This window comes from Carya illinoinensis, chromosome 9, assembly GCF_018687715.1.
Source record: "Carya illinoinensis cultivar Pawnee chromosome 9, C.illinoinensisPawnee_v1, whole genome shotgun sequence".
NCBI lineage: Eukaryota > Viridiplantae > Streptophyta > Magnoliopsida > Fagales > Juglandaceae > Carya > Carya illinoinensis.
Genome location: NC_056760.1, coordinates 14538707 through 14610795, shown reverse-complemented (window position 1 = coordinate 14610795; position 72089 = coordinate 14538707). Strand labels below are relative to the sequence as shown.

Here is a 72089-nt window from a genome sequence, read left to right as displayed (position 1 = left end):
CTATTTGAGCACACAAGAAATTATCTTTACATCAATCTTCCAAGCACTGCAACCAATCCGTGATTGCTTTCTTTCCAAAGCCAATCATCTGCTCTCTTGCCAGTCATTCCCAGCTGTCTCAATTCAATGGTTCTCATTTTTACAGTAATATTGTACAGGCAAGTATCCGACACCATCAATCACGACTAGTACAACAAGATCTTCTCCTTAAACCAAGTATTTCAACAAAAAAACACAAAAAAACCAAAACAAAACAACCAATAGAGCCTTTTGTATGCAACGCTGAACCAGTTCTAATCTGTTCTCAATCTCCTCTTCAATATCTCTCTTCTTGATATCACTAGCTAAGGCAACACTAACTAAAATCTGTAATTGTTAGTGTTTTAGGAAAACTCCAACCTAATATACAAACATCATGTATCCAATTCATACCCGAAACAAATCTCCCCAAAGATATAGTTTACTTTGCTGTTGAGGGAAAATACATTACAGGCAGACAGCGGTGTGTATCAAAAGGAGCACCGGGCCAATTACATACTACGATTTAACTTACCAATTAACAGAAAAAGAAGCAAAATATTCCCAGATAATCAAATATTCACCCCAAGAAGAAAAGGAAAGAAAACACCAAAGAAAACTTTTGGGTTTAATCCAATTAATGGTAAACATAAATGTCAATATTCAGAAAGACGGAGCTTTATACCTGTAGAGTCTGCACCGAGAGAGAGAGAGAGGGGGGGTGGAGAAGTAGAAGAGCGGGCGAATTTGGTCGTTGCAGAACATTGTCGTACAGCCAAACCTTCTTTACCCGGTGGAGGGAACGAGACACGGAGAGGAAATTAATCCCCTGTAGTCTATGCAAAAGCTGTACGAATATTTACCGTCGATACCTATCAACTTATGTACGACCCTCATATTTCTACTCTATTTTGACGGTCTTGATCTTTTGTAGACCCGTAAGAAGTGAACAAATATATACGTACAAAACGACACAACCATCAAATAAAGCATTGTCGTTGAGGGAGAGAGCTACTTAAGTAGCGTATCCAAAGGGGTTCACAGAAGACGGCATAACAGTCCCTCCCCTGCCTCTCTCTCGCTCTCTCACAACCAGGGTACGTTTCTCTATCTCTATCCCTAATTTCTCTGCCTCTCTTTCTCCCTCTCTCTCTCTCTCTCCGTCTCTCTCTCTCTCTCTCGCTCTCTCTCTCTCTCTCTCTCTCTCTATTTTTTTGGGTTTTGGGAAAGCATTTGGAGTTATGGAAGTTGTTTATTTAGGGTTAATTTCTCTAGTCTTTTGTGGATAATCGAATTGCTTTGTCCGCCGCTTTTGAAGAATGAAAGTAAAAAGATCGTTTCTTTTTTAATTTCTCGGCAATATCTGTTGGGAAACTTGGTCTGTATAGTTCTTGATCGAGGCTAGTGTAGCCTCATTTCTCGAGGGTTTTTTTTTTTTTAAGTAACTCAGTCTCTCCTGTCAATTTGAGCAGCTTGAATTATTTAATTTGTTTTATTAGATTCAGTTAATACATGCAAATGGCTTGGGTGCATTTAGGTTGAGGAGCTAAAAAAAGTTTATAAAATGCATACGAGTTGTTTTGGATGTATTAAGCTTGAATTCGTATTTCACTTTCAGGAACCAACTCATTTATAAATATGGGTGAGACCGGGAAGCGATCTCGTTTCCATAAGGACCGTGATGGGGACAACAAGAATCAGAAGAGACGGGTGAACGACAAAGATGACAAAGGCAATGATGAACTGGTTGTTTATAGAATACTATGCCCTGATGGGGTTATTGGAAGTGTCATTGGTAAGAGTGGGAAAGTGATAAATTCTATAAGGCAAGAGACACGGGCAAAAGTAAAGGTTGTGGATCCGTATTCAGGTGCTAATGACCGTGTTATAATAATCTACAGCTATGTTAGGGAGAAGGAAGAGGTTGAGGTAGATGATGAGTTTAGTGATAGGAAACCTTTATGTGCTGCTCAGGATGCTCTTCTTAAAGTTCATGCTGCCATTGCAAATGCTGTGGCTAGTGTGGGAGATTCTGACAAGAAGCGAAAGGATAAGGAGGAATGTCAGATTCTTGTTCCATCTAGCCAGTCTGCAAATATCATTGGTAAGGCTGGAGCCACAATAAAGAAACTGAGAAGCAAGACGAGGACAAACATTAAGGTCACGGCCAAGGATGCCACGGATCCAACTCACTCATGTGCGATGGACTTTGATAATTTTGTCATGGTTGGTATTCACTATGGATCAGTCAATTTCTTTTATTATTTTCTTTGTATTTGAACACTATCCTTTATCATTTAGATGACTAGATGTTGTCCTGGCTATGGAATGGTCAATTACTTCTTTTGTTATGCACTGGCATCTAGTTCTACTAATTGGATCTTATGCCTAAAATGACATATATGTCTATGCCCCTGCTCATGATTTTTGTCTCTGCGTTCACTTTCATCTTTGCTAAAGCTCTCTTCGAGTAAGTCTTTATTTATTTAATTATCCTCTTATCATATGAATAGATTAGTGGTGAGCCAGAGGCCGTGAATAAAGCACTGTTTGCCATTTCTGCAATTATGTACAAGTTCACTCCTAGAGAAGAGATTCCTCTGGACACGAGTGTACCGGATGCTTCTCCAAGCATTATCATCCCATCAGATATCCCTATTTATCCACCAGGTGGACTATATCAAAGTGCAGATCCTGTTGCCCCTCATAGATCTGTTCCTCCAATCGTAGGTGCTACAAATGTACAGGATCTCCAGGGTTATGCCGATACAGGGAATACGTGGCCTCTTTATTCATCTGCCCTTCCTGTGGTGTCTGGGTTCAGTGATGCCTCACGAACTGAGGAGTTAGTTGTAAGAGTACTGTGTCCTTTTGACAAGATTGGGCGAGTCATTGGCAAAGGAGGGGGTACTATTAAAAGTATAAGACAGGCTAGTGGTGCTCATGTTGAAGTTGATGATACCAAGGATGATCGTGATGAGTGCATCATCACGATTACTGCAACAGAGGTACAGTTTGGCTTTATGGTCTTTCAACTTTGATTTTCTTTCTTCTTTGAAAGTCTCAACAAGATGAGGCATGGATCGGCCGGTTTGCATCTAATTTCTCTGGCTTGTATAGTGATACGTCCATTTTGTTCTATTTTATAGCTGATTGATCTGTTAAAGGTTGGCGATACGATGAAGTTTTATATTTGAGAACTATTGCTTTCACAGGAGAGGAATTTTTGAAAGTTTTTCTCTCTTATTCTTTTTCGTAATTCATATACCTTGCATGGGCAGGCACTGTTTTCTGTTCCTTTCCCCCTTCCTTTTTTGAACTTCTATTGTGATGATTAGAAATTAGCTATCTTCTATGTCCTATATGTTCCAGCTTTTAAAAGCTGATTCATCTTCTCTAATCGCTGGTAAATTTTGTTTGGTGTATTATTGAATTACATTCACTCTACTCTTACAATATATGGTGCGATGGTATTCATGTACTACTATTTCTTTAACATCTACTTTTAATCTTACAATATATGGTGCGATGGTATTCATGTTTTACTATTTGTTTAACATCTTGAATTTTCTTTTGCTTGGCAGTCACCCGATGATCTGAAATCCATGGCAGTTGAAGCTGTTCTATTGTTGCAAGGAAAGATCAATGATGAAGATGATGAAACTGTTACTATCAGACTCCTTGTTCCATCCAAGGTCATTGGGTGTATTATTGGAAAAAGTGGGTCAATTATAAATGAAATACGTAAGAGAACTAAAGCTGATGTCCGTATCTCAAAGGGTGATAAGCCTAGGTGTGCTGATGCAAATGATGAACTTGTTGAGGTTTGTTTTGTAGAGCTTTTGTAAGTTGTGTTTAACTATTTCTCATTGATATTGCCTTGTTTATATTAAAACTTTTCCTCAATTAGGTTCTTGGAGAAGTTGGCAGTGTTAGAGATGCACTTGTCCAGATTGTTTTAAGGCTCCGTGATGATGTCCTCAAAGATAGGGATGGTGGTCGTAACCATACTGTTGGTGCAGATTCTCTATTCTCTGCTGGTACTGGACTCTCAGTTCCATCTGTCTTGTCTTCTGTTCCCCCTGTTGCTCCTTTTGGATATGATCAGAGGGTTGAAAGTGGAAGTGGCTTGGGCATGCTTTCTTCAAGCAGCCTCTATGGATATGGATCTTTGTCGGTATGTTGATGCTGTTTGTTTTACTTTCTTATACCATGGTTGTCACCAAAGCTTCCATCATCATTCTAACTTGTCTTCATCATTGTTCTTTGTTAGTAATGATAAACTTTTCAAAATTATCTGCTTCTCACACACTGTATATAGCTGGGATTTCTTTGGTGCTCATATTGGAGTTTAAATATCGTTTAATTTTTTAAAGGACTGATTGGTATAAGATCTTTATAAAATGATTTGCATCTTTTTGATGGATGACTTACTTTTAATCACGTTTAGCATAGGGCTCCTGCAATATGGCACTTGTCTCTTTAAGGTAGCAGATTGTTTCTTTTGTTGCTTTGCCCAAATAATTTTAACACTTTTTATGCATATTTGTCTGTCATTCTGTCTGATTATAATGAGCCACCAGTTATTTATTAGTCTCTATGCAGTATAGCATGACCCTCCTTTCTCCCTTTGTTGCGAAGGCTGGAAAACTCTGTATTTTGTAGGAGCTTGATTGTGTTGAAGTCTTATGATACTCCTTGGTAGCCCCTTAGGATCTAAGTGTCTCCAGTGCTTGTTGAAGAGCATCCTATGTTTAAGTAGCCTGTAAAATGTTTACTGATAAAAATTAGTCTGTAAAATTGCAATGGTTGTACTATAACAATAGTGTGATTTTTTTTTTCTTTTATCGGTAAACAAGATTTTATTGAACATAAGATAAGCATAAGCCCAAGTATACAAGACACATGCAAGAGCAGCCTGTGCATGCTACTTTAGTGATACAAGAAATTCATGAAAAATCATCCTATTAAAATCAATTACAACCGACCAATAGAATAGCATGAGTTTAAAACCTTGCAGTGGGTCTGTTCAATTACGTGCCTTTGATTTGTGTGTTTTTATTTTAAACTGGTTTTCTTTAACTTGTTGACTGCCTTTTGATTCAGTTATTTTGAAGTTGATGTTTGATCTAAAGATAAAAGCTTCTCAGATTCTGTTAAATACTAGCTACTCTATCTCTATCTTCTTACTGCTTTTGTTATAATTCATTTTTTCTTTGCTCTTTCTTTTGATAGATGGGTGAAAATGGCTATGGATCCATGCCTTCATATTCGTCCAAGCTGTATGGAGGGTCAGTATATTATTTTTATGAGATCTGGTCATGAAGATTTTGTCCTTTGGCTTTAATACATTCAATCTGACTCTGCCTATAATTCCATAACCCCATGCAGGTTGCCTCCCCCTTCAACGCTTGAGATTATGGTCCCTGCTAATGCAGTGGGTAAAGTGATGGGCAAAGGAGGAGCGAATATAGCCAACATTCGGAAGGTTGGTTCAGATTCCTATATAAGATTCACATTTCTGATTGTTAATAAAGCATATTTAAGATGAGAAAAAATGAAGCAGAATTGTTGATGCTCACCTTTTATGAGTCGATATACTATGCTTAATGCTGTGCTTATCTCATACTTGGCCTTTCCCAATGTGTCCTGAGATTGAAATTGTGATTTTATACGTAAGCAAGTTGATTTTTTAAAATTTTTGGTGTGGAAATAGGAATTTTTTCTTTTTTTAAAGAATAAATTCTCAATATGTAGGGAAGAAGAGTAATAACATATTTATGACACCCAGAATAATATCTCAAATTAAGTATAGGGGAGTGGTGAATGGTATCTCACATTGCTTGGAAGGGGAAGGGAGGGGTTATTGCCGTTACTCCCAATGACTTCATTTGTAGCATTGAGTAGCCCTTCTAAACTATAAGCTCATATATGGCTTTAGCTTTTTCTTTGGTTTACAAATTGTACAAGAGCCAATTCTTTGCCATAGGTGTGGAACTTAAGCCATGCTACCTATAATGGAATGACCCGACGAGGATGTTAGGGATTGAAGTGGGGAGGTTGTAATACTTCCTCAGATTGAGTATACGAGGATTGTGAATGAGATCCCACATTGCTTGGGAAAGAGAATTTATTGCGGTTTATAATTTAAATGTGTTCCAATTGTAATACGAGTCCTTTGAAGTATAAGCCCAAATGTGGTTTAAGCTTTTTTTTTTTATAGTTGTTACACCAAGTTCTTGGACTTTAAGGACACACAGATTATTCTTTAAGGACCCTTTGGTGGAATTCGGTTTGGATGTTCTTTTTAAGATTCTTGATAATCCTATTAGGATTCCTGCATATAACCTTGTTTTATTTCAAATAGCTAATTGGAATCTAGATGCCCGAGGGCATCCCCATTCCCTTAGAATCTCATTTTGTAGAAATATGATATTTTGGTAGATACCTAATCACATTTCTGGAGCTTGGGAAAGTTCTAATTTTGGTAATATGATAGTATCAACAGTCATTTAATATACTCATCATCATTCTCTCATTGATTGCTTGATCACTCCTCTCCCTCCCTCACCCTTCTTGATGCCAAGCACCACCACTAGCTTCTTTTCTCGTTTTTAAATCTGTCAGTGGCATCAATCTTGAATAATCATTTAATATACTCCCCTTCCTCATTCTCTCATCAATTGTTTGATCACTCGTCTCCCTCCCTCACCCTTCATGATGCCAAGCACCACTACTAGCTTCTTTGCCAACTGGTTGCTTCATCCCTATTCTGATCTTGTGTTTTAATGAATGTATTTTTTCTGTTTTAAAATCTGTCAGTGGCATCAATCTTGAATAATTTTTTCCTTCTTTAAATCCCATCATGGTGACCAAGATGGCCTTTCTTTTGGGCTCGAAGTAGCTCATCATGCCCGACTTTCTTGCCATTCTCAAAAGAGCTTGATGGGAAAATAAGTATTCTTTCACCCAAATATCTTGGTTTTTCTGGAAGCATGAGGATATTCTTTTCGTCCAACTGTTTTTTCACTCAGAGTTGGAGTGTTTTTTTTTTTTTTTTAAATCTTTATTGGTTCATCTAAACTGTCATATATTGTAATATGGGGATGGAGTATAGGAAGGTGATGAATGGGGTCCCCCATTGCTTAAGAGAGAAGCTCTTGTCGTTTACAATGATTCGGAGGGGCTTCAATTGTAGCATTTTGTATGAACTCAGATTTGGCTTGGGATTTCCTTTGGTTATTACAAATGACATCAAAGCCAAACTCAACCAAAAGTGTAGGACTTGAGTCGTGTCATCTATGATGGAATGCCATGATGAGGACATTAGGAATTTAAAGGGTGGAGATTTTATACCCATATTGAGTATAGGAAGGTTCTTGGGATGAAGAAGTTCTTGCCTCCCTGGAAATTCTTGTGTTGCACCTCTCATTTGTATTTTATTTTACTTATTCAAAGAAAGAAGTTCTTGCCCTCCATAATGGTTTCCATGGGCTTCAATTATGAAGAATTTATTAAACCATATGAAGTATACAAGAGAAAAACCTAATTACAAGCTAAGAGCTGTGAAAACAGCAAAAAAGTTGTTAAAACTAATCCCATTCAATACAATAGCCAAAGCCAAAAGCAACAATGTATGAAAGAAAAAATCTCTAAACCCTACCATCGAACGTTCCCTATTATCAATAGAGTTTTGCTACATACAATCACTTTTGTGTACTCCTTGAGTACTCCACTTATGTAATTGGCCAAAACAGTTATTTTATATTAAAAAAAAGTGATGCAACCAATTAAATTAGTGGAGTGCACAAGGAATACGTAAAAGTGACTGCACATAGAGGTTTTGTTATCAAAATAACGACCATTCCTCTCATTCCAAGTACACCACATTAGACATAAAGACACCATCTTCCAAACAGCCGCGATTTGATGATTACCTTGAATTCCCCTCCAATATGACAATAACTTTACCACCCTCTTAGGCATTACCCATGAATACCACCTGGTAAAAATTTCATCCGATAAAGCCTTAACCACGTCACAATGAAGAAGGTGGTTCGCCGATTCTCCATTTCTTTTACACATAAAACACCAATCTAGTATAATAAAACCATGCTTTCTTAGCTTATCAATAGTCAATATTTTCCCATGGGAAGCCAGCTAACCAAAGAAGTAATCTTGAGAGGAACATTGCTTCTCCAAATTTTCTTCCAAGGGAAAACAATAGAAGAATGGGTTGACATAACCTTATAAAAGGATTTGACCAAGAAGTTCTTATTCCCCTAATGAATCCAGAGCAACCTATCCTCACCTCCACCTTTTAAATTCAGTGCATATAACATGGCTGTAAAATTCAGTAATTTCCCCCACCTCCCAATCCTGAACAGCTCTAATAAACCTCATAGACCATTGAAGACAACCAGTAGAAGTGTCCATATAATCAGCCACAGAAGCACCCTTATCCAGCACAATTCTATAAAGAGAAGGGAAAGCGTTCTTCAAAGCAACATCGCCGCACCATATATCGCACCAATATCTGATTCGGATTCCCCTTCCCACCTCAAATCTGAAATTATTGAAGAAATCTCCCCATCTATGCCGGATAAATGGTGGAGATGGAGGAAATAAGATGAAGAAAGGAGAGGAACCATCAAGAACTGATGAAGGCATACAATTAATAAGGTGACAAGTAGTAAGAACACCATCACTCCAAAATCGTCTAGGAACATGCATGTGTAGTAAAAGTGCTTGGGTTACATCTAACAAATGAAGTTTTTTGCATTCAGCCACCCCATTCTGTTGGGGTGTATAAGAACATGAAGTTTGATAAACAATTCATTCACTACTTAAGTAGCAAAGGCACTAGATAGATATTCTCTAGCATTATTAGAACGCAAAACTTGAGCCCTTTTGTTAAATTAAGTTTTAATTTATTTCCAAAACACTTTGAATAGGAGTTCAGATCTTGCCTTCAACAGATACACCCATGTCATACGAGAGTAGTCATAAATAAATGTGACAAAATATTGAAATTTGTTTGATTCAATGTTGATTGGTCCCCATATATCAGAGTGAACTAATTCAAAAGGACTCAAGGCTTGTTTATCAACTCGAGGTATAAACGACACAATGATGTTTACTAATTTGACATGCTTCATAAGGAAGGTAGACACATTTCCTAGATTCCTGACCTGACGCTTCAAAAGGGAAAGAGGGTGACCAAGACGACAATTCCGTTCATAAGTAGATGATGAGGATGTAAGGGCTCGAGTGGGTGACTTTAACATCAAGATAATACAAGCCACTAGCTTCATACCCCGTACCAATCTTGTTTTCTGTCTTGAGATCCTGAAAGATATATGAAGAGGGATAAAAGGTTACTGAACATTGAAGATTTTGAGTAATTTTACTGATGGACAACAAACTAAAAGGACAACTAGGAGCATTAAGAACAAATGACAAGGATATAGAGTTAGTGAGCTTAGTGGATCCAATGCCTGTAACTTTAGCAAGAGAACCATTAGCAAGAGTAACACTTTTTGGAGATGTCACAGTATCTAACTTAGATAAGACAGAGCATAGATCAGTTAGATGTTCATTAGCTCATGAGTCAATGATCCACAGATCTTCAGTGGATGAGGCAAGACATGTGGATGCTATACATGAGTGGGTAAGAGTAGCTGTGAAAGATGAAACCCGTGTGTGACCCAAAAACCGCTTATACTCATCCTTTGATATACTAATTATATTTGGAGCTAGGTTGGAGCTCGTTGTCTGTGATGTAGCATCTTGGCAAATGGCCTGATTAGCAGACTCAGATGGTCTACCATGTAGATCCCAACGTTAGCACATACGAGGATTACCTTTGGCATCACATACTTCACGTGCACCTCTACCACCTCGGTCTCCACGCCCACCAAGAGCAACATAAATATAACTGTGACTCAAATTTAGTTGTCATATCTGAGAAACTCCACACAATATCACAATTGAACGTGGAGATTGAAACTCCACACAATATCTGAGAAAAATCACAATTCAACTTGAAAAATCCGAGAAATGCAATATGGAAATGTAGATACTTAGCCCAATTACCGGAAAAACAACTCGAATATCAAATCAGTCCTGTATCCGTATATACCGGCTGGTATCGGGTCTGTGTTGACCTGAACCAGGCTGTTTCGGGTCTAAGAGATGTTTCAGGCTGTATCAACTATGTTTTGGGTTTGGATCGGTACTGGTTTAAAAATTGAGCTAAAACAAGAATAAGCTAACAGGTGTTATTCCGGATAGGAATACACTCTTACTCCAAGTTTTGGCTATTCAAATTCAAGAATTGGATAGCTTATACTTGCAACCAAACACTCTGGGCTTCAACCTTTTGCTGGCGACAGGCCCTTTTGGGCGGCGATGACGATGCCGGTAACCACAAACTAGGTTGGCGAGTCCACCCTTGGTGCCCAGTATCAAAGACGATGCCGAAGAGTGTCCGGAAACCACTTCAAACACCTTCGGTCGCCGATGACAAAGGGAAAATCGATTTGCGAGTGAACCACCGTACACTACTTAGATCTATCCAACAACAAGTGCTCTGATACCATGTAGAAACATATGGGAAAGATCTTGATGATTTCATTGATGTACAAACATATATATACACTACATACAATTGACACTTGTACCTTCACACACTTATACTAATTACAAACATGTCCTTTAACAAAATGGATTATTTTCTTATCCTCCAAACCTCCCCACAAGAAATCATGAAAAATATTTTCCACTCTATTTGTCACCCCTGTAGGCAAAGGAAATAAAGATAGAAAGTATGTCATGAAATCACAAAACCGAGACTCCTTTCATTCTTCATTTATTACCAACTATGTTTTTGTAAAGATGAAGCAAATCAGCAGAAGTGGTCTAGGAAAAGAAAGAAAGCGACAAGAAAGACTATCCCTGGTCCTATTTTATTTTCTTTGAAACTCAAAATTCGTAAAGTTTCAAATTTGTCTCCTCTGCAATCAATCGGACCATATAACTAATTGAGCAAAACTTTTAAATCCCTAATAAATTTTTCATGATAATTGCAAGGTGTTTATGCTGTCTAAACTTCTTTATTTGAGTTTATCTGGTACTATCATTTTCTTTCTTAACTCAATTTCATACTTCTGGTCATATAAATAGTCTTGTTTTCAAGCAAAATTAGGATGTATGCCGTACTTCAAGTTTATCCAGTACAAGGGTATTTTGAAAATATGGGGATGATTATTTGCTACACATTAAGATTTTTGGGAGTCCGGATGCTGGGAGCATATCGAATCCCCAAACCAAACACTAACTTTAAATAGTTTGCTTTGACACTTTGTACTTCTGATGCTGTAGGTTTGGTCATATTTGGTATACCATGTCAATGTCCTTAAATATGCTTTTTGAGATGCTAGATCACGTGAGAGATAGTTGTCTCAGTTATGTATCTGTAATGGTTTTATGCAATATTAGTTTTGTTGTTACATGGGATAAAAATGGCATCAAATGTATATAAACAAATGCTTCTGTGCCTTGGATGTTTCTATTATTCACCTGTCACTAAAGTCTCATGTTTTGTTCTGATTTTTCAAATTCTCACTAATTTGGTGTGGGACATTACAGAAAGCTCACTTAATTTATAAAGCAATTTCTGGAATGACTGACATTCTAACTCCTTGTTTCCCTCCAGATATCAGGTGCAATGATACAGATATCTGAATCCAAATCTTCCCGGGGTGATCGTATTGCCCATGTATCAGGAACATCTGAACAGAAGCGTGCTGCTGAAAACTTGATTCAGGCATTTATACTGGCCACCTGAGTTTTGAAGATGCTTCTAGATAGAAGGTGAATAGTTAAATCTTGGAATTTTCTCCCTTGTGGTTCCCCTTCTTAGTTCGATTAGAGGGCTTCTCTTCTAGGCTCTTCAACTGGAATACTCCTGTTCTTCCATAGCAATGCCTACCGAGTCTGTGCAGGAAGATTCACTATTTTCTTTATGTTTCATGATATAGGTTTCCTCTGTCGCTTCATCTCTTCTTCTTCTGCAATATCTTAGAACTAGTAGGATCTTTCTTTCCTTTCGTGTTGTTATCTGGCCATGTCTTTTTGACAAATGTGGAGTCCATCTTGTTTCCAATGCTTTCATACTCTATAAATTTGATGTTCATGTCAGAACCTAGTTTTGGGATGAGCATGATTATCAAACTTTTAATTTTTATGTTATTTTCTGGAAATTTGACCTCTCACTCTCAGATTCTTGATGGAAGAATCTTTTCTATCAATGACTATAGTGCCTTATGGTTGGTGATGATACCTTCTTTCAATGTGCCCCTTGGTTTACATTTTTAGTGCCATGGGAAGAAGGGAAAATCGGCTTCTGCAATTATGTGACCTCTCCCTCGGTGCATCAATCCATCTTGTGCCGTATCCTAGATATATAAGAATTGTTGCTAAACTAAATCATGGAGCTCGTTCGTCAAATACTATAACTTTTTTCTCGGCTTCTCTAGATGCCCTGTTACATTACTTCTGTGTGTTTCATGCCACGTTTCTGACAATTCACATATGCTCTGTATCTGAATAGCCCATAGGGTGTAAATTTGGGAATCTAATTCCTCAACATGCTTTGTCTCTCACTCAGTCTGCGGTTGGTAGAAATCATGATACCATACATTAGTATTTGCGATCGTCCCCTTTACTCCTTTAAAGACAATTGTTTAATTCTCCTTGGTCCTGACTTAAGGAAGAAATATTCACTTGGAGCGGCTCTCGGAGATATTGCCAACCCTATTCGTTACGCAAGTGCCCATCTGACTCCGAAACTTTTGGCTTCTCAAATGGACATAACTTTGCTATTAGGTATACCCTAGTCCCAGAACTGAGATATGAACTTACAGTATCTTTAGAAAAGTTGAAATTACCTTGATATTTTTTTCCTTGGTCACTTCGTGATGGCAAACAGCTTACATTTAATTGAGATTTTGCTTTCTTGGAGTATATCTGGTTCTCTTGTGATCATGTCATACTCTGAAAATTTAGGTAATTTTGCACTATAGTGAGAGCATTGTTGTTGGAACTGCCTTCCAATTACACGTCCTCTTACATTCCAGGACCCTAATTTTCTATAGAAAGTAATGTGTCCGAAATTTAATTATCTGTGGAGGATATGGCAACAATATGCTTGTGGCCATGTTGGGTCATTCTGGTTTCTGGTGTAGATCTATAAATATGACCTTCTTCCCAAAATAGGAACCCCTTGAATATCAACAGCGATAGAGATGCTCTTTTCGGTAAAGAAAATTCAAGAATTCTGAGCTAGCAAGGAGATGAAAGGCTTATAGATAGCCATAATTATTTGATGTGATAATAGAACATTAGCAACAAAGCCAGTTGAAATCTATTGTTCTTGCTTCCATCTATACGTCATAGCCAAGATGGGAGAAACTTCGGTCGTGCCTTGCATCATTATTATAGTGGCCCATTCTATTATCAAAAAATATATCCTTCATATATCTTAAGCCCTTGTTCTCTTATCAAAAAAATATATTTTAAGCTCTATTATTTCTTGTGCAAATGTCTGCATTCTCCTCCATGAACTCCCACACTAGGTCAGTGTCTATGATATGGTCAGTGTTGATGTTTAGAGGACCAATGAAGTTGGTGTTTTGGTAATCATTGAGGGCTTGTAGTTGTATTCGATGGCGGTGGCAGTGGCAGTGGCAGTGCAAATACCGGTGTTTTATGCTTTGTGAATGTCTGAACTATATGTTATGAATGCTGGTGAAAATGTGGCAAGGTGCATGTTAGTAGAGATGAAATGCTTGGAGTAGCTAGCAGTTTTCATGTCTTTTGCTTGTAAATTTTTGTTCTGTTAATTTACCTGTAACATAGAGTCAAAGTCAAAGAAACGAAATCAAGAATTCAATTAATATGCTTTCGGCTTTGACATTTGAACCCCTATTATTCCCCCCCATTTCTGTTTGTAATTGGGTTCGTAAGTAACCGGTCATGTACAATTTTGAGGGTAGAGGAAAAGGTCAAAAAGAGTGTCATTATTTCTGAACGGTAAGGATGCGAGTTTGTGGATAACGACGATACATAAGAAGATGCAGAGTGTGTTGTACATGTAATGAAGAGACCCAGAAAACAGAGGAAAGTAATGGATGTGGATTTTCCAATCCTTAATGTTAATGGATGATCTTGAAAGTAATGTGTTGAATCAAATTATATCATATTAAGAGCGGGGAGGATAAGTTAGCAGCTTGTATATATAATTTCTCGAAAAAATAAAAAAGAGTTCAAACACTTAACGTGCTTAATTTTAAACGAATGGTGTCCATATGCATATGCCCGAGTTGGCACATGCAACATGACAAAATTTATTCAGGCACATGCAACATGACAAACTTTATTGCTGTAAAGCGGAAATCCAACGTAAGGAGATACAGGAAACTGTCTCCGTCTGTTCACTTTTCTCGTTTTGTTTTATTAGCCATGTCCATCGCTTACCGTCTTAGGAGTAATGGTAGGTAGATGTATCGGTGTTATTTATTTATTTTTTAATATGTTTAGAGAAGGAAATATGGTAGTAGTGTTCTAAAATAATATTGTTGTAAAATAAATTGTATGACCACTTTAAGTCATTGTGCATAGTGCTAGCATAGTACTAGCATAGTGAGTTAGCCGACATATGCATAGTGTATAGTGCTAGCATAGTAAATTGGCCGACATATACATAGTGTATAGTGCTAGCATAGTACTAGTATAGTGAGTTGGCCGACATATGCATAGTGCATAGTGCTAGCATAGTGCAATATAATAAGCTAGCATAGTTCTCTTTGTACGTCTATATATATCGTTGAATTCTTTAAGAAATTCATAAGTTTCATAACTTCTTTGAACTCTATTTCTCTCTCCTCTCTCTCCTTTTGATAGTTTTATAATAAGTAGATTTTTTTGGCAAAATTTTGGCATCCAATTCTTAATATTATTTTTCCGCCGGAGTGAGGATTTTTTTTATTATTAAATGGAAGTGCTGTCTTCCCTTTTCCAAAAAAAAAAAATTGTTTTTTTTTTTTTTTTTAAAGTGAGATTTATCGTTAAAGAGATTATTTTTTTTAATATATATATATTTTTTAAAGAAGTGCTCAAAAGTCATACATCTAGCATTGCAAATATGGTTTCTCGCCGGCAAGGATTTTGATCAAACTTTCTTTCTTGGCTGTAGACTTGCAGTTTTGTGGTTTAGAGTTGTCGTGAACTACCTTTTTTTCTTTTCCAACTTTCTCAACAAAAATTTATTTCTGTAAGAGTATTCACATCTAGATTCGCCATAATTTAAGATTTATTATAAAGTTTTGATCCAAATATTCCCCACATATGAATTCCTATTTTAGAAAAATGTTTAAGGGATGAACAGTGAGTTTCCATATTTGAGAATTTATTATTCATCTCTTAAATAATTTTTTATTAATATTTTATTCTAATATATAAAATAAATATTTTTTCAATCATCTACATTTTCTCCTATATTTATATTTATTATAGTTTTAAATAATAATTTTAAAAATAATTTAATTAATTACTAAAATATAAAAAAATTAATTTTAAAAATATTATCATATCCACAAAAAAATAATTTAAATATTTTTTTTTAAATATTCACTAGAGTAATAGTTTAAAACATAAGAAAAAATATTGAGAAGTTAAGTTTGTAAATAGAAGTGAGAAAAAAAAGTAATAAAAAAAATAATAGAGAAATAATATTTTAATATAATAGAGAAATGATAGGAATGAGATGTAGAAGATTTTTGAAAGATGAGTAAAATTTAAAGAAAAATTTTAGAAAATGTACTTTTTAACTAAATTATAGAGAATTTTATGGGGAATGGAATGTGTATACTTTAAGTGAGTATTTTTTTGAAAAAATTTTACTTATTATTCTTACGCCATACACTAATATTTAACTTATCATTTTTGTCATTCGAAACAATTATTATTATAATGCACTGATGTGAAATTGTTCATCTATTATTAAAATAATTTTTATTTTTTAAAAAAAAATAAGAAATTCAATAATTAATAGATTAAATCACATCAATATAATAGGATGATAAAAATAAAATAAAGATGTAATACATGTCATTTTCCTTTTTGAATTATAGTAAAAAGTCATAATAAATCTCGTGCTAGCCTTTGATAATATTGTTTCATTTCTTCCGTCGTTTCAAACAAATGCAACGTACCAAAAACATGTAGAAGATAAATGACACATAAATCGTGCTGAGATTTTATTTTGGATAATACTTAGGCCACCGCTGGTGGCCCCCGTTGGCGGCTAACGTTGATTTTTTTTTTTTTTTCCTAAAGATTAAGAAATTTTTTTTAATATTATTATAAATTTTTATATTTTTTTTAAATATTCAAAATAATTAAAAAAATAAAAAATAAAAAAAAAATTCTAAAACCCAGCGAACGGCGGCTCCAGCGTGGCTCTTTTATTTTACTCATAATTTTAACTGAAAGATATAAAGGACATTATTATTATTATTATTATTATTATTTTTTATTTCAGTTCTGCGCGACAACGATGGGTGTGGTTGTAGTTGTCGTACGGATATGCATCGAGAAGCGTTTCACCACGTGATATAACGACAGGCGAAGATGAAAAGAGCACAAAATTCTGTGTAACTATTATCTCTGATTAATCTCTCCCCCAAGTCCAACACTCTGTCCTCCGCCTTCCAAGTGAGATAACTAAGCAAACAGTGAACGATAATATTCTCATCGATGGCAAGCAGGAGAGCTTTGCAGTCATTGCCTTACAGATTTCGCTGGGGAAGGAGTTTCGGGGCTATCCCTGAAACCAGCAACGATGCTTCCTGCTCTCTAAAGATCATCAACTTGGAATATGAATACAGTGCCCACAAGTGAGCTGCCTTTCTCCACCTCAAAATCTATGCTCATATAATTGAAGAACCTTAACTTATGTTTTGGCTAGTCTCTCTCTTCCTCTCTCACATTACATTTTGATGTTTTGGCTTCTGGGTTTTGCTCATTTTCATCTAATGCTCTCTCTTCTCCCTCTCTCTGGATCCTGAATAAGGATGTGCTATGCCATATTGAAGCCATTAGAACAGTTTTGATTGATCAGGTAGAGATTTTAGTATTCAAATCATCACAATTCCTTGAAGACGGAAACAAGAAAGTGATCGTTTTGAGTCTCAGTCTATCTCATGCTATGTTTGTAGAGGGCATGGTAGCAAGACTGCCTTGGATTCTTAAACCCCAAGGCACATAAAGACTGGAATTTTACTGGAATGTGTCAGTTTTTTTCTTTTTCCTGATATGTATAACCTAAACATTAAGCTAAGCACTTGGCAAGATTATCATCCAGATGGTGGCTGTCTGCTCCGGGTGCTCCCTCAGTCGGTTGTAGCTCACATGTGGGGCCTTCTTCTTGCTGAAGGTGGTTTATTTTTATTTTTATTTTTTATTTTTTTATTTTTAGAGAAGAGGACGACGGTATTCTAATTTTATTGATTGTCCTTGGAGGAATACTGTGGTAACAAGCATGACACTTAGGACTTGCACATATTCAATAAAAACCAACCTAGGCAAAAAAAGAAAAAGAAAAACTGAATAAGCCACTTATGTTGTATCAGCCAACTGCCTTTTAGTAAGTCACTTATGTTGTTGAAAGTGGCGTGCATGTGATATGGTGAAGATGGATGCCTAATCAGTAGATCATGTCTTTCTCCATCATGAGGTTCCTAACACGTTGTAGAAATTTATGTACTTTGTTGTTGGTGTTTGTTCAATGTTTGTTACTCCAGAAATCTGATATGGACATGTTTTTGCTGTTTTTCATATGTACCCTTATGTTGGAGTGATTTATCGAGCATTTCTTGCTGAGTATGTCATTAGCAAAGCCTTTTTACTGGTTCAAATGCAGTTACCACCCAGTCCCCATTGTATTTTCACAAGCAAAGGGATCATCTGTATGGGATCCAGAGGGCAACAGATATCTGGATTTCCTTTCAGCTTACTCAGCAGTTAATCAGGTTAGAAGAATGCACGCCTTTCTAAGTTTTCAGAAGCTCTATCGCCACTAGTTAATTATGAACCTAAATTAGGTAATAAATAATAGAATATCTCTAATATGGTAGCAATGTTTTATTCGGTAGTGTTCATGGTATCAATATTTTAATTAGCTCAGCAAGATTTTCTACTTACTAAGTAATTTCCTTTTGAGTAAAAGCGTGGCTATCAAGGCAAATAATTGTCATATATGATTATTTCTCTTGTAAGACCTATGTATGGTGAACAAAATAGTGAAGAAAATTATTCTTTCAAAAAACATTTTCATCTTGTATGAAAATTTGGAGGTCTGGCTACCTCAAAGTAGCCATTCCCTTACTCTTCTCCTCAACCGATTCAAAAATGGGTTCTAAAACCTCTTAATACCACCAGTACCATACCATATTTCGACCAAAAACCACCTCCACAGTTGAAATCTGGAAATCTATATAGGCTTCATTAACTTACCAGATGGCGTGGATCGATCTTTCCAAAAGCCATCTCCAAAGTTGAAGTACGGAAATTTTCTGTTATCAAATTTCATGACAGTATCGTTTTCCTACCTTTTTGTTTTTTTTTTTTAATGTTTCTGTTTATCAGGTTGTTTCAAGACACCAATGTAACTTTTCATCTATCCCTGAAAAAAACTCAAAGTCAGAGAAGAAATTTATGCAATGTAGAAGTCTGTCATAAGAAACTTTCTCTTCTGGACTATTGCCCTACTCTTTTTTTTTTTTTTTTTTTTTCAATTTTCATTTTAAATTTGAAATGGAATTTTCAGTATTCAAATTCATAGCTTCACTGTGTAGGGACATTGTCATCCAAAGATCATGAAAGCATTACTAGAACAGGCAGAAAGGCTCACCCTTAGCTCTCGAGCCTTCTACAATGATAGATTTCCAATATTTGCCGAGTATCTGCGTAGCATGTTTGGCTATGAAATGGTACTTCCTATGAATACCGGTGCAGAAGGTGTGGAAACAGCTCTGAAGTTGGCAAGGAAATGGGGTTATGAGAAGAAAAGAATTCCCAAAGACGAGGTAGAGTCCCAGGATATTTATGCTTACTTTGATACGTATCCTCAATAGTATGCTTTCAATATTTCAAATTATTGTATTTGAAGTGAACTCGTTTACCTCAATTAAGGCCACTGAGAACAATAGTTTTTCATCTCTGACCTCACTCGATGGTCATATATAGTTAGGTGATATGAACTGGTAGTGAGTTTTTTATTTCCTTGTGTGAATATTTTTATTGTTATGGAAATTGAAGTAAGATTTTTTTTTTTTTATGGAAATTATTTTTGTAATTGTTTCTGTTGAAAGATGTTTGGATTGAGTATGAAGATTTTGTGAAAGTTTTCAAAAACCCTTGTTTTCAAAGATGACCCTTATTTAATAAGATTTAACTGAGGAAGTTTCCAAAAACTCTTTCTTTTTTTAAAAAAAAAAAAAAAAATGACCCGTGCTTAACAAGATTTAAGAGATGCCAGTGAGCAGAAACATAACACAATGTATATCCTTGCTCTTGTGCTTTTACCATCTTAAATATATCCTCCTCATTGATGCTGCTGTCTTTGGTCTTTGTTTTGTGTGACGAAAACATCTTGGCTGACTTTCTTTATCCTGTTCTAGATTGGGCACTACCAGTGGATACTCTTTAATGTATTCCTCTGTCTATATTTTTTCTCGTATAGTCAGTCATTGATTAATATTAACTTGTAGGAAGTTTGATGTTCTTTCACCTCCAGTGCTTTTCTTCCAAAAATGAGCTTTATGGTCATGCAAGTTAAGCTTTTCTATTTCATTTGGGATACTTGATACATCTATATGTTGCATGTTAATCATTTTTGTCACGAGAATTTCTGCAATATGTAATATGAGATTAAATCCTGTGGTTATTCTTTCTCTATTTTTTGAGATATTCTTAATTATATTTGTTAATAGCTTACTTTTTTTTCCCTAAAACTTCTACTTTCTCTGTTTTGGTAAATGGCAAATTATATGGACAAGTTAACTTTGTGATGTCAGCTGCTTTACTCAGAGTGAGTCATATGCAGGCTATTATTGTCTCATGCTGTGGCTGCTTCCATGGTCGTACATTAGCTGTTATCTCCATGAGTTGTGACAATGAGGCTACTCGTGGTTTTGGGCCGTTGTTGCCTGGCCATCTTAAAGTTGATTTTGGTGATGCAGATGCCCTTGAGAAAATCCTTAAAGGTTTAAGTGTGCTGAAAATTTTCATTTTAAAATTGATGGTTCTTGTTCTTGCTGTACTGTAACCTAATTTTAGTTTTTATAGATATTTAATTACATTGTTCTTACTATTTTTTTAATAATCCAATCGAACCGTTTTAAAATGGTGGACGAGAATGTATTATTTAGCATGTTTCTGTAATTGGGTGCAGAAAATGGCGATCGAGTAGCTGGATTTCTGTTTGAACCCATTCAAGGAGAGGCTGGGGTATGTGTGCTTTGGAATTGAGTATTTGATCCCTGTACGATCTGAGATATGTTTTTTTTTTTTTTTTGTTTTATTGGTAAACAAATCTTTATTGATCTGAGATATGTTACTGGGACTTCGGTATACCTGTTGATGCAGGTTCATGTCTCAGTTTTTGAAGAATCTAGTTTCTAAACTTCTGAATTACATGAAGTGGCTGAATTTTTTTTTTATTTCTCCAATTTCTTTGCTTTTTTGCTCCTTGGTTATAATGAACTGTTTATGAATGGTACTAATATGGCCTATAATATATACGCTACATCAGTAAGCAGATCAAGGAATCTCTTCTAAATTTGGAAGGCATTCTTCTCGTTCTTTGGTTGATACACTTTAAAGAACATGTGCTTATTACCCCTGCATATCACCTACTAATATTGTATGGGCTTATGCGATAGACTTCAATGGTTTAAACGTAATGACTTTCTTGGATTGGCTTATAATTCTAGCTGGGTTCGTCTCTTGAAGTCAACCCATATCTTGCCATTATAAATAAAATCCTGTCACTTAGAAATACCCCTATTCATATTGTGGGGGTTGTAGTCTGAGTTGCTACTTTGCACAAGTGACCCTGTAATGAAGGCAGTGAGAGCTATCGCCTTTGTCTGAAATCTGACTTGTATCCATATACCACTATTGTTCCAAGGTATGTTGCAAACCAAACATAACAACCAATGTAGGCAATGGCAAATTTTTTTTTTTGAGAAAAATGTAGGCAATGGCAAATAAACAACATTTCTTGATAAGGTTCTGAGATTCTCGGTGAGTGACTAAAATTCCTCTGTTTTCCTGTCAATCACAGTAAACTGTATTAATAATTAGTTAACCTTTCCATTTGAGTGGATTCTTTTTTATATGCATTTACTAAACTACAAAAATATAAAGCTCCCACTTTGCTTCAGGCACTGCTTCCTTTTATGTCTCTTTTTGATCGAGGCATTATGAAGTTTACTTTTCTCACATTATATATTGTTTTTTTTTTTTTTAAATAATTCCCATTTCCTTGTTTTCCTGAGGAATATTTCTTTATATATCGGTAGGTTGTAATCCCACCAGATGGTTATTTAAAAGCTGTCAGAGATCTGTGCTCAAAGTATAATGTTTTAATGATTGCTGATGAGGTACAATCTGGCTTAGCACGGACAGGAAAAATGCTGGCTTGTGATTGGGAAGAAGTACGCCCTGATATGGTGGTAAGCACCCTCTTTTCCCCTGGCACCTTTCCAAATTCTTATGGTTTCAGGAACTCTACAACTAGTGGATGACAATTACAAACATTCTTTCAATGGTGTTTATATGTACCATTACACTTCTGGGCATCAGGATGGTAGCACCCCGTGGTGGGTCCACTTAGTTTGACATTCATGAGGACATGGCACTTGTCATTTTTTCCCTTTTGGATACATTATTACATCCTGGTAAAAGAAATGTGTGGGAGGACTGATTATAAAAAGGTTTTGACATATCACTAACAGAACTCTTTAAAACTCAGTTGTTTGCAGAAGGCCACAGTTGCATCTGTTGGATTTTTAATTGAAACACACTTTGACTATTTATTGGCTACATGCAGAAGCTCAAGCCATAATATTGTTTTTTTGCCATAGCCCTGGATTTCTGCTTACCACGAAAAAAGCTACGAGATTATTATGGATTTCTTTCAATCCCATCCATAGCCATTATCAGATAATTGGATTCCATAGAGATTCGCACAAGACCACATAAGATGGCATTGAAAGCAAAGTTTCAAACTCTGGGAAATTGGTTGGTTTCAGGAGGCCACAATTGCTAACTATGCACATGTACTAGAAACAAGTGAAGAATTCTTTTCTAAGGGTTCATGTTATACTTGTTTCAAAATTACTCGACATTTTCATTCTTTATTTTCCTTGCATTCTAGTCATGATGTGTTTTGCATGATGAAAAGAGATGCCATATCTGCTGTAGAAGGTATGTTTGAGATAACAAAACTTGCAGCAGAAATTCAACAATTATCTTCATTTCTTCTTCTCATGCTTGGGATCCACCTGAAAGATTTTGCCTCTATTACTGACTCTTCCAACATACCGTTAAAAAATAACTTGCTTTTCCTGTTTCTTGCCATTTTATTCAGGTGCTTGGAAAAGCATTGGGTGGTGGCGTGATACCTGTAAGTGCAGTGCTTGCAGACAAAGATGTGATGCTTTGTATCCGACCAGGAGAACATGGAAGGTTTACATTTATAACTTGTATATCCTAAATGTGCTCTGTATTTTATGTAATCAGCCTTTAATTACCAACACTTATCCAGCTCGATCTAGAAGATTTTGCCTCTAATGCCCATATTCATGTTTTTATTTAGAAATTGTTACCAAGACACTACTTCAGTTTTTTGTATGGAGCATTTGTTTATAGAAGGCATAAGAGTAGAAATGGTTGGGTTTAGTTTAGATATAGTCAATTGGTTCACTGAGTTATATGACACAATAGGCAAAATTTGAAGACTGCACCCAAGCACCTAAATTTACAAAGAGGATGATGGTGTGTCCAGGTCCAAGCAGATGTTTACCTAGCCCATTTTTGAAACCATTTATTTTTTCTTTAAACGTGGCCGGAACTAGTCATTCTTTCCATGTTGAGCTGATATTACCATGTATTGGAGTCTTTGGAAGAAGTACAACTTGAAATTGTACCTTAAGGCGTAATCTATCCATTGAGTATGTATTATAAAAAGAGTATGTGTTATAAAAGAGCATTTCAAGTGCTTTTTGCATGATGTGTTGGGAGCTGTTCTGACACAGAGACGATTCTAAATAAAGGAGGGACGGAATTTAACGTGGTTCGGCAATTGCCTACGTCCACAGCTGCTGTAATTTCACTATAAAAATAATTTTTACAGAAATCTCTCTCTCACCCACTTTGATGCACTTCTCTGATGCACTCTTCCTGCACACACGCAGCACTCTCTGTTTTCTCTCTGCTGCACACACTGTCCTCACACTTAAGCTCTCCTATTTATAGGAGAGCAGATCACAACGTTGCAGCAATTTGCTGCATGATGCTTGGGGAGGTGCCTAACAATACAAAAGAGCAAACGGTGCAACGGTGCATTCGGTGTCTTTCGGTGCATACTGTTCACTGTTTTTGTCTCCACCTGGAACAATCTCCCACTTGGAGACAAATGAGTCTACATATCTTCATAGCAACTATCACAGCAATTTCAAGTCATGTCTTTAAGTACGAAGTCCAACTGAAGCTATACACAGCTTCAGTTTGTCAGCAGTAACTACTTTTGTGAACATATCTGCTGGGTTCTCTGTTCCTCGAATCTTCTCAAGTATCAGCTGTCCACTATCGAGAAGAGATCGGATAAAATGGTATTGCAACTGTATGTGTTTTGTTCTGGAATGAAAGGCTGGATTCTTTGCAAGAAAGAAAAATAGCACTCTAACTATCACTGTGCAGAATGCCTTTTTCATTCTTCTTTCCCAATTCCTCCAAGAATGACTGCAACCAAACCATTTCCTTCCCTGCTTCAGTTATAGCAACGTATTCCGCTTCTGTAGTTGAGAGAGCAACAATCTTCTGTAACTTAGAAGCCCACGATACAGCTGTACCACCCAGCGTATACACAAATCCAGTAGTACTTTTTCTGCTGTCAACGTCACCTGCTAAATCAGCATCTACATATCCCTGTAGTTTTAAACCTGCTTTTGTAAAGCATAGTGACGTATCTGAAGAGCCTTGTAGATATCTTAAAATCCACTTGACTGCTTCCCAATGCTGCTTTCCTGGATTACTCATGTACCTGCTCACAGCTCCCACTGCTTGTGCAATATCTGGCCTTGTACAGACCATGGCGTACATAAGACTACCAATAGCAGATGCATAGGGTATTCTGTTCATGCATTCTTGCTCTTCCTTCGTCTTTGGCGACTGATCCTTAGTTAGTCGAAAGTGACTAGCTAAGGGTGTGCTCACTGGTTTCGCCTTGTCCATGTTAAACCTTCTGAGCACCTTCTTTATATACTCCTCCTGGGAGAGTTTGAGAGTATCATTAGACCTGTCTCTAATAATTCTCATACCAAGGATTTGTTTTGCAGCACCCAAATCCTTCATCTCAAACCTCTTTGACAACTGCTTCTTCAGTTCATTGATTTCCTCGATGCTTGACCCTGCAACGAGCATATCATCCACATATAACAGTAGGATAATATAAGAGTTGTCAAAGTTCTTTATATAGCAACAATGGTCAGCCTGCAATCTTGTAAATCCATTACTGCACATGAAGTTGTCAAACTTCCGATACCATTGTCGTGGAGCTTGTTTTAGGCCATACGAGCTCTTGTTTAGTTTGCAAACTAGATTCTCTTTTCCCTTCACTGAGAATCCTTGTGGCTGGTGCATATAGATGTCTTCCTCCAAATCACCATGTAGGAATGCAGTCTTCACATCTAACTGCTCAAGAGGTAGATTCTCTGCAGCCACAATTGCCAACACTAGCCTGATCGTTGTCAATTTTACAACTGGAGAGAAAATGTCTGTGTAGTCGACACCTTCCTTTTGTTGAAACCCTTTCACGACCATTCTGGCTTTGTAGCGCTTGCTACCATTATGCTCTTCTTTAATTCTGTACACCCATTTATTGTGCAAAGCCTTCTTGCCTTTTGGAAGTTTAGTTAGCTCTCATGTCTGATTTGACATTAGTGACTCCATCTCATCTTGCATGGCTTTCTCCCACTTGATTGAATCTTCAATTCGTAGAGTTTTATCATAACTTTCCGGTTCACCACTATCTGTTAGCAAGATGTAGTATAGAGATGGTGAGAACCGCTGTGGTGGCCTGATTGTCCTTGAAGATCTTCGAGTAGCAGTGAGTGGTGTACGTTGTTCGATTTGTGTATCATTTTCTTGATCCTCGTTCTGATCAATGTTGACTCGAGTAACATCAAAGTCAACAACCTCAGGTTTCTTTGGCTGTTCCTCAGATTCAGCTTGTGACTTAGCTTTGTACAGAATCTGCTCATTAAATATCACATTTCTACTTCTGATGATTTTGCGATTTTTATCATCCCAAAATCGATAGCCAAATTCTTCATCACCATAACCGATGAAAAAACATTTTCTAGATTTGGCTTCTAACTTGTTACGATCAGTAGAATCTATGTGAACACATGATAAACAGCCAAAAACTTTCAAATGGGAAAGATTTACCTTCTTTCCGCTCCAGACTTCCTCTGGTAGATCGAACTTTAAGGGAACTGAAGGTCCCTTATTAATCAAATAGGCTGCAGTGTTAATTACATCAGCCCAAAAACATTCAGGCAATCCTGAATTCAGCCTCATGCTTCTGGCACGTTCGTTGAGAGTTCTGTTCATGCGTTCAGCTACGCCATTCTGCTGCGGTGTCCCGGGAATAGTCTTCTGAAATCTAATCCCATTTGCAACATAGAATTCTTTGAACCCTCCGTCGATGTACTCTCCTCCATTGTCTGACCTCAGACATTTTAACTTCAAGCCTGTTTCATTTTCAACCATGGCTCTCCACTTCTTGAAAGTATCAAATGTGTCAGATTTATTTTTCAAAAAATAAACCCATACTTTCCTGCTTGAGTCATCAATAAATGAAACATAGTACCACGATCCTCCAAGAGAAGCGACTGGGGATGGCCCCCACAAATCTGTGTGCACCAACTCCAACTTTGTAGATTTTGGAGTTCTACCATTTTTCAGGAAACTAACTTTTTTCTGTTTCCCAAAAATGCAACCTTCACACATATCGAAATCAGTTGATTCCAACTTTGGTAACTTCCCCTTGGATAGTAGTACTTTCATTCCTTTCTCACTCATGTGACCAAGCCTTTGATGCCATAGGTTGGCATTTGCATCAGCAATTGCAATAGTATCTCTAATGCTTGAAGTCATATATAGAGTACCTGTTTTTGTGCCTCGAGCTACTACCATAGCTCCTCTTGTTATCTTCCACGTGCCACCGGTAAATAGTACCGAATGCCCATCAGCATCAAGTTGTCCTACAGAAATCAGATTCCTCATGAGTTTAGGAACATGTCGCACCTTCTGTAGCAACCATGCACTTCCATTGGGCAAATTGATTGGTACATCTCCCATGCCTTCGATTTCCAACGCTTCACCATCTGCTAAGTACACCTTCCTGAAATCACCAGTGACATAATTCTGCATGATTTTTCGGTGTGCTGTAGTGTGGAACGAGGCTCCTGAATCTAACACCCAAGATTCAATTTGGTTGTCGACTGAAAGAAGTAAGGCATCTTGGAGATCTTCTGTTGTGGCATTAACAGAGTCATGCTCATTCTTCTTCTTTGCTTCCTTGCAATTATTTTTGAAGTGGCCAATCTTGCCACGATTCCAGCACTGTACTTTTTTTCCGGACCTAGATTTACTTCTGCCTCTTCGGGACTTCGATCTGCCCCGATTTGAACTTCTACTAGCTCCTTTACCTCTCGTCTCGAGGTTTAAGGCAGAACTGAAATTTGATGCTTCTCCTGTATCTCTTCTGCGAACTTCCTCGCTAAGAATATGGTCCCGGATATCTTGATACTTCATCTTTGTTTTGCCATAAGAATTGCTGACAGCTGTTCTCATGGCCTCCCAACTCTTTGGCAATTGAGCTAGAGCAATCAGTGCACGTACTTCATCATCAAATTCAATCCCCACTGAAGCTAATTGATTGATGATGGTGTTGAACTCATTCAGATGCTGAATAACTGGAGTTCCTTCTGCCATTCTCAGGTAGAATAGCTTGTACATCAAATGCACTTTGTTATTGGCTGATGGCTGCTCGTACATGTCCGATAGAGCTTTCATCAAATCCGCCGTGGTCTTTTCCTTTCCCACATTGTGTGCAACTGATCTTGACAATGTTAGTCGAATGACTCCCACCACTTATCTATCAAGGAAACTCCAATCTTCATTGCTCATATCATCTGGCTTTCTTCCTAGGAGTGGAAGATGTAGTTTTTTCCCATAGAGATAATCTTCTATCTGCATTCTCCAATAGGCAAAGTCTGTACCGTCAAATTTCTCGATACCAACACCTTTAGCTTCTTCTCCAGCCATAACTTTACAAATGAGTTCAAATTCAAACAAACAAAGATCACCGTTGCGTCCGAAACACTCGAATTAGCTGGAAACGAGTTCGGAATGATCCAAAGAGTTTGTCAACACTATCTGATCGTCGCGATGGAACTCCAACTGGCATGATCTAGCCCAAAATGATCTGCAACACGTGGATGGTTCAGATCCAATGTACTGATGCTGAATCTCAAAATTTCGACCGTACGGATGAGTCCGGAATGATCCAAATAGTTGAAAAGCACTATTTGATCGTCAAAATCGGACTCTGAATGGCTTAGATCTAGCCAAAAACAGATCTGAAAAACGGACGGTTCTGATCTGTCTGGCGCGTGAGATACACGCGCTGCACAGTGCACGTGGGCGCGTGTAATACACGTGCTACAGTACTGTGTGCGCGTGGGGGAGAGTGAGGCGTGTGTGACACACGCGCCGAACCTCTGTAGGGCGCGTGGGGGCGCATGGGCGCGTGTCCTTCACGCGTCTTCAACCTTTGGAGCGCGTGAGGGCGCGTGGGTGCGTGTGGTGCACGCGTCTTCAACCTCTGGAGCGCGTGGGGGAGCGTGGGTTGCAGCAGATGCACGCGCCGATCTTCTAGGGGCGCGTGTAGCCTCGTCTGACCTCCGTTTTCGATTCCATTTGCGGAAACGGATTCGTCTCAACGCGAGGAACACCGTGGAGTTGTCAAAAATTGATTTTGAACAACTTGAATTTTCGGACAGCTCGAACCAGTGCTTTGATACCAGTTGTTGGGAGCTGTTCTGACACAGAGACGATTCTAAATAAAGGAGGGACGAAATTTAACGTGGTTCGGCAATTGCCTACGTCCACAGCTGCTGTAATTTCACTATAAAAATAATTTTTACAGAAATCTCTCTCTCACCCACTTTGATGCACTTCTCTGATGCACTCTTCCTGCACACACGCAGCACTCTCTGTTTTCTCTCTGCTGCACACTCTGTCCTCACACTTAAGCTCTCCTATTTATAGGAGAGCAGATCACAACGTTGCAGCAATTTGCTGCATGATGCTTGGGGCGGTGCCTAACAATACAAAAGAGCAAATGGTGCAACGGTGCATTCGGTGTCTTTCGATGCATACTGTTCACTGTTTTTGTCTCCACCTGCAACATGATGTATATGGAAGAGCTGGTGAGGTGGCTGATAAACTAGTATCACGATGAGCTATGACCATGTATCATCTCTTCAGAAAACAATTTCCATGTTGTGCATCTTTTACTTTTCATTTTATTTGTCTCTTGTGCGTTGTGTTATTGTGCCATTTATTCGATTACACATCTGTTTCACAAAAAGAAAGGGGTAAAAGCCACTCTGTTCAGGCGAGGACAAAGTTTTCCTAAAAGTTTCTATGGATTATCATTACAATTCCTTCTCTTCTTCAATATTTTCACTTTGTTTAAGTCTGCTACTTTCTTGGGGTTGCTGTTGGGATGACATGATACCTCATATTTCCTTTTCTCCATTATTGTTCTCAGTACATTTGGTGGCAATCCATTGGCAAGTGCAGTTGCTATTGCCTCACTAGAAGTGATCAAAGATGAGCGACTTGCTGAGAGGTATCAATTCCATTGCCTTTGTTGCATCATCAATATGATATAAAAGAAGTTTGATGAGAACAGCTACGTCATGGCTTTATGACAGAATGTTTTTTCTTTTGTGATTGAAATTATCTGGATACTCGGACAGTATTAATATTGGAAGAAAAAATTAATCACCGTAATAATCAAGACCTTATTTTGAATGCATGAGAAATTATTTGACTGTCAATTTCTGTTTATGCTATGGTTGCACTGTGATGCATAATGGTGTTTTCTATATATAAATATATATATATATCCTGAAATTTGTAATTTTAAAGTATCTGACTAACCTTCATTTCTAGTTTACTAAAGAATTAAAGACTGGACTGCATTTGGAAACGTTCCTATTAGGCATAGCAATTGCTGGGGCTGATCTGGAATGGATTTCTCCTCCCAGCAACTCTCCCCAGTAAAGGAATAGTCATCCCAAACTCATCTGTAGCACGAGGCAAGGCATACAGGACATGCTGCCTGTGATAATTTAAAGATAAGACATCGTTGAAATATTATATTTCACAACTATTTATTTATTCAAAATTTAAATTATGGGTATGACATCTTCCAATGATGAGATGTATAGTTAACATACATAACTAGCATGGAGGAAAAAATTGGCATATTTTATGATTAAAGTGGCTAATGCAAAAGATTAATTGCCAAAAGTAACAGTTAAACTGTATAGAAAGAGTATGTGGACCACGTTGGTCTCAAAACTTAAACCCAGTCAAACTGCCATGGCATGTGTTATTCAAAACCCAATCTCCTGCTTACCCGTTAAAAGGCTTCCTGAACAGGTCCCATTAGGGCAGGGCTTCTGGATAGCCCACCCCATTGCCTTTCCTAGTCCCTAGAACAGTGAGTTTTCAGCGTGAAATCACATGTTTAATGCATTCCACCAATATTAAAGTATAGAAAATAATGCTTGAATTCACTTTGTGCATTGAGATTTTCCTTTCTAAAACTAAAGCATATAGGGCTTTGGAAGAGCTGTTTATCCTTTCAACCCAATTGGATTACAAAGTTCATTTTTGGCAGTAGCATAAATTTTGGTACACAGCCTTGCTTACTTCCCAACTTCATATTATATTTCTTATCTTCTTTGTTTGATTTTATCCTCGTTTGATGGTAATAGTGTCTTTAATTTTTATACTATTTGATTCTATAGATCTTCCCAGCTGGGAGAGGAGCTAAGGCACCAGCTGCTCAAGATTCAGCAGCAATTCCCAAACTACATAAAAGAAGTTCGAGGAAGAGGTTTGTTCAATGCTGTGGTGCTCAACAGCAAGAGTCTCTTCCCTGTTTCTGCATATGATATCTGCCTAAAGTTGAAAGAGAGGGGAATTCTTGCTAAACCCACCCATGATACTATTGTCCGTTTAACTCCCCCACTCTCAATGAGGTAAGGAAGAATGCCCGGTGCATATTCAACATTTATGTGGTTCTTAAGATTTATATTTTATTTAAAGGATTTCTGATTTTCTTTCACATTTTTGACATTTTAGTGACTGGGAAAACAAAGTTGGTAGGTGGAGGACTTTTGGGTTCCATACAGCAAATAGAAATTATGATAGAACGAGTATCGGTATTTTTAAAGTTGTTTGACTTGCATTATGTGTGCATTTCTCAGTATGGATGAGCTCCAAGAAGGCTCAAAGGCGCTGCATGATGTTCTTGAAATTGATCTACCTAAGATGCAGAGAGCAAAGCCAGAGCATGTCTCCCCAGCTAGTTCTAACATATGTGATCGTTGTGGGCGAAACTCATATGGTTCTCCAGATAAAGATATCTGAACAACATGTACATTACTCTACTTTCAAAGGCAATAACTTGCAGAAATTCATGTCGTATCATCTTTCATATGGATTTTCAGAACTTTCCTCAATTTCTAGCATATTGCGTATTTTTTTAAAGTAATATTAAAACATCTATCTTGCAGAGATCCATGTCTTGTACATTGGATTCGCATACATTTATGAGTGCATGGCTAAATGACACAAATATATATATATATATATATGAATAGGCTTGGCACAAAATTCAAGCTGATAGAACTCGAGTGAAGCCTTTGGTCAGTCTGGTTGAACTTTTACCATGAAAAAGAGCACCGTTTAGGTTTTCTTTCCATCACTGCTTTTTGTGACAAAAAAAAAAAAAAATTTGCATGCCCTCCACTCTGTTTTTGTGCGTCTTCGGTTTGAGATGGGTTAAGATATGAGAAGTTTAGAACATGATAACTGATGTTGTACAGATTTGAGCAAGGCATGTGGTGCGCTGATTAATTGAAACCTTAGCCATGTTAGGAAGAACATGTAATGTTCGGAAAGTGTTTTAATAATCTTGATATATATGTGCACTCTAATTTTGTGCCTATGATGAGTTGTTAAGCTCGTGGGTGCAAACTCACATTCGCAGGAGCCTTTTCAATGATTATCACACACAGTACAATACCATTTATTTCTAGGGCATATATATTTTAATCGACATCTTCCTCTTAGAGTTTCTTCTTGTTCATAATATATTTTCCCTTCTCTTTAAAGAAAAAAGGGGCCTGGAAATCAATATTTAGATATGGAATTCAACGACAGCTTGATTGTTTTTTCTTCTCGTACATTTGATCTCGTGCATGCTGCTTTTCTTGTGCTTTGTTAAAGGAGACATGGTGTAGACACAATAACGCAAAAGCTTTTGTGGGTATTGGAAAGTGGTCATTCTTTATATTGGAGTTTAAGAAAAAGGGAATCATGTTCAGTGTTCACCCGTGAGAGCTTTAATTAGGAGCTTACTAACATGAGACATTTTCTCTAATACTTAGATGGATGTATATATATATGCTATATAAATAAATGCTATTTAATGCATATATAGGTCGTCAACAAATAGTAAAACATCAAGGTTTTTATCTATATACTGTCTGAAAAGCTTATTTTCACACAAAAGCATAACCAGTTTAGTGCTCAAAGTTCATAATAGGATATTTTAGCATTATGAAAGAGTAATAGGAGTTGAAAAAACATAATAGGGTATTAATTTGGTCTAGGTTAACTTTTTTGAGTCGGGAAGAAGACTACAAGAAATCTTCATGTTGGGGGGATTTTTGTCTTAAAAGCCCAAAGGGGCTCTCAAAGGCTAGCCGATTAAATGGCGCTTCACTAGAAGACAAAATAGAGGTAAAATGAAGGAAATGAAAAGAAATGCAGACAAAGGAAAAGAGAAAAAAATACGCGAGACAATGTGATATGACATAAAACAAAGGAAAAATTCAAGTATAATTATGTACTAATATGTGTATTAATCTGATGTGATTGGTCAAAAAGTAAATTTTATTAAAAATAGTGCTAATTTAAATTTTAAATAAGAAGGAATTAGTATTGGTATGCAAATTAGTACGCAACGTTGCTTGTATATAGCAAAATTATAAAACAAAAGAGGAGATACAAGGGAAAAGGGATGGACGATTGGGGGGACTCCTTTTGGGCATACTTTTTGCTAGGTTTCTCAGGAAGGTTTCTTCAATCTCTAAATATGGGTTCTTGTTATGGTGTCGAGACCGGAAAGAGATATATTAAATTTACTGTACAGTGATGCTGAGAGATCCTGAGAGACTATAAATCAAGCTTATTATAGTAGATTCTCCCCTCCTCAAGCCCATGTGGACATAGGTCAAGTGCCGAATCAAGTAGAAATCTATGTCTATCTCTCTTATTTGCATTTATTTACTGTTCACCATCATAGGTACATGCAAAAATTCCATATAGCCACACTGAATCGGCCGGGGGCCCACACAGCCTCGACCCAGGCCCAGCACACGAGGGCCTACACAACAACGATCCAGGCCCAACGCCACCTTAGCGCGCCGGGGAGGGAGGCTTCTCCTTTTTTGAACCGTTGACAAAAACACCCATCAACACTCCAAGAGGTAGACTAAAAGTTGTAACAACACATCTAACTTGTTGAATGATTTTACCTATAAAAGAATTGTGTGTTAATCATTAATTCATGAATGAATTTCCCATATGCTGCATGCACATGTGCATTTGGGTGGCGCGTTAAGGTTGGGCTCCCTACGTACAGTATCTGCATGATCTTCTAAGAGTGATGCAGCCTGTGTGTTCGATCAGATTAAGAAAAAGAATGATTAATCCTCAGTAGCAGTAAGGCTGGTGTCTGCTGTGAACAATCTGAGAGTGCTTTTTAATTGCTTGGTTTGCTAACTGTGAAGTTTTAATATATTTAGGAAACACGCTCTGAGAAAACGATGATGGATTCTTTTGTCCTAACTCTCCTTAATTTTTGTGGTTCTCCCATATAAAATGGTCAGAAGTAGTAAGTACCAGGAAGGATCCTGCTTTTTAAATTATGCCCTTACTATAGTTATATGCTAAGAAGTTGGCTTTGGCAGCTATTCACCACTATAAAGATTATTATGGTCATGTATGAGACAAAAAGGCATATTAGTGATTTTGCAACTTTGAAAAGGCCGATTTTGCTACAGTCTGTATTATTTAAAAACCTAAGAGACAATGATTTTCAATTAGCAACTTGCGGTACTTCAATGGTTTGAACTATTTGCATCGATAAATGTTAGATTTATAAAGAGATATCACAAAATTAAATTCATAAGCATCTGATATGATTTGTTGTGATATATATATTAGATTATCTACTTTACAGTAAAAAGAATTTTACAATCTAATATATCGTCACATTAATTTCACATTAATTTGTAAGTTTTACTTCTATTCCGTGAGATTTTCTTGTGAGTACCTGTGACTCCTCAAATGCATTAGGTGCAACGTCCCATCTATCTATCATATATTGAGGGTGGATCTTTGTTGGTAAAACAGCTTGTTCATGAGGAAATTATGGCAATGATAGATGTGTTACTTATTATTTGTTTGCCATCACACATAAGGTATATATACACAAGTAGCCTGTCAATATCAGTTTTGGGTACCACAAATAATTAGCAGGCAATAATAATCACTGTTCATCTGCTTCGTATTCTTTAGGAAGCTTCAATTCCTGTCCCCCCCGCCCCACCTCAAAAAGAAATTTAAAAGAAAAAAGAAAAAGAAATACTCAAGAATTAAAAAAAAAAAAAAATACAGAAACTTTAGTACTGCATGGCTATTAAGTCGACTTGAAATTCACCTAAATCTTGATAGAAATTAAAATGATATTAATGGATTGATCATCATGTTGTTAATTATTAGTTAGGAATTAATTGGTACCATTTTTAAGTTATTTAATTAAATTAATTTTATAACTAAGTAGTAGTGATTGAGATTTATCATGAGCTATATATAATGTGTGCATTGATCAATAATAAAATTGGGACCTTATATGTGGGGAGTTAAGAACAGATGATCAGGACCAGTACTCCTAGTACTATTCCCTTTTAGGACCATATATATGTCTCTAGTTGTCTTAACTTTCTTATCCCTATATATGCACCATTCCTTTTTTTTTTTTTTTTAAATAACTTTTTTTTTTTCATTGTACGTATGGCATCTTGTTTTATATTGAAAAAGTGAAAAATTATATTATGCAAGTTGGTGTGAAAGATACACTAGCTAGCATCACGACAAGATCTAAATTTCTCTTATAAATCAAATACTACCATATTAGCAGTGTGGAGCGTGTATCTTCCACATTGACTCGAGTAGAATAACTCATATATACCATATATATATACACGATAGTAGTAGGACAGTACTATGAGCTTCCAGTCTGAGTATTTACAATTGATTTTGTCCAAAATTTTACATGGTTCCAATTTGGTTAATTATATTGAAAGTCATTGTTCATCAATCATTATAATTTTATAGAAGTATATATTGTTTGGCATTTAATTTGTTGAAAAAATAAAAAATGGTCCATGCATGGAGGATGATGAGATGAAATAAAGTTGATTATAATGTGGTGGCCAGAACTTGAAATAGCTAGCTTATCCGTGCATATCTAGGTTAGAAAGGCTAGCGTTCATTAAAATGAATGTCACCCTATCACTATGAATCGATACCCTGGAGGCTGCATGCTTGCTTAATTGTTGTAAAATGAAGTTGTCAACCACCACAAAGTATACGTAGTCTTATTCACCTCCTAATTCATTAATTATAGCCATGAATAACTACAAAAGTGGGTGCCACTTTAGCCAATTCATGTCAATAAACCATGCATGTTGTTGTCCAGAAAATCACGAGGCATTCCATGTATACCCCATTCCTTTCCAAAAAGAAAGGGACCATGCTACAAACCCTATCTAGCTATGACCATATATATTAGCCAAACGTACATGGGTAATTTATATACTAGTAAGGGCACAACGTGCACGTGTGCCCAACATATATATGGCACACACGCATTCGCACTTACTTACGGCACAACAGAAATACTGTCCATCCAATATTCATACTTATTTGATAAAGATATATATATATATATATATATATATACACACATGCATATATACGGCATAATTGGAAGACAATTATACACCTTATTTATAAAGGACAATGCTAGCGTGCCGCCCAGCATATACCGCCAGATGGCCTCCCTAGTATTATATTTAAGAATTTTTTTATTTTTATTTTTTAAACATTTTTTAACATCCTTAACCATTAAAAAAAAGAATAATTTATAATTTCATTAATAGTCATTTTTTTTAATCATTAAGTAAAAAAAAATTAAAATATTTAAAGAGTAACTTTGAATGATAACATTGAAGGGGTGAAGTATCATTTTCCTATTTATTAATTGTTTGTTCCTTCTCGCACGATGTTTCAAAGTTTGTCATTACGCCCTAGCACCCACTCATTCATCCCACATTTATGGCTCAACTGTACCGTGGATGAGGCGCTGATCCCTTAGATCTCCTTATCCATGCATGGTGTGCAGTGTCTCTAGAGGAGTAGTACTGATCAAGTTGTGGTAGGGAATGTGCATATATATATGGGTTCTGAAAGCTCCAATTTTTCTCCTGTGATTGGATTCTATCTCTTCCAATTGGTATGGGGATATATATATATACACACACATACATTCTGATTCTCTTTAAATTAAGAAGTTCAAAAGCAGCTTTCGAGCTTTTGTTTAGGTTCCTGATGAATGACAATTTGAGAGTGTGAAACGAAGAGATCTGGTTCCCTACCCACCTAGATCCTGCTAATTAATAATGATAACAATTTGCCTCTGTTTTGTTCCCTGCAGCTGTTTAAAAAAAAAAAAAAAAATTTGATGTTGAGAGAAATATGTAGAAACATTGTAAATGATAAGCATATTATAATTCTATATATCCAAAAAAAAAAGAAATTATTATATGTAGATGAAAATGGAAAATTGACCCTCCTGTAGTATATATCGAAAGAATGAAAATGCATAATACAATATTAAAGCATGTCATTTTCTAAATTTATTTTTATAAAATCTTTGTACAGCGTTAACACTTTTCTTCTTATAATCATTCATGACTAGCAAACTAGCTATAACACTGTCCATGTGATTGCATTCATTGCTGGTTCACGATCGAGTTGAGTATGTATATCCAAAATTAATATTTTTAGTACAAGATTAATAATGTGGTAATTAATTTAAATTAGCTTGATTTTTTCAGTACCGTCACATCAGTACGGGCATCACGGACATATCGTATTTGTGTTCCCTTTCTATGCATGAAAATTTGTGAATTCCTTAATCATATTGTACGTTGCAACCCCATTACACATGGCCACAACGTGCGGGTGTTTTCTATATATTCCCAATTAATTGGTGGTTTAGAGCAGAATTGCACATGACTTATGATATTATCTATACCCAGAAGGAATATTACATGCAGTTTGTATATTTTTTATGAGTTTGTAAGAGAAGAACACGATAAGTAAGTAGTGACTAAAAAAGAGGAGTGTTATAGCTATAAAATAAATTTATGAACTGATATAATTATATATGATACTTTAGATTTATTTTATAATAAAATTAATTTTACAATATAATGTAGTATCACGTCATGTCATGTCATGTCAGTTTGTGAGTTTATTTTTATATTTAAAAAATTTCTCTAAATGAAATTATGTTGATAAATATTATAATACATGGGAAAAGATGATGGTCGTTTAAAGAAAATAAAATAATCCCGGCATTTAGTGCAAAATAAATGGATCTTATTCCGTTCGATCTATCTATATTTGTATTAAAATGCACGACTAATCAGCAACTAATTAATTATTAATATCATCATGCATATATCCAAGGAATTCCAGCCATGCAAATGCATGCATACACCAATATCATCAACTCATTCTATATATAATTTTGTTTCTGGCAGCTTATAATTCTAATTAATGGCGATGATCAACTCGATTCCAATCCATCATTCTGATTATATATAATTTAAGAGAGTTACACCAACAGTACCATGAACTTGTTTATATCGCTGATCATCAAGAATTATTAACTTAACAGGTTGTAATGGGGATGGATTATTTTGTGAATATTAATATATATATATATATATAACCCAAAACCAGCTAGCTCATTAATTATAGACTAAGCATATTTAATTTTTAAAACGGGTTGAGAAATTAATTAATTAATAAATTAAGTGATGTTGACTCTATTAATAATAGATATGATCCATTAAAGAATTAATAATGAGGACCCAATTATAAGAGCATACCTTTTGTGGAATTTTCTCTTGTGAAGTACTGTACAAGATCGAGAAAGATCGATCGATGAGTTCCTTGCTGTATTCATAAATTTCATCGATGGCTTGAGTTTATTACATGATCTATCTTTGTGAATAAGGGAGCTAAGTGGATTGCATGATATATTTTTACGAGGAAAGCTAGATATAGTTTTAAAATTTGATTTTTTATATAGTTTTTTAATTTATTATTTTTTATAAGAAATTAAAAAAGTAGTAGATCTCATCAATGAGATAAGTTAAGTATAGTTCAACAATTAAACACAACCTTACTCTTTTTTTTAAAAACAAAAAAATTGATTACGGGCGTTGCACACTCTTTGAATGCAAATATTTTGTTAAATACTTTAATTCTCCATATTTAGGATGATGAATGAGATCTCACAATGCCCTAAATGTGATTTGGAGTTTTAATATAATTTCTGCATTTTGGGTAATATATACTGATCTTTTTTATATTTTAATTCTGGATAATTTAAAAATAAAAAGGGAAATGCTTGAAATATTATCCCTTTTTATGTTTATTATTCTAACATCATTCTTTAACATATTATAATAATCATATAACTACAACACAGGTTGCTAAATGAAAAAACAAAAACTTTATATGCAGCTATTTTGTGTATTTTATGTAAACTCCACTAATATAATTGACTGCGTCATTTTTTTAATATAAAATAATTATTTTGATCAATCACATAAATGAAATGTACAAAATATTAAAGTGATTTTATATAGCATAACTAATGAAATATGGATGCAATTCCATGATAAGCAACGGGATCAAAATTTGTCATCAATTTATTTTATTTTTTATCTAAACAAGAGATCAAAGAAATTTAATAACAAGTATAAAAAAAAAATGGCTGAATTAATAATATTGTTGGAGAGATATTACCTAAGGCCCAGGCCCACGAGGATTGGCCCAGACTAGGCATCAGGAAGACTCGATAAACCTGGTGCAGGCTCGCTCGCAAGGTCTCCCAGCAACCCGAAGGGGATCCATGGGCTGTGAAAGTCGGGTGTGCTTGTTTAGGTCAGAATGAGACGTTACACAAAGAGTCTAGGAAGCCAAACCAGGGGAAATGAAAAAAAGCATGCCAGAAGAGGGGATGGGATCCCAAAGCAGCACGAGAAGAGTACGCCGCATTAAATAGGTTTACAGACAATCACGTCTCATTAATGACTAAACTCATAGGGTCATACCGCATTATAGACAGTATGGCGAAGGGAGCTTCGGGGGAACTTTCCTTCCACTCAGGTTGCAAGGTATGACCTTCTATCTCCTGGGGCTGGATATATAAGGTCCATCGACCTTCAGGTAAAAGGATCAGTTTTCCCTCTGGCCAAATTCTCCTCATACCGAGCATTTTACTTACTAAATTTCTTATTTTTCGAAATGGAAGAGATCTATCACTAACTTAGGCATTAGAGGGTTCTCGGCCATCCCATGGCCTCCCTTTTCTACTCTCTCTCTTTGTCATTGCAAGTCCAAGAAATCGAAAACCCATACCACTGAAAATCCAACCATTAGGCATACAAAATACACTGTTAATGAATATTTAAAAAGTTATTCTATTTATAAATTTATGGGTAGAATACACTATTTATATTATTTATAAAATAAAATTTAATTTCTAAAATTTTAATTTTTAATTTTTCTCTAATGCTATATAAATGTTTTTTATAAATATAACTTTTAATAATTAAATATAGAAAGAACCGAAAAAAGACGAAGGAGCGGAGAGCAAGAAGCCAACCCAAAAAAAAAAAAAACTCACTCACACATGCGCGCACACACACGACACATTCATACACACACCTTTAACGCCAATAAGATCCTATCGCTCTGTCTCAATACGCAGAGCCTCTCCCTTCAACAACCCTCTCGTCTTCTTGTTCGCTCTGAGGATCGTCTGTTTCTTGCTCCTCCTCCATCTTCACCCCTCCAATCTCTCTCCGAATTTAAAGGTTTGGATTTAATTGCTTTATCTTCCTATCTCTCTCTGTGTGTCTTTCTCTCTGTCCTCACCTCTCTCAAATCTCAATTTCAAATCGAACCCATGCTCTATCGTCATCCAGATCTACCCTGACCCATTTTCCGCACACCCACATCTCATCTTCTAGCTAACCCTTTTTCTCTTCCTCTCTTTCTCATCAGATAGATCCGAACCCAAAGTTCACTGTATATACCATGTCTCCGTTCTCCTCTGTTCCACCGGAAGACCTGCTTATCGACCATTTCGACCAATTACCCGACTCCCTCCTCCTCCTCGTGTTCAACAAGATCGGAGACGTGAAGGCTCTCGGCCGCTGCTGCGTCGTCTCGCGTCGCTTTCACTCCCTCGTCCCCCAGGTCGAAAACGTCGTCGTCCGCGTCGACTGCGTCATCTCCGACGACGATTCCTCCCCTTCCTCCTCTTCTTCCTCTCCTTCCTCCTCCTCCGACAAATCCCGCAACCCTTTGTCCAATCTCTTCCGCTTCGTCTTCTTGGGAACAGTCGTCAAACCCTACCAATTCTTGACCCAATTCCTAGGCGGCCCCAAGAGACCGTCTTCTTCTGGTTCTTCTTCTTCTCCCTCCCTTTTCCTCGCTGAGGACGGCGAGGTCGACCAAGGTGGCGTGACCCACCACTCTCCGACCCAGGTCCTCAAGAACTTCAACGAGGTTCGGTTCCTTCGCATCGAGCTTCCCGGTGGAGAATTGGGCATCGATGACGGCGTTTTGTTGAAGTGGAGGGCCGATTTCGGTTCCACTCTCGACAACTGCGTCATTCTCGGCGCGTCTTCGGTGGTCTACTCCACCAAGAGTGCGAACGACAATGGTGCAGATGGGTTTTGTGCCACTAACAATGGAGGAGGAGGGGAAGATAACGGAAGCATACCCGAGTCGTTCTACACGAATGGGGGCCTCAAACTGCGAGTCGTTTGGACTATCAGCTCGCTGATCGCGGCCTCGGCGAGGCATTTTTTGCTGCAACCGATCATTTCGGAGCACAAAACTCTGGATAATCTGGTGCTGACCGATGCGGATGGACAGGGCGTGTTGTGTATGAACAGGGACCAGCTCGAGGAGCTGAGGGTTAAGCCCTTGTCGGCCTCGTCGGCATCAAAGAGGACGCAAGTGCCTGCGCTTAACATGCGGCTTTGGTACGCGCCGCACTTGGAACTGCCCGGTGGAATGGTTTTGAAGGGGGCGACGCTGGTGGCGATTCGGCCTAGCGAGCAGTCGGCGGTGTCAATAGCGAGGAAGGAAGTGTCGGATGTGTCATGGGTTTCGATGGCTTTTGAGGAGCCGTACGGGACTGCGGCAAAGATGCTGGTGAAGCGGCGGACTTACTGCCTTGAGATGAACTCCTTCTGATTGAGAACGATGGGATCTAAGGTAAATGTTGCATATTTTTAGTAAAAGTGGACATATTTGGGTTTCTTTTTCGCCGAAATCAAGTCATATTGATTGGTTTCGTGTAGTGTGAATTGGGTTTGAACGATCAGAAGAGAAGTTTTACCTTACCCACCAGAAGGAATTCTGTAGGAAACAATCAGAGTTTATGTTATGTAACATGTTTTAACTAATACTGTCTTGTTTTCAATGTGATGCATAATTTAACAATTAAGGATTCCTAAGGTTTGGGCACTATAATTTTGTTAAGCTTCTAGTATGTTGTGGTTATATGGAGAACTCAATGATTCGAGTAAGCTAGGTGCTTGATTGTTTATATGAGATGGAGAATCAGAAAACAGAATTGTATTGGATGCGATAAAATGAAAGGCATCATAAAACGTGTCGATTAATTAATTGTGACCTTGTGGAAAGAAAACTGATTATTGAATCCCTTTCACCTCATGTTGGGAAGACTTAGTGCAGTTTCCGTGCATTGTTTTCTGTTTTGAATTTTTGTTTCTCATATCTTTCTTATTTTGTGCGGTTCTCTTACTTTGGATTGGGGTTTTCCAGGGAAAGCGCTATCCTTCAAGTGGTGAAAATGGAATTTACATAATTTTGGCAATCAGAGAATTAGAAGACTCAATTCTGCTTTGTGAGGATCTCAAGTTGGGTGCCAAGCCAAATCCTGCTTTGGACTGCCACAGAAACACATGTATGCAATGCTAGTCTCTCTACTGCCATGCCTGAATTGATGGTGGAAATGCATCTGCTGGTTGTTTTAAGTCAAAGGCCTAAGGCATATGCTTTTAAGACTGCACACGTGCAACTAGAATGACGTTGTAAGACCTTTCAGTTTGTAGTCATTTACTTTCTTTAACTGTCTCTATATGTGAATATAGTAGGCTCGACTGTGGTATGCTTATCTTATACAGAAATGTACGATCATTTTGCTTCAAATGATCTGTGTTAATTCACTCGTAGTAGCAATGGTAAAATGGCATATGGGCTTCTCTGGTTCCTTTTTAATGATAATTGCTAATGGGGTACTTAATTGGACTACATCAACTTAGTGTAGAGTTGGGAGAGTAATCAGGTCTTGTATGGTGAGGTAAAGGAGGATTTAGTGTAGACATCGATACTTTCTCTTGTATGAATGGTTATTGTGTTTTTCGTTTTCTTAGAGTTCTCTGCAAAAATCGTCTTTTTGGGTTATTGATTACCCCACTGTGAAGTCATAAGCTTGTCTGTCTGTCTTTGTATATGCATAAAATTGCATGTCATCCTTAACAAAATCAGCAAGTATTTAGTTCAAGCGTTTCCTGGTTATGGTGTGAGATGGACCCCAATAAAAACTTTACCAAGTAAAAGTTGGAGTTGCGTGCTTTGACGAAACCGACACTGCCTTAGATGATGGTAATTGCTGGTGGGGAACTTTATAGGTGACGAGCTTTGCTATTTTTGAGTCGGCGTGTCAATACACTTATATTGGACCCATTATATCCATAAAAATAAATAAATTTAAAACATCATTCATTAGTTTGTGAGGAGGTCTTGAGGTTTTGATTTACTTACACAGCTGTTTGAAATATATCATAACAACAAATGTGACTAGATATTATAAGGTTTAGAACGAAGAACAGCATTGCTGGTTATTAAATAGCTTTTGCATCGGCTATCGCGCCTGATGAAACCAGAGTTATTGTTATTTTTCGTTGGCAAGATGAACGCGGCAAATATACAACTACGAGAGAGACTTTTGAAGCCTGTGATTGGAGGTTTCCTGAATGTATCTTCAACGTTAACAGAATAATTATTAGAGGGTCTTAAAAGCCAGCAATTTGATATTTTCCAGCCTAGGTCGATAGTCCTCAATAATAGCAACAATTTAGCAATAATTGCTTAAATTAATTTCAATGAAGGGAGAGATGGATGTTAAGCAACAACCAGCAGCCATGCACAAGAACTTCGATTTAGTTCCAGAAGCAACTAGTAGCATAATCAAATGAGAGAGAGAGAGAGAGAGAGAGAGAGAGAGAGAGAGGGTGTGTGAATAGGGTGGTGGGCAATAATTTTATTTTATACTTTCATAATATTATTTTGCTTTTTACTTTTGTCTTGTCGAAATAGCCTAGCTAGCTAATGGCATTATAGTTGATAGTGATGGCGATAACGCTGTTTCCAGGTTTTTAGGCTTTTATTTTTTTTTTATTTTTTTACTCATAATTTATCATTTAATTGGTTAAGCTGGTCCTGCTTGAGGTTGCCCGTTTGTGACATGAGGTTTCTTAGCTTCGCATCGCTCAAAATCCACGTGAAATGAGAAGGTTGGACACAAGCTCAACTGCTCAAGCACAATGCATGCACTCCATGAAACAGTTCTTTTCCAGTTTCTGCCGATTTCAAGTTCTTTTAAGAGTTTTGTTACATATAAGCATAGTTGCGTATTAATGTGTATATCAATACTGATTTATTCATACTTAAAGTTTAAATTAATACTATTTTCAATCAAATTTACTTTTTGACCAGTTACATTATATTAATATACAGATTAATATATAATTATACTTACAACTATATTTTTCCTTCTTTTAAATCAATTTGTTTACGTTGATCTGCAAGCGGGAATAGGCAAAAGTAAACGCAATTCTTATTATAATTGAAGATATGACTGACACCACCTTTTTAGGCTTTATTCCCATAATATATGGACAAATGGAATCAGGTAAGAAATAAACAAATGGTGTAAAAGCCCCCACGGGTCTTTCCATATGCCGGCAATGGTTGTGAATATAAACTAGTTGGAAATATAATATAATATCAAAGAGCACTTTGTCCCTTTCTTTTTCTCCCTTTTGTTTTCTTTCTTTTTTGGTAAACAGCAAAGCATTTGCAATCAAGTTCGGGAAATATGCACATCATTTTGTTCGCCAGATCCCTGATGATTGCTTTACCCTGCTCCTCCTACATGTTTTTCAGATATTTCAAGTGGGTGTTTCTCTCACTTTTAAGCCACTCTTACAAACTTCAAGATGGGAAAGGAGCTCAATGATTTAAATATTGTAAATTCATATAATATGTTTATTCTTCACTAAAATTAAACCATCCAATTCCATGAAATGATTTGAGAAGATTTCTGTTCCAACCTGTATATACAAGTTTCATCTTCATATTAACTCAAAATAAAATTCAAACTTACCTTTCATATCCTTCTTCAGAGCAACTTGATTTTGATGTCATGTTGGAAGAAAGATATCGCCTAAAAAGGCAAAGGGGTTATGTTTGCTTGGTTTTGACGCAATTTTCCTGTTTTGTACGTGTTAATTAATTATTATTATTATTATTATTTAAAAAAAAAAACCATGGTCCATCCACACTAATATATCTTCATTTTAATAATATTGATCGTATTTTTTTGTATTGAAGAAATCCGAGCCATCAAATTTTAAAAGTTCTCGTATGAATTCAGTTCTTTCTATGTTAAGTATTTCTCGCCAAGAAATGCTAACGTCAGTAACGTGTTAGTCAATTCCTCTATTTTATAGCAACATACGTGGAGCCTAGGTCATCTGTTCCAAAGACTTGCAACAAGAAAAATCTGTTAGTCCAAACTAATTAGAACCCACAAACCATCGATATAGATCTTCTGCTTCCTCAATGTGGTTCCATGCCCACACCTTTGAAATCAAGTTTTTGATTTGCAAAATATCCTTCAAGATATTCTTGGCGTTGTTAAGGAGAGAGAGAAAGAAAATCAAACTAAGAAGGAAATACCATACTCTTATTTCATTCTCATCTATAGATTTATTTCACTTTTATCTCATTATGATAGATTGCATCATCCATTGACCTTCGAATTTTTCTTCAAAAATAAAAATAGGATTATTAAAAAAATAATAAAAGCACTACATTTTTCATGGTAGGATTAAATACATTTTACATGAAGGATCATTGTCGACATGCAGAGAGTCGAGCTGTTACCTATAATGATTCTGTATGATTTACATGGCATGTAGCAAATACAGATACTTTGTAGAAAGAAATTTGCTTGAAATGAAACAACGAAAGCAGGATCTAAGAAAAACTATTTTCCAACTGTCGTTAAATTCCAGATTTTCCAGTCATGATGAAAAGGAAAAAAATGCCATTGACATTAAATATGTAACAATTGGATATGTTTCAAATGAAATTGTCATGACAACACATAACAGAAACCGGTGTTATTTTGCCGACAGATTCATCAAAAAGCTGTTTTGCTCAACCAAAATTACACAGCAGTCAGCACGGGCAATTGCAAATTAAGAGGAGAAGACAAAAGAATAACTTCAATTGAATTGTAAGTTATGGATCAAAACACACAATGCCTTGCAGGACTAAATAAATATATATATCCCAAGCAAGCCGAATGACTTGAAACTTGATTAAACAGACATGCAAACAATTTCACAAGCATAACAATAAGGTATTGAACGATGCACGGAAGGCGTGCTTTCACTCACGTCCAGGCCTGCACTCACCCCATGTCTTGCCCGCTACTTTTCCTTCCAATCATTTCCCTGCATTAATATAGAATTTTCCCACTATAAGCAACAGACATGATAGACTGGCCTGGCTATTATCAGCCTGTGAAGTTTGGATAAAAAAAAAGGGTTTTTTGCCATTGGAAGCCTCCCACGATCAGAAGTTCAGTCAGCTGAAAAGGGAGAATTTACTGCACTCGGCAGCTTAGGATCACATATGATTATTGTAAAAAATAATAAGTCAAGCATATTCAAAAACAGAACCCCAAACATGAAAACGTTTTCTTTGGGCTCACTATAATGTTATGTATCATTGCATTGCTGACTGATAAACTCGCAGAAAAAACGTGCAGGGCAAAGTAGGGATACAAATCCAAGATAATTCTCCACAATTTTACTAGCAAGAAAGAGCATGACGTACATTGAGAAAGTGTTGACTAGATATTCCATTAAATGTAGCACAGAAAGGCAGATAACGAAATAGAAGTAAATCAGCACTCAAAAGAAAATTGTATTTGCTCCAGAATTTGGCAGAAAGACAATGGCAAAACAAGGAAGTTAGAAGCTCTAATCTAAAATTTTATTCTCACGTTTCAGCAGCACTGATTCTACACCTATAATCTCACATAACACTAATCAATCTTTGACATATCATAAGCATTGTTAAAATCTAACTGGACCTGCTTACACTACTGTGAAAAGTGAAAGTAATATCAATCAGAACATACAAATCTTGATGAAAACTAATTAAATAAATAAGAAAGAACGCAGTTCTAAAATAATGCAATGTCATGAGTATCGGGATAGGCCAACCGGGTAGATAAAGTGTACCATCTAAGAAGGGGAGGGAGGAGAGACAGGCAAGTCCCACCAGTTAAGACTGATTGCTTATGTACTTTTCATGCAATGAATGCAGTGCACTAGTAACACGCAACACCTACTGATAAATGCTACTAAAACAGAAAGACGCGAACTTCAAGTACAAGTTGATTATGCATACTTCCAAAGAAGTACAAGAATAATGAACTATGTATCACCAGGAATACAAGTTACGGAATTTCAAAGAGTTTTTATTATAACTTGTAACAAAAACTTCATTAAAAGTTCAAAATGGGTACACTCCAAGTACACAGGTTGTATACTTTTATTTATTTATTTATTTTAAGAGACATTCCTATTTAGAAAGCGAAAATATCCCAGAAAATCATGTGAGTTTAGCCCATTAATGTCTATAGGAGTTGTCAGGAGTATTGACCAAAAAAGGTCTTGAGAACCTCCATAGTTCGTTCACATTTTATAATATTCTTAGTATTTCCTTTCCACCAAACACATCATATAAGGTAAGTTGAAACCATTTCCCACACTAGAACAATTTATGGACTTTCACTTAACCCTCTCTCCAAGAGTTAAAAGATCCACCATTCTATTAAGAGGCATAAACCAAGACAAGCCAATCCATCAGAAAAATTCACTCCACAAAGCAGCAACCAAAGCCAAACCAACCCCAACAGAGAGTCACTCCACAAAGCACTGACTATTTCGTAATGATCCCCAGACTTCTCATTCTTTTTACAGATCATTGCTAAATAACAACAATATGTTTTTTTCATCAGATTGACCTGAGAATCTTTCATAGAGAAGTTATACAAGCAAAAAATGAAGCTCTTGCAGGCTCTTTAATCCGCTATATCTTGTTCAAAGGAAATGGGTAGCATTATAAAAAGAACGAATAGTGTACTCCCCTTTATTAGTACAAGCCCGAATAACCTTCCATTCACATCCTATTCCCAAACTAGTTAGTGGAACATGGCAGATTAAAAGAGCTAGTAGAGGCATCAACCTTCCAATCATGTACCGCTCTAATAAAACTTACCTTCCACAGAGGAAGATTAGTAGATGACTCCAAAACATTTCCCACAAACCCTAGCACAAGCCAGAGAGTATATATCCCAGAAAGCTTCCTTAAGAGCCTAGCCCCCACACAATAAATCATGCCATAATCTATAACTAACACCATCTCTCACTTCAAATCTAGTATTTTCAGAAAACTTCTCCGAACCTTTTCTTATATTGTTCCATAATCTCGACATGTAAGGCACTTGAATGTCATTAGAATGCCACCTGCCCCATAAGAATCTGTATTTAGTGTCTACAACAGCTCTCCACAAGACTTCTCTCATTTTGATGGCACCAAAGCCACTTCCCCAAGCGCGTACAGTCAAAGAAGAGCGATTTCTGAACTCCTAACCCACCTTCAAAGATCGGGGCCAGCTTATCAATTAAATTTAACCTATTCATCTAACCCACCCCATAGGAAGTGTCACTACAATTTCTCAAGAAAGTTAGCCACACTAGCTAGAAGTGGAAATAGAAACATGAAATACATAGGCATATTGGAAAGAGTATTATTATTATTATTATTATTATATCAAAGTAACCATAGCACCCATGGACAAATACATCTACTCCCAATCAACTAGTCTTCTGCTTAATTTTCTCAATAACCTCATCCCAAATTTCCTTTTGTCTTAAATGTGAACCCCAAAGGCCAAGTTATTTGTAAGTAAGATGACACCTTACACCTCAAAATGTTTGCCAAACTATCTACATAAGAGACTTCTCCCGTTGCAACCAAATAAGATTTAGCCAAGTCAACCTTCAATTGAGAAACTACTTCAAAGTATAAGAATAACGCACAAGTAGCGAAGGTGACTCAAAATCACCCTAGAAAACAACAAAGTATCATCAACATACAGATGATGTGATAAATTAATGCTATTGGAGCTTCAAAAAGTTTTAGTTACAACTACCATAATAATTTGAATGCGGAACCCTAAGGAGGAATTTAAAGCCTTGAGGTGCAAATCCTGGATTACCAAAGCTGGAGTATTATAGATCACATAAGCTAAAACATGCATTAGAAGTTAATATCAATAACATTATTGCATTTGCTGTGAATATTGAACCAGCATCAAAGCGTATTAATAGGTTTAGTTTATACATAAAGAAGTGCTACAGTCATAAAAAAATTTCACAAGTATATCCACAAACTGACGTGGTTTCATATGATATATTAAATCTACTTTTTAATAAAAGTAATTTTACAATCCTACATACCAGTTTGTGAGTTTACTTAAATGAAAAAAATTTATGATTAAAGCATTTCTCTTATATATACAATGACAGGAACACTAATTGTGACATAAGTACTACACAAATGTGACTAGCTGGTATTCAAACATTGTGGTAATTAAGGCTCATCTTCTCACAATTACTCATATATGGTCCAAAACAACCTCGTATAGGTTAGATATAAGCCTTAGGACACATGATGTTTCCACACAACACAATCATGCAATGCAACGCAAAGTAGTCTGACGTTCCCTGAATAACATCCAATAAGATATCTAAAGGTCAGGCACAAGTATGCTCATATCCGAGTAGTTTACGTTGTATTTGGGTAGTGAGATCACTCCACTACTAGTATTCATTATTTTATCATTACTTTTCTTCTACTTTTCACTATTTTTTACTACTATTCACTACTATTTAATATTTTATCATTATTTTTTTATTACTTTTTCATTACTATTTACAGATCATCTAAAATCATCTCACTATCTAAACGTACCCTTAGTATAATGGATACAATGCATATATATTTTTAGTTGACAGTACCAGGTTAAGTCCAAGAGGTGTATGCATAAGAATCATTAATTTTAAAGGCATTGTAGTGTTGTTGAATTTTAATCATTGAATTTCTCATAGGATCAAACATATTTAACCACCGGTAAGCCAATTGTTCACTTTATGATTTTTCATTTCAGAATAGATAAAACCATTACAAACTTTTAAAAAGCTAAAACGGAAATAATGTTTTAAGATGTCCGAAGTGGAAGCCGGAAGGCCACAACATAATTGGTAAGTAAAGAAATAGGCGTGTAAATAGATTTTTTCAATCAAATTTATGATTTTATAATGGTGATAACTCAAAAAGTCTTGCAAGATGTGTGGATAAAATCCAAGGAAATGGAAGAAATCCACAGTATATATAATTATATAGATGATACAAGCTCACTAAAATTTGCTGCATTTTCTGCAAGTATGAATGCTTAATATTTCCTGGAGCCCATCAATCGGATAAGAAAACTCAACCTTGGTTTGAGCACAAGTTTGTCAGTCTTGACCTCCCTATAATAGCTTCCTAGCTATACATTCCCACATCGGCCTTGTAATATATCATAAAAGTTCCAAAATAGACATGAAATCATCTAGGTTAAACATTCCAAGGTACAAAAAAGGGGAAATGTTGCCACACTACATCGAAAACTGCAATGGGGTCATTTGGCTGTTAACAAAGATGCTTCAAGTCAGATATCTTAATTTATTAAATACGATTTTAAAAAATCTTTTACTATAGTTACTTTCACTTTTTGTAATGCCATCTTGCGTAGAGGTAGCAGCATTGGAAGGGCGTGTTATGAAAGGAAGCCAGCCTCAACCAGTCCTCTCTTCTACGGACAGCTAGCAGAGTTATTTTAACATATGACAAAAAAACCAACCAACTGATTTTTTTTTATAGCTAAAAAAATTATGTTAGGTAACGTGTAGAATAACAATATCCAATAACAAGAATTACATTAACATCCAATTAATGCTATGTGACGTGTAGGATTCAAGTCATTTCCACTAAAAATCAGCACGAATTCTAGCAATAAAGAAAACAGGAAGATCTACAATGCAAGGTTGCAAGTGGGATTCATGTCATTTCCATTAGGAGTCGGTATGAATTATAGCAATAAAAAAAGGCATAACGTGGACATAAAGAAAGAAAATATAAGACCACCCCAACATAGGACATGCCAATGAAACAGACAGCCAAGGACGAACGACCATCTCAGAAAGAATTGAATGCAAAGTGGCAAGTGGGATTCGTGTCATTTCCACAAGGATTGAAGGAGTCAGCATGAATTCTAGCAATACATAACATATAAGCTGATCAACAAGAAAGATAAGACCATCGCAGCATAGGACATGCCAATGAAACAAGCAGGCAGGCTTCTTACTATATTCATTGACAATAATGTCCACAAAATCGTCACAAATTATATATTAATGCTGCAAAAGGTTAATCAAATCAGAATGTAACTATTCTCTTGGGGAGTGCACTCCAAATTATGAGGGGAAATTTCATTTTGTATTATCAAATTATCGTATTTTTTTAAATTGCACACCAAATTACAAAACAAATAACTTTCATCTTAAAATGTCAATTTCAATGCCATCAAATTTGCAAATTTAACAACAAATCTAGGGTTTGTTCAGGAAACAAGCCCTAACATTGAAACGTCTAAAATTCTGCAACTGAAATTTAATAAAGCAATTTGAAATATTAGTAATTACAAATAATAGAAAGAAAATTTATTTAGTATTAATTAATATAAACATTAAAAAAGTCTTGAGAGATGGGGGAGGTGGAGGAAGTCCTCCCCACATCCTCCGACCACCCAGTGATGGTCCAATCTGAGTCACCACGAGCTGGCTTGATAAGAAGCCACGTTATAGTAACTTGGATGTAAATCCTTGGTTTTGTTTCGCTTCCTCTTTTTTTTTTTTTTTTTTTTTTTTTTTGAGATACATTTGGAGAGGAGGGTTTTCGAACTACAGACCTCCATTTGGAGGTTGGGGGTAATGCCAATCAGGCCACAAGCCTTTGGCCTAGGTTTTGTTAAGTATAGAATACATTTGAAAAAAAGTGTTATTGTTAGGTTTTTTTTTTTTTTTTTTGGTTGGGGTGCGCAAGTTGATATTCCCCTTAAAAAGAAAAACTCTGCATTTCCAATCTAAGCACATAGAAAAACCCTAAGGACCACAAGTATACATGAAGAAAAATTTTATTCTCAAGCCAATTTGTAGACACCCAGTAATTAAACTGCTTACAAGACCTAATTTAATTTGGAAGATAAATTTTAAAAAGATAATATTAGATGCAGTCCTAGAGTATGCACTCATCGCGTACTCCATTTGAAAAGAAGTGGAGTTTATTAAAAATATGATTTTTTAGGCGGTTTCAGACTTAACCCACTTTTTTTAAAAAAGAGTGTACGGGGTTTGCACACCCTAGAATTGTAAATATCATTTATCATTTTAAAAATTAAATCTTACAAATCAAATCTTACCATTTTACTGACGTGAATAGTGTGCTCTATACACCGGTTTGAGAATAAAATAACTCTATCATGAAATACCCCTTAGTGACTGATTGCGGTGACTTATTGCGCTTATGGTGCTTTCTTCAAGTTTGCACTTTAAACTCTTAGAATAAATAGTAGTTTAACATAATATTAATACATAGATCTTAAGTTCAATTTCCAACTTTACATGTAATAATCTATTTTGAGAATAGAAATGCAGTAAATGAGATTTCCAAATGACTTAGAATAAGATCTTCCTTTATAATATAATCTCAATGAACTCTAGTTATGATATTAACTAATCATTTTGAAGTATAAACTTAAATGTAGCTTGGGCCTTTCTTAGACTATTACAAATGGTATCAAATCCGAATTTCGATCTTGGAACTTGCAAATTATTGACCCAAGCCGCATCTCATTTTATTTCTTTATCAGACATTATTTTACACATTTCTATGTACATAGTTGGGGCACTTTCTAGTTTCTCTAGTGAATGCTCTTTTGTTATCCAAAACATTGCTGCAACTAAATTGTTTCGCCTTTATTCATTAGTCAATAATTCTTCAAAAGCTTGAATCCTTCAATCAATAGGAGGGTTCACTAAGGCAATTTTTCTTATTCATGTTACTATATATACTGATGGAGGGGATCCTCCTTATAGGATAACAGGAGCAAGACCATCTCATGCATTGGACGAGACCACCCACTTTGCAATCTAGAATCCCATCCAATTGGGATCCCCCCCCCCCCCACCCACCCCACCCCAAAACAAAAATAATAATAATAATAATAATAATAATAATCACATAGGGCTACTATGCAAGTTATGTTCCACCTCTATGCACTTGAAGAAGGGTCTCCTAACATAACTTGAAGGAGGCAAGAAATTTGTCACTGTGCACAAGGATTTGGTGATATCTTCCCCTTTTTGTGTGATGCCTACAATAGAGTGGGAGCGCCCATTACACATTGCACATAGAGATGAAACTTTCCCCTCTTGTGTACAAGGGGGGTGTGATCACCCCCCTTCATCATGCATGCCATGTGCAAAAGGAGACCTCACTTTCGCCCATGGAGGTGTAATCTCCAATTGCAAGATGGAGATCCCTCTTTACACTATACAGCCTAGGAGATTCCTCCACCATATCTCCTGTAATGCCCCAATAGCAGGCCCAAACCACATGATCTATACTCCAAAATGACTAGTCAATTATACAATTGAAGCCTTATAAAGAGCATGAACTTCTCGTTCCCAAGCAATGTGGGATCCCATACACCACCTACCTTTATTCTTATCATATGGTGTATCACAATCTCCTCCCCTTAAATTCCCGACATCGTCATTGGGCTTATCCGTTATAGGTAGCACGGCTCAAGTCCTACATTTATAGTTGGGAAAGACTTTGATCCTATTTGTAACGCCCCAATGGAAGGCCCAACTCACATAGTCTATACTCTAAAATGACTAATAAATGATACAATTGGAGTCCCATTGAAACCTTATAAAAAGCAAGAACTCCTCATTCTCAAGCTATGTGGAATCACATATACCACCTATCTTTATTCGTATCATATTTGGGGTATCACAATCTCCCCCCCTTAAATTCTTGACGTCCTAGTCGGGTCTATCCGTTGTAGGTGACACGGCTCAAGTCCCACATTTCTGGTTGGAATAGACTCTGATATCATATGTAACTCCCCAATGAAATACTCAAACCACATGACCTATACTCCAAAATGACTAGTTAGTGATACAATTAGAACTCCATTAGAATTTTATAAAGAGCAAGAACTTCTCATTTCCAAGCAATATAGGATCTCATACACCATCTACCCTTATCCTTATCATATAGGGTATCACATCTCCTCTTCTCCACTTCGCAAACAAGAGATGCCATCGTGAAGTTGGCAAAAATCCCCTCCCTGGTGGGTTATCTTTATGGGTTAGAATTGTTTTCTACATCATTTTTGTTTTTTTTTTCAACCTGTGGTAAAGGTTTATTTGGCAACCACTAACAAGAACATGAAAGCGATCTTCTAAATAGTCGTTGGATGTAGTCAAAGTGTTCATTCTTTATAGATTTATTTTTAATAAGTAAACTATTATATTTATAGATTCTTTATAGATTTTTGAAACGCGAGAGTTATTGAGAGAGTCAATTATTATTGTCAAAATAATCTATCCTAGGGTTATAATTCATACTTATTTTATTAGAATATACTATAAACGATGAAATTTACCTTTTCTCTTCAATTTAGACATTTGGGGCAAGTGGTGATTCAACATGATATTAGAGGCTCTAACTCTATAATTCAATCTCCATGTAATTATATATTCTACGTATTGAACCCACTTATAAAAGGAAGCATCTGGCAAATATGCTAGTGCTAGAATATAATTTAAAGAATTAAATTTATCTCTTCCCATCACCTTTAATTTTTTAGATAAGTGGCGACTTAGTGCACCCATTGAAGCCTAAGCCTAGTACATTATGTTCACAAAGTGAACATCACAATTCCAATAATATCTCACATGTGCATCCAACTAAGTTCTTTCATAAATAGCATTTGAAGTAACAAGAATGGCTGCCTAAGTTTTTAGAACAGCGTTCCTATAACCATCCCAATTCAAAAGGATTGTTCTTCCCGATATAACAAAACAATTCTACCGAGCTCTAATGACTTCCTTGAGATAAGTACAATTGATGAAGTATTTCTGTAACATCCCAATAGGAGGCCCATACTATATGGCCAATACTCCAAAATAACTAGTCAATAATAAAATTGGGGAACCTTATAAAGAATAAGAACTTTTCATTCTCAAGCACTATGGGATCTCATTCAGCAGCTACCCTTACTCTTATTATATAGGGTATCACAGTTTTTCTTCCTGAGTGATCGAGCTCAAGCCATGGGTCACTCCTCTATACCCAAGTTAGGAGCTACTCTTTCCTAGCAGCTCCTTTATATCAGTTATCAAGCTTCTCTCCTTAAGCACCCAAATAGTTTCTCCTCCCAAGTACTTGGATGGTTTCCTCCCGACCTGGTCAAAGGTCCTCATCCTCTAAAATACAGAGTATTCAATTACTGTATTCAATCGTAACAAGGAATTTAAGCCACCATATCAACCATTTCAACTTTTAAAAAGTCGACAGTGCATAACTCCATTCTAAGATACATTACAATTCACAAATTGGAGGAAATCACCCTATATATAACCTTCCTAAAGAAGTCCAAAATATATGTTTTTAGAGAACTCTTACTTATGATCATCTCTCTCATTCAAATTTCCCAGACAACAATCTCATACATCTTATCATTTTTCTCTATGCAACCCGATGTAAATTTCAAGGAATGTTTGAAAAAGTTTTTCATCTCATCCCATCCCATCTCATCTCATCTCATCTCACTTCCAAAGATCATTCAAACACACACACTTTCAAACTAATTATTACTACTTTTTCAAATTAATCATTACAACTTTCACAAACTTTTAAATAGAAAATAAAAAATAATTCAACTTTTTCAAATTCTAAAATAAAAATTATATTAAAAAATTATATTCTAACAATATTTTAATTTTATAATATTTTTTATTCAACTTTAACTCTTTCCTTTTTCAAAATCCAAATTCAAATTATTTTCTTACTATTCACAAGCCATCTTACTACTATTTTCCTCATCTCTTCTCTCTCCAACATCTCCAATCTACTACTATACCTGTGATTTTCCATCGAGTTTGAAAGGGGCTGCTGCTTCCGTACGTGCATGGGCTTTACAAGAGGAATAGGATTAGCTCCTAGTGTGTACACCAAATCAATTTAACTCAAACCCTAAGCAACGCTTTCCATAGCCCGACAGTGAGCCAAGCCACTGCCATATGCAACAGCTAGGGAGGCAAAAACACATTTCCTGGACAGCACACGAGCTAACACCTGGCGTCGACTTGCAGATGCTAGCAACAAGGAAACCAAGAAGAGAACAAGCAAGGAGACAACCAGTCGATCCTCATTGGCACCAAATAATGCAAGAATCCAACAAAGACATAAAATAGGTGAAACCCATAAAAAATGTGCCCAATGGTTCAGTTATTTAGGATTACCATGAAAGCAAAACAGTTCATGGTATTGCACACAGCACGCAAATCCAAAAGGCAAAAAGGGAAAAAACACATCAAACATATGTGACGAAAAAGTAAAAGGCGATTATCAATAGCGAAAGAACCAAACCAGCACAGAAATAGAAAAGCGGAGAAAATGAGGATCGTAATAACTGTAGCTTACCTGGAAGAAGGGGCCAGAAGGAGAGTTGTTCTGACAGGAACTGATCAGTTTTTTCCTTTACCCTTCTGATCTGAATGCCGGCTACCGTCGCCGTAACAGAGCTGCAAGCGGCCGTCGAATCCAGGTGAGAACTGGTGGTGATGGTGATTCTCCATGGGTGGGGACGCTGAAGCCGTCGAAGCCATGAAGAAGGGTACATTTGGTCCGTCTATAGGAGAAAACCTCTGAAGGTGAGGAAAGAAAGACGGTGAATTGGACTGAAGGGTCCCCCTGTTGTAACCAGCAAGGCCGGATGATGAGATGCTGAAGTTGAGGTTGTAGTCAACCGGCGCACTGCCGGGCTGCGATGTTGCAGCGGCCACCGGGATGAGATGGTCGGGAACGAACGAAAAATGCTGAAGCTCTGAATGATTATCCCCTGATATATTGAATGTCGGAACCGACATAGTCATTGCTTGAGGAATGGAATTTCCCAAGTGGCTTTGTCCCGAAAACCCCGAGGAGTGATGTGCTCTGGACGAAGGCCCCAGTAGCCCCGAGTCGAAGTAGTCCATTGGGGTCGAACAAGGCCACTGCCTCGCCGCCGCCTTGTGAAACAAATTAGACTCACCACCAGGGTTTTGATGCGTTGACCCGGGAGGACTAGTACCATTGTTGTTAACACTGCTAATTCCACCGGTAAGAAGCTCAGTAAAGGAAGCATTGTGCGGAATGTGGTTCACATTTTGAGCAACACGGGAGTCATTTTCCTTCTCTTTCTCTTTAGCTGCTCTTTCCCGGGCTCGCTCACGTGCCTTGACCCGGATTTCAGACCGCGAGAGCGACAAACCGGAGCCCTTGCTCGTCTCTGAGGTGCTGCTACAAGCGGACTTGGACAAAGAAAGGTGCTGGCTTTGGTTTTGCTGGAAATTTGGGTCACCATCTAACTCAACCTCAGCTGAATCAAACCCTTGTTCCGTACCTCCACTCGCCCGCTTCTCATCGCTCAGCTGCTTCGGGGTATCAGGAAAAGCACTATTTAGCGAAGGGAGCTCTGCAATAGCATCAGCCGCAGCCTTGATTAGCCACTCCACAGCTTTGCTAGGCTGATCGTAACCCAGCCGATCTTGAAGATCATAGAACTGAATCGCCGTAGTAACCGATAGCCTAACCCTCCGGTCTCTCAAGCCCTTGGACGTCCAGACCTTGCTGTGCCGATCTTTACCACCCGAGGCACGCGAAACCCTAATGATGCGCGAATGGTTCCATCCTCGAAGTCGATTAGCATTCCCACCGGCATCGCTTCCTGGGACAACATTGCCAGCCCTGAGTTCTACATCTTCTTCATCATCTGGGTAGTGATCAGAACCCCCTTTTGAGCCTATCTTGCTATAGTCGTTTCTACCGTTTCCAACTCTTGGGAACTTACAAGCTGGTGCCTGCTGAATCTCCTCCGCTTCCATACCACTTTCATGCCTTTCTCAACAAAACTCGTACAATTAAACCCACCCTTCTGGCTTATGAGGTTTTTTCTTGCTCTTATCCTTCTGCTACTTCTAGAAAGAGAGAAATAAATAGAGAGGGAGTCAATTTTCTTTTTTAGAGAGAAGAAGAAGTGTGATGAGAGTGCAGGTGGGGTTGCTGTGTACTATGCATATTGATGACGATAATTCAGAGAGTACGTTGGCTGTGTAGTGATAAAAAGGCCTTTTCTTACGCTGCCGATATATCACGATCCAAGTCAGTGAAGAATAGCAGTAGCTCTTGTTAAAGCTTTTTGCAGTCGCAGACCGCCCCTTTCAAAAGCAAAGCCTGAATCCGTCTCAGAGCCTCAGCCTCCTCAGCCCTGCAACACACCAAAAGCAAAATTTACCGACCAAAACAAAAACTTAGTTAAAAAGAAAAAAAAGGAACAAATGCTTACTATCTAATACGTACATACACTGCTTTAATCACTCAGTCATTACAGAGCTCACAGAGAGAGAGAGAGAGAGAGAGAGAGAGAGAGAGAGAGAGAGATCTGACTTTGTTTTTGCTTCGTCCACAAACAGCTATATTAAGGCATCAAGCCCCTCTCCCTCAAGGCTTAAAGACTTGCAACCTCAGTGTGCTTTTAAAGACGATAAGCTTTAGCAAAAGTAGGAACAAAAGGAGCCTATATGTATACCTTGATCTGAGCGAGCCTTTGTGCTTCAGATTCAAGCTAAAACAGCTACAGAAAATAGCATGCTGAGCGCCGATCTGAACCTAACCTTTTACGGTCTCCCCTACCTATTTAAAGCTTTCGCTGGCCCTAAAAATGCCAGGCATTACTACATTACTACAACGCTTAACCATTTCACTAATAATTAATTCTAAGCCCATTAATAAAAGAGAAACACTGTCCGAAAATTGCCAACAAAAGACATAGAAGAGAGAGAAAGAAAGTGAATCGATTTTGCTTACTTAGAAGATTGGTTGGAGTCTGACAGTTATTAAGCTCTCAGTTCCGCTTTGTTTTGTTATATAAATAGTTATTGAGAAACTCCGTTTAATTAGATAATTTGGATAAGAATCCAGGACTCACAGATCTGTGGTCCTAAAGCTTCTTGAATCACAATCTGCAATTTCATCTCATCTAAAAAACATCAAGCACTTAGATCATCAGCTCCTTAAAACCCACGCACCAAAGAAACGAGAAAGATAAAAATAAAAAATAAAAAATAAAAAAATTCGAAGAATATTCACAGCTCTCCGAAATCTTTAGTACTCGTCCACTTCGGCGACCGAAAGTTACGGAGCGACCAAAATAAAACCATAAGAGAATCGAAGCGGAAGACCTTTCTTGGAAGTTCGGTGTTCCCGGTACTCCCGTTAAGAGCGTTGATTTCGTGCACCTGAGTTTCCAATTCTTTTTTCTTTGTTCCACTTTCTTTCTCTCACGCTTAGCTCACTCGTTTCATCCACAGCTAACGAACAAACACAAAATTCAGTTCGACAGAGAAGTAGGGAGCTGGAATTTGAAGAAAGAGAGAGACCGGCACTTACACGTACGGCAATGGTGGCAGAGGGAGAAACATATATAAATATATAGTGAGAGAGAGGAGATTAGGGTTGGTGGGTTTGTTTGGTCAGTGAGAAAGTGAGAGAAAAATACGAGTGTCAATATGGTGTTGAGAGAGAGAGAGAGAGAGTTGGATGATGAAAAGTGCCCTAGGACAGAAATAAAAGAAAGGGATGTTCTTCTTCCCCATTCGAGCAAACCACCGGGGTTACCGGGAAAGGACAGACACTGCGCCGTTCCCCTCTTTAAAATCTTCCTTCTTTCCCATTTGCCCCTCCTCCTTTCTCTTTCTACTCTTCTGTCCTTGTCATCTTTAATTTCCCGACTATTATTATTTCTATTTTTGCTTACACCTTTTGGAGGTTTGAACTTTATAATTGTGGTAGTTTGAATTATGACAGGTGATAATACGTTACATGATTTATTAATCTAATACAAATATAACATAATAATAGTGAATTCGAGTTTAGTTTTAACGAGTTTAGATTAAAATGAATTAACCTTTTAAGACACGATTACTTAATAAGCTGATAACATGTCAATGACATATTAAGAAAATTAAAATTAAAATTATATTTTTTTATCTAAAAGTAAAATTATTAGAATTTTAATTTCGATATTTTTATTATTTGAATTGTAATTTTAGACTTATAGTTAGTTTTATAATTTTTACGAATATTATGATTTTAACATTTATATAAAATTATGTTAAATTTAATCAGGTCAAGCAGGTTAATTAAGAGTCTATTCAACCTATTTACATAAATATTTTGAAACGGATCATATTGTATCGTGTTAACTTATTTCGTAATATTCATTATTATGAGAATATTAGATATAATTGTAGAGTATGTAATTATTGAGTAATTTTTTAAAAAAGTAGTGAAATTTATTATTTAAAAATTAATTTATTATTTCATATAGATTTTATATTTTCTCATTCTTTTCAAGAAAATTACACGACATTTATACACTTCACGATTGTAATTATCATTTCTATTAAATTATTCATCCACTTTTTAGCCATTTTCTTTTATTTTGTGATTATATATGCAGTCCAAAAAAGATATATTATAATTGATTTGTAAATAATTCACATACCAATCTAACATTTAAAATTATATTTTTAACAAATAATGCTAGTTATAGTTTCAAAGTATACAAGCAAAATTTGCATATCATGATTGTAAAAATTATTTCTCTTTTTCATGACATTTTTATAGTTTTCATGAAATAATTAAGAATGATTATTTTCCCATAAAGAAAAGAAAAAAAAAAAAAAAAAGTCCAATTGTGTTATCTTCTTGTTTCGAGTGGAAAGGGATGCAACCCTAATCTGTGCTTCTAAATGGAGAGGTTGGGATAATATGTGTTAAGTCTTGGCCACATAAACAATAGCCTAAAAGAAGTATTAATGTGGGAAGGGTTGAACAACTTTTAAGTTGTAATGTTATTCATCATCTTAATTCTTATTATTTTATAATGTGGTATTAGATAATTGAAAATTATTTATTATATTTTACTTGTGAAACTATCGTCTAATGACACGTTATGAGATAGTGAAAAAATAGATGATGAATAAATTTTTTTTCTTTCCTATCTATGTCAGAACAGGTGGAGGAAAATTCAATTTTATCCATCCATTTGAATGGGATTTAAACTAATGATATCAATGGCAGTCTAATGATCAGAAGTAAACCTGAATTGACACATTAAAAAATAGGCGTGTCATGGGAATATTTTCGCCTGTTAGTTGTATGAAAATGACGTGTGAGAATGTTAATGTTTGTGACTTGTGTACATTTGGATCAATCCGCAACTTGACGAGACAAGTTGTTTTACCAATTCACTCTTATCAGGTATTAATTGTTTAGTTAGACAAGTTCTATTTTATTGTATTATTTTAGTTGGAAATGAACTGATCATCAGGAGTCATGTTTAACAATTTTGGGTATATATTAGTATTGATTTTTATATCATGCATTGACCTATATCATGGGAATGTGAATATATAGTTGGTATAGTTTATGTGTCATGTTTCTCGTTAAAATCTGGTTGTAAGCATAACTACGTACTAATATGTACACCAATCTCATATGATTGGTCAAAAATTAAATTTTGTTGAAAATAGTACTAATTTAAATTTTGAATATGAACAAATCAATATTAATACACAGATTAGTACCCGACTTTACTTATAACCTAGCTAAAGGATTATAAAATCAAGTCATGATATGAACTAGCAATATGAGCAAAAGACAGCTCATGAACAATGGAGATGACTATGTAGTTAATTTATATAATCAAACTAGATTGAAGGGATGAGTTCTTTAATTTTCTTGGTTGTATTTTTTGTTTTTTTGGTTCCAAGGGTTTGCATTAAAGAATCCACCCACCCAATGACAAACCAGAAAGCAACATGTACGTCAGGGTTTCTAAATGGCATATAAACCAACTCAGAAGCAAGCTAGCTAGCTAGCTTTCCCTTGTAGATATACAAAAATTTATACTACTTAATAATGTGCATACATAAATGGTCACACATGATATACTTGTTATGACTCTTCAACTCATGAAAGAGACCTTCTCTGCAACATTCTGAATGTACCCAAATACGACCTTAATGGTTGAACCACCTACAAGCCGTTAGAAAAAATAATAATAATAATAAGTTTTAGGTTAAGAATATAAATATATATATATATATATATATTCTTTTGAGATGATGAAGATTATGATATCATGATGAATCCAAGAAAAATCAAATTGATTTTGTTTTCACCAAGTTTCACGAATGCTACTAGCTATTAGGAGCACTTGGCTCAAGAAATTATAATATTTATCATACATAAAAATCATGTCGTATATATATATAGACATGATCTGCATACTATTTTATTCATTGATAAATGTACATGCAAATCAAAATAATAAAAGGCTATTTGGGCATCTATACATGTTAGTATTATATGCAAGAAAACTGGGAGGACATTCAAAAAATTAGTTCATTTCTTCATCTAACCTGCATTATGGTATAATTAGTACATATTGCAAGCTTTCTAATTTAGAGTGCATATTATGAAATCAGTGGTAGGTAGTTCAGAATTAGTACAAAGTACTGCAATTACCCAATTAAGTACTTTTTCCTCAAGAAAGCTAATTATTATTAAGTTGAGATTGAAACGCTGATTTTCAACTTTGCAGCATTTTCTATTATTCTGAAAAATGATTTAAGGAATGTTCCTTAGTTTCCAATCAAAGAATTTAATCTTATTCTAAATTATATATATAATAAGAGAAATTCTACATGGAACGCTTACACCATATATTTTTACTTAATCAATATGTGATTTGTCATTTTTATTCCTTTATCCTAATATTTAAATATGTGTGTTTAAATAGAAGAGCAAAAATGATAAATCAGGTATTAGCTACATGGAGGTGTGTAGCGTAAGACTTCTTTATAGCATTTCTCATATAATAAATTTGGAATTTTCATTTTTAATGTTTGTGAGGGGTCAGGGACGATTATATAGCTAACTTCATGGTCTTCATGTTACTAAACACCCAGACAGTTCATTCATATGGCATTTATGCCTTTTAAAACAGAAAAGAAATGGTATTTTTCCAGGGATCCAACTGATCACTCTAGACCTTGAAGAGACCAATTCTTGGCTGTTCTAAATCCATTTAATTTTCATTTTTAAATGCATAAATAACTGATGATGGACCTGCACTTGCTGAATGCATGCATCAATTACAGGTAGTAAGTTAGGTAACATACCTTCTCAATAATTAATGCAATAAAGGAAGAAAAAGTAAATGTTTGCATAAATATTAATATAAACTACTATTTCAGAATAATAATGTTCCTCCATGGTACGTATTTTAAATGTTTTCTGGATGTAGGCCAGTCATTTTGTTTCCCTTTTGGATTCAATCTTTTGTAAAGGGCTTGATGACACTCGGAGTTTGATTCTTGAGAGTATCTAACTTAATAATTTCCTTATTCTTTTTCTTTTTTTGACATTAAGAATACCTCCTTTATTGATAGTAACTCAATATTTTTCTTTTTGTATATCACTAACTATTTCTATGGGACTTTCTTCAATCTAAACCCTTTCCTCACACAACACAAATGCTAGTTTGGCAAGTTTATGAGCCATGGTATTAGCTTCTCTATATACAAACCTACTTTCCAACTAATAACAATCTAATGTCTTCAACTATGTTGCCGTAATCTGCCTAGACTTCTTCATTACTATTGGTAGCAAGGTAACTAGCTCTTCTTAAGGTGAAAGTCTCTGCAATGATAGGTTTATGTCCGTGGTTCATAGTGGAACTTAGACAAGCCAGAATTTTCCCACTAGAATCACAAATCACAACACCAAGCTCTACCCTTTTATGCTCAACATCCACTGCTACGTCCCAATTAGCTGTTATGCTCAGACCATGTGGCTTCTCCTTATGCTTAGTTTTATTTAATCTAAATGCTACATTAATAGGTGGAGTAATCTAAGCGAACATATCCAATTTATATAATATTGTAATTCATCTCAAGAGAGAACGATTGACCAAAATAAAATTTTGCATGGGCATTAATTTACTTATTTAATTTATAAAAAATAATAATATATACAGTCCTAAGATGTATTAGTCTAGTACATTCTTTTTGAAAAATAATAACCTATTATTAAAAAATTATTTTTTTATGTGAATCTCGCATTTACTCACTTTTTTTAAAAAGATTATGTGATGCATATACACTTAACGACAGTAAATATCATTTTTCTTTATAAAAAATAATGATATATATAATTTTAAGATGTACAGACCTAACGCACTCACTTTGAATAATAATAGATTTTACTATTAAAAAATTATTTTTTAATATAAATTCTAAATTTATCTATTTTTTTTTTTAAATATGTATGAATTGCATTGCATGATTACGATTGTAAATATAATTTTTCAACTATAAAATTTTATTCATAATTTTGGTGGTATTGTAATTATTGGTAAAGAAGAGGGTTAGTTGTAAAAGGCAGAAAGGACAACCCAAATGTCGAGTTGAGAAGTAGTCAGTCAGTTTCCCACCGATTAATCAAAAGCTTTATTAATTTTGTAATGTAGTTATTTTTATGAAAAGGTGCTTTTGGGCCAATAGTTTAATGTAATTGATTTGTTTTAAGCAAAGATTTGAGGGCGTTTAGGATTTAAGTAATGTGATAGGACTTATTGGTCCGTACGAGCAATGATGTGCCACTGTAAACTTCGGTTCATTACTCATATTATTATATTATTTACTTCTGTGCAAAGTGCACCATTTGATGGGCCACACCATCCATCCATCCATGGAACCAATCCTTCTGCTGTCAAACTTCAAACAGCAAATGCCAGATAATATGAAAAATTTCACTATATCATCGCTGAAAAAATCTACACATTCTCCCGGCATTCCAACATTTCACATTTTTTTAATTTTTTTAATATTTTTTTTAAATTTATTTTTTTAAATTAATTTAATTATTTTATTCATTATTTATATATTAAATATTTGATAAATAATAAAATAATAAAAATTAAAAAAAATATGAAGTATTGAAGTGTTGAGAGGTTATGTAATAAAACCCATCATTGCGCCGTTTGCACACTGATTTTTATTATAATTTTTTTAATTTTTATATAAAATATAATAAATAATTAAATTTTTTTATATATAAAAATATTATTTTATTTAATTTTAAACTTTTATTTAAAATTATCTTATCTCATTTTATTATTTAAACTATACATATGTTTCACATAATTTTTGTTTCTTATATTTCTTTCTTAAAAATATATGGTATAAAAATAATAAGTAAAATAATTTAATTAATTGAACAAAAATAAATAATAAAATAATTATAATATATAGTACGCGGAATGATGAGAAACAAACCCATTTGCTATTTATAAATTTATTGTACCAACTTAGATATTATTTATACTGTAATTTAGTAAAATTATATAATAAAAAAAAAGCTAAAAAAGAATTTACGTAATTTAATAACGTGCCTACCTTTACAGGGTTATAGAAAATTTTATATTCTTGAAAAATATTAAAGTATGTTGTGGGGGCAAAATTACAATATTCCAAACCTAGCCATAATGTTCATAATATATATATACTAGGTGAAACCGTGAAAGTAACGTGTAATGCACGTTTGCTTAATTTATATTTAATTTTTTTTGTTAAGAATTAATTTTTTATTAATAAAGATGTAATGTTTTTAGTTAATTATATAAATAACGATGTAATTTTTATATAATTTATAAATAATTACACGTTGTGATATATTATAAATAAAAACATTAATAGAAACTATAACATGGTCCTATAAATAAATATCACCCATAGTTTTATGAAAGTTATTTAAGATAATTTTGATTTTAGGATGACGATCCAACATCGTCTACAGTTTTTTAAAAATTATTTGAAATAAATAGAATGAAAACATTTTTATTTAATCACAACAAAACTTTTAGATTTCATGAATCAAAACATCTTTATTGAATCAAAGTAACATTTTTTTAAAAAAATTCTTGTATTTGCTCTTTTTTTTTAGTTCAGAAAATAAAATGCATAAAATTAACTCATATCTACACCAGTCATGACAGAAAATACTTTCTTATATATATAATTTATGCACATGTAGAACAAACATATGAGGTCTTTTTCAAATTTATTAAAAAAAAAACAAACAAACGTGCATATTTTTATAGTCAACCTCATTTCATTTCTTTGTGCAAGCTAATATATGAACCCCGCTTATTTGTATTTCTTAACCTTTTCAAATTTCCTCACAATAGTGCCAAAAAATATCAATTCTCACCTATAAAAATTCATGTATCATGAGTAAATCTCCAATTAAACAATTATCACATATTTATACCTAAAATACTCAAATCGCCTATTTTAATTCCTCAAAGCCTAAAATTCTCTTAACCCTAAAATGCCATCACCTTATAAATTCCTTAATATTAACTTAATCGAATTCATAAAGAAGAACATAGTCGAATAAGATTTAAAATACTAATAACATATTATATAAAAATAGAATAATTTGGCTACTTTAAATTTTTATAAAATAAGTCGTGAAAACTCTCTCTCTTAAAATATGCTTACTTTCTTTTAATTAACATAAGTATTCAACTTCACAAGACATCTAATAATACCCATATGATTTAAATGTTCTTAACATATTTTTTCGTGTTACAAATATAATTTTAATCACATAGATATAACTAAAAAAAATAACCTTAGGGGTTCATTTCAAACAATAAACTTTTAAGTATTTAACATACAATATTAGACGCTTGCTATTTGCTACTAAAATTGAATTGTAAAAGAATTATACTAAATAATAAAAATTAATACATTTAATAATTTTTGGGCTAACAAAAAAGTAAATCAAGCCATGGACTTGGAAACAAGTTTAATTTAACAAAGGCTCTCGTGAAAATCGATCATAGCTCATAATATTTTCAAAAGTAAGATTATTTTCAAAAATAAGATCAAATCCACCCTTAATATTAAACTCACGTGAAAACAAGAAAAAAAAAAAACTATCCCATATAATTAGCTATAAATTATAACATCAAAGGGCATAAATGTAATTATACTAAAAACATTGATATATACATGTTTTTTGAAAAGGCAATAGAGAAAAAAATAAAAAGATGAAGGATAAGATGGCAAGCGGTGGAAAACACAAGGCTGGAGGCCAACGGGACAGAGGCTGGCGAAAAACACAGAGTAGGGCTCTTTGAAAAAGATCACAAGCGGTGGCAACAAAGTTCAGAGCCTTGTGAGAGGCTAACGGAGGGGTGGCTTAGTGGAGGATTTGAGCAAGAACTTGCCCTATTTTTTAGAAGCAAAATAGGGCTGACTTCAACGTTGTTCCTGGTGGTTGGCGTCGTAAGAGTGGTGCAGGTATGGTGGTTCGCATTGCAGTTGTGGTGACTGAACAGAGATTGTCGTCCAATTCTACCGTGACCTTCTCACTTGAATGAAAACTATATAGTGAATGAAGGAACTTGTCTCTTAGGAAATCTCAATATCAAGGCCAAAACGATAAGAAAAACGCAAATTTAGGCACAATTGAACCTGTTTTTTAAATGTCAAAACTAGAAACCCAAATAGAAAAGATATCCACTATTAGTGTGTATGCGTGGAACAAGAGGTCGAGATTCAAACCTAGAGGCTGGGAATTCAAAGAAGGAAAAGGAATTGATCTGGGAGTGTTCATCCAGACCACGGCTACCACCATGACTCGTGGAACAGCCTTCAAGCAGTTGAATGAAACCTGCAACTCCGATTTCGAGTTCTTCACCATCTCGTGAGCCTGCCGCTGTACTTGGATCTGGCTCAAAACATTCACATGTATATTTTGTTTTCTGAGTTCTTTTAGTTTTCTGTTTTCTTATAGTTTTTGTTAAGCAGACGTTTGACTACTTGGAAAATTGAGAAAATGCTAAATAGTTGAAAATCTAACTTTTTGCATCAGGTTCCATGTCGTTTTGGTTTCCAACGAATTAAAGAGTCTGTGAGCTAAGTTGTATTTACAGTATACGGACGTTTAGACCAACGGTATTAAAGTTAACGAAAAAACATAAAAACCCGTTAAAATAATAAAATTCAATTAGATAACCACTTTATATATATATATGGTTATACAGTAGAAGTCTTAATTTTTCAATTATTGCATTATTTGCTCAAGCAAGTGTTCAATAAACTCTCTACTTGAGCTTCAGCTTAGGCCTCATTGAAACTCTATTAAAAAAATCTTAATAAACATTTATCTAGTCGGAACATCACATTAGACTGTCACAAAAATAAATCAAACTCCACGAACTTAACATTTTGGACCACCAATACTACCATAATGTTATAACTATTAGTACAGGAGAATACGTACTCTTGTTTCATTTTTTACTTGAAATAAATGAGAAACACGTGAAAATAGTGCTCAAACATTGTAAAAGAATATTTGTAAGGTATAGCAACATTTCCATTGACATTAACTTTTTTAAATTCGTAAGGTATAGCAGTATTTGTAAGGCTCCAATTTATCTCATCTAATCATTATAATTTTTTTAAATTTTCACACAAAATATAATACATAATTCAATATTTTCAAATCTTAAAATAATAATAATATTAAAAAATAATATTCTAACAATATTTTATTTAACTTTAAATTTTCATCTCAATTCATCTTATCTTAACTCACTATCCAAATCTCACCTAATAGTTGCTCCAAGGAAAGATGGGCTTGTTTGGATTCAGTGAGTATTTTATCTTCTCTCATATTATCTTATCATTACAATTTATCAAATTTCTATATAAAATATAATAAATAATTCAATTTTGTTTAAATTTCAATTCAACTTTTTTCAAATTTTAAAATAATAATAATATTAAAAAATTAATATTTTAATATTATTTTATTCAATTTTTAACTTTCGTCTAAAATCATATCGTTTTATCTCAATATGTAAACGAGACTATATTTAGATAGTGAATTGAGTTGAGATGAAATTTAAAAATTAAATAAAATATTATTAAAATATTATTTTTTAATAATATTATTATTTTAAAAATTAAAAAATTAAAATATTTATTATATTTAATAATAAAAATAAAAAAAATTATAATAATTAAATCAAATGAATTTGATAACTAAACACAGCTTTATCTTATTTAAGAGGTCTAAATATTTTACAAAGAGTATGCAAGAAGTCAGCAACATCATAATTTTGGCAGCAAATCTGAACTCTTTTTTCACGTATCATTTCTCTTTTCTGTCGCTCCTAACGCCGGTCAAAGCTACAATAATTGTATCAGCAATAATTGTAAGACAGCAGGCAGACAAATTGCAGGCAAAAAAGGAAAAGTTTCAGCATTCTTTTATCACAAAATTTTTCTATTTTTACCAGAATTTGTTCAAATATTTAACAGTCTGTAACTTAGGGTCGTCTGGACTTTGCAACCGTGAATATATAATAATATATTTTACATTTTAACCATGAATTTACCATTCTCAATATATTTAATATGAATTATTATTGTTAACTTTCTACATTGATTATAATTTAAATAACAAGTCTCAGTTACAAAGCGAAGTTTTCTAACTGTCCAGATGGCCCAATTTCATCATCATAAGCATAAGAAAACTGACTTGATAAACGATTTGTATAAATCTCAAATAGATAAATCACGTGCAAGTCTTTATAAGAAAATAGATTCTATATTAAACAAATATAAAGAAACTATTATTTAATAATGGAATCTATTTTTTTACAAATAACTTCAACTTATATGAAACTTATCTATTTAAAACTTGTATCTAACATTACGCAAGTGTCAAATCTGTATTGGTAACTAATTTTACTTCTTATACAATCTCTTAAGAAATGTAAACATAAAATGATATACATATAACACTTTCCTAATACCCTTAATTTAAACATAGTTATATAAGCATTACTCAATTTAAAAAATAATTAACTGCAAAAGAAAAAAAAAAAAAAAACTATTGAGAAGACTATACAGTACTCATTGTATATCTATTATTTTTGTTTGTTGAATAAAGTAATCAAGTTATAATATTATTTTAAATTAAATGGTTCAATATTTATATGTGATATGTAATAAATCAAATATTATTTTATTTAAAAACACAATATTGTTGATCATTAAAAAAGAACGGTACTAAAGATGAAGTTAGCTGTAAAGTCTGAAGGATCGACTGCCATTTATATATTTGTCTATTAATGGAGATATACGTATTTTAATTGGGTTGAACCTAGATTAATAGTAAACACCCTTTTCTACTTGCATGGCACATGCAATAAAAGGTAGAACATGACTTGGTTAAACCTAACTTATGTTCACATAGTGTACGTGGGTCTTCATGATTTTCAGCAGCATCTAGGCTTTAAGCAAAAGGCTAATGGGTTCTTCGAGAAGCACAGAAATCAAACCTCCAAAGTTTCAATCAGTGTCACTATATCAGTTTAATCACACACATATAAGCAAACCCTATTAATGGACACTTGTAAAGTTTTGAACCAACTTTAGTACTAGTACTACATGATTTGAAACCTAAACAACTGGACTGCATGGACTTATTCTTTAGACTTTGGTTGGCATATCTTTAACCCATAGTCATCATTCCATTGCATAAAAGGTGTCACCATTAGTTAGCCTATGTAATTGTACCCCTAAAATTTTCAATTGATATCTCTAAGGTTGACAAGTTTCAAGACCATTCATAGCATAAAATCACCCAACCTATCAAATCTTATGTGCTTGAATTCATTGCTTCAAGTTATAAAAATTGATTATTCATGTGAGGGGGTCCTCCCCACTACGGGGGGGCCCAAGCCGTGGGATGCGAAGGGGGCTCAGGCCCATTAATTGGGTAGGGAATGAACCTCCTAGGGGTCTGGTAAGACTAGGCCGGGCACCAAGCCCGGGCGTAGTCCGACCTATAGACCTGCCTTGATCGAGGGCTCACTTTAGAACCCGAGTGGTTGATTGAGCCTTGCCAGAAAGGGAATACAGAAATCTGCTTCAAGAGTCGATTACGCCCATGAGTGGAAATGCCTGGCTAGACCCATGCTGCATTAAATGAAACATGGAGGAGGACATGCCATTGCTGAGAGGCCAAGCTGCATTCAATGTATGTCAGAGAAACCGTGTACACAACGACATAGCCTGAGGGAATAAAGGACATCATGACCTTGGCCTGACATAGCGCAACCTGACGCGGAGTGCTGGTACAAAGCCTTGCCTAGGCATGACTTGACACACCACGATCTCTCTCAGTAACAAGCTTGTGACATATATAAATACCCCAATCCCACCATGGGAAACTCTCTCTGAACTCATCTTCTTCTTCACTTGTTTTATTGTTCTTCTTCCTTTAGATACTTTCACTGATTTTGGTATCGGAGGAACTCTGGACCACACTGGAGCCCATTCCTTTTCTTAGTTGCAGGCTGCTGAGTTGGGCTCCCATGTTATTACTCAGGCTATGAAACACAACATCAACAATTCATATTTTTGTTACGAATTTGAGAGTATCATATAGTAGCGAGGTAAATATACTAAATAGATCTTACAACATTTATTATTTTTTGAACAACACTAAATGATAAAAAAAATATTGTATAATTTATTTTATATTATATCTCCTTTTACGCTAGACTCTCAAATTCAAATAAAAATCTTTTTTTTTTTTTTTAAATCATAACTAGTATATGAAAAATGTAAAATGTTGATCGAATCTATGCACCGATGCAACATTTTGTATTTTTTTTAATATTATCGATACCATAACACTATCCTCTCTCTCTCTCTCTCTCTCTCTCTCTCTCTCTCTCTCTCTATATATATATATATAACGCAAAAACCAAGAAATAGAATGGCCGGGAAGGCAAATTAAGGAGATATTTATCCTAAAATGAAAAGAATGAAAAGGAAGAAGAGAAAGAATAAGGAAAATGGGGTTTGTAACTTTGTTGTACAAATGATTCTCATCCAAATCATAGTAATGTCTCCCAACCCAATTACCAACATGGGTTAATGAGTCATCAAGAGAGCTAGCAGGCGTGTGCTCGC

At 35.4% G+C, this 72089-nt stretch overlaps 4 protein-coding genes across 25 annotated transcripts; 3 read left to right on the top strand and 1 right to left on the bottom strand.

The window, feature by feature from the left end:
* Positions 1–979: 979 nt before the first annotated feature.
* LOC122275341 (KH domain-containing protein At4g18375-like) lies at positions 980–12293 on the top strand. The gene is made up of 8 exons (XM_043084357.1): positions 980–1115; positions 1637–2244; positions 2532–3026; positions 3603–3842; positions 3929–4195; positions 5254–5309; positions 5410–5506; positions 11735–12293. The coding sequence occupies exons 2-8, from the start codon at positions 1657–1659 to the stop codon at positions 11864–11866; spliced, it is 1875 nt and encodes a 624-aa protein (XP_042940291.1). The 5' UTR covers positions 980–1115; positions 1637–1656; the 3' UTR covers positions 11867–12293.
* A 4425-nt stretch (positions 12294–16718) lies between these two features.
* On the top strand, positions 16719–31251 carry LOC122276076 (ornithine aminotransferase, mitochondrial-like). 2 transcript variants are annotated; one of them, XM_043085523.1, is made up of 10 exons: positions 16719–16976; positions 18002–18110; positions 18936–19166; positions 20186–20345; positions 20534–20589; positions 21666–21818; positions 22736–22833; positions 29210–29290; positions 30480–30713; positions 30942–31251. In XM_043085523.1, exons 1-10 carry the CDS (start codon positions 16837–16839, stop codon positions 31102–31104), a joined length of 1425 nt encoding a protein of 474 aa, XP_042941457.1. In that variant the 5' UTR covers positions 16719–16836; the 3' UTR covers positions 31105–31251. The 2 variants fall into 2 exon arrangements, with proteins under 2 accessions (XP_042941457.1, XP_042941458.1); XM_043085524.1 differs by lacking the exon at positions 16719–16976 and adding an exon at positions 17466–17515.
* Positions 31252–39829: 8578 nt separating this feature from the next.
* On the top strand, positions 39830–42429 carry LOC122276567 (F-box protein At5g46170-like). The gene is made up of 2 exons (XM_043086391.1): positions 39830–41400; positions 41974–42429. The coding sequence occupies exon 1, from the start codon at positions 40210–40212 to the stop codon at positions 41377–41379; it is 1170 nt and encodes a 389-aa protein (XP_042942325.1). The 5' UTR covers positions 39830–40209; the 3' UTR covers positions 41380–41400; positions 41974–42429.
* A 3118-nt stretch (positions 42430–45547) lies between these two features.
* Positions 45548–59668, bottom strand: LOC122275697 (transcription factor TCP2-like). Of its 21 annotated transcripts, none has more exons than XM_043084867.1 (7): positions 59404–59668; positions 59196–59324; positions 58822–58993; positions 58544–58669; positions 58094–58222; positions 56398–57923; positions 45548–45956 (listed from the first exon to the last, which is right to left on the bottom strand). In XM_043084867.1, exon 6 carries the CDS (start codon positions 57837–57839, stop codon positions 56442–56444), a length of 1398 nt encoding a protein of 465 aa, XP_042940801.1. In that variant the 5' UTR covers positions 57840–57923; positions 58094–58222; positions 58544–58669; positions 58822–58993; positions 59196–59324; positions 59404–59668; the 3' UTR covers positions 45548–45956; positions 56398–56441. The 21 variants fall into 21 exon arrangements, with proteins under 21 accessions (XP_042940801.1, XP_042940787.1, XP_042940796.1 ...); XM_043084853.1 differs by having other exon boundaries at positions 56398–57932; positions 59404–59667; XM_043084862.1 differs by having other exon boundaries at positions 56398–57929; positions 59404–59667.
* Positions 59669–72089: the final 12421 nt, after the last annotated feature.

What these genes read in the sequence shown, in the direction of transcription:
- LOC122275341 (XM_043084357.1), top strand. Translation starts at nt 1,657, where the DNA reads ATGGGTGAGACCGGGAAGCGATCTCGTTTCCATAAGGACCGTGATGGG. An exon ending in TCACGATTACTGCAACAGAG is followed by an intron (nt 3,027 to 3,602) that starts GTACAGTTTGGC and finishes TTTGCTTGGCAG; the next exon opens with TCACCCGATGATCTGAAATC. An exon ending in ATGGATATGGATCTTTGTCG is followed by an intron (nt 4,196 to 5,253) that starts GTATGTTGATGC and finishes TTCTTTTGATAG; the next exon opens with ATGGGTGAAAATGGCTATGG.
- LOC122275697 (XM_043084867.1), bottom strand. Translation starts at nt 57,839, where the DNA reads ATGGAAGCGGAGGAGATTCAGCAGGCACCAGCTTGTAAGTTCCCAAGA.
- LOC122276567 (XM_043086391.1), top strand. Translation starts at nt 40,210, where the DNA reads ATGTCTCCGTTCTCCTCTGTTCCACCGGAAGACCTGCTTATCGACCAT.
- LOC122276076 (XM_043085523.1), top strand. Translation starts at nt 16,837, where the DNA reads ATGGCAAGCAGGAGAGCTTTGCAGTCATTGCCTTACAGATTTCGCTGG. An exon ending in CCTTGAGAAAATCCTTAAAG is followed by an intron (nt 20,346 to 20,533) that starts GTTTAAGTGTGC and finishes AATTGGGTGCAG; the next exon opens with AAAATGGCGATCGAGTAGCT. An exon ending in CCATTCAAGGAGAGGCTGGG is followed by an intron (nt 20,590 to 21,665) that starts GTATGTGTGCTT and finishes ATATATCGGTAG; the next exon opens with GTTGTAATCCCACCAGATGG.